The following is a 66,032-nucleotide window of genomic DNA, read 5'->3' as shown; positions in this document are numbered from 1 at the left end:
CAGGGGGATGATGTTGAGGGTTGACCTCTGGGACTCCCTGCCACTGGATATTGCTGGGGGTTGACCTGGCAGGCTCATTCCATGCAGCAGATGCTGAGCTCTGGCAGAGGACTGCCATGATCACAGGCAGGGGTCCTATGGCCCTGCCCCTCTCTCAACCTCCCCCCCCCACCCCATATCCCAGATGACTTCCGGATCTTCTGCGGGGACCTGGGCAACGAGGTGAACGACGACATCCTGGCCCGGGCCTTCAGCCGCTACCCGTCCTTCCTCAAGGCCAAGGTGATCCGGGACAAGCGCACCGGCAAGACCAAGGGCTACGGGTTTGTCAGCTTCAAGGACCCCAACGACTACGTCCGCGCCATGCGCGAGATGAACGGTGAGGGGAGGTGGGACAGGTGCCGGGGGGGGGGTGGATTAGGCTGTCGCACCACTAATGGGTGGTGGGCAGGTTACCCTGTCTTGCTCCAGTTGGCTTGGCTGCCCTTTGACCCTGGTGCCACCCCCAGCGTGTATCTTGGGCTGGGGGGGCTGAGGTTGCCCAAAGGTGATTTACGGGGGGAGGGCCTGGCGGGCAATGCAAGCTATGGGGCAGCTCAGCCCCACATAGAGCCCTGGCGATTGGCCTGGGAGAAGCACCCAGCCTGGCGAAGGGAACAACCTGAGGGTGTTTGAAAAGCACCTCTGCGGAGGAAGGTGCAGCCAGATCTGTGTAATGTCCCCTCCCGTTCCCCCCCTCCCATTCTGGGAGCACCTGCTGCCCCCCATCTACTGACCCCCTGCTCCCATCTGTGTCCCCCGACAGGTAAATACGTGGGCAGCCGCCCCATCAAGCTGCGCAAGAGCATGTGGAAGGATCGCAACATCGATGTGGTGCGCAAGAAGCAGAAAGAGAAGAAGAAACTTGGACTGAGATAGCCGGGGGGGAGGATCCTGCCAGCCCGGGCCCCTACCCTGGGCCCCCCAGCAGACGCCAGGCGGACTTGGCCCCCGCCTGCCCTGGGGGCTTTGGTGCTGGGTGGCCAGCTTCCTTGCCCCGTTCCATCTGTCTTGTATGACAGCTCCTGGCCCAGGGCTGATTCCTCCATGGACTCTCCAGTGCCCCCTTGGGTGCTGCCCAGGGGTACCGGTGCCCATGGGGGGTGGGCATGTGTGTAACGCTCCCCCCAGGGCCAGGGGCTCCACTCTAATAAATATTCTTTTTTTTTCTTTTGTACTTACAAGCCCAATGGCTGGGGTTCCCTTGCTGTTTCTCCCTGGAGCATGGTTTTGGGGGTGCTCCCCAGGTCCATACCGCCTCCTGCTGGAGGGTCGGAGCTCAGGGATGGGGATGGGTCTAAAGCCTCATTCGCTTCCCTCCAACCCAGGGTAGGGGGGCAGAGGGAGAGGTGATTACTGCGAGCACCAAGCTGTTCCCCCACAGAGATGAATAATTCGGGTCAGTGCCCATCAATCCCATCCTACAGCCCAGCTCTGGGCTCCCCCGCTTCCCCCCAGCTCTGCCAGTATCCCTCAATCCTGGCTCAATAGCCCCCTGCTGGGCCTGACCTGGGCTCCCCCCCGCAAGCTCTGCCAGTGCCCCTCTATCCTGACCTGCAGCGGGGGGCTGGCTGGGTGCTGGATCTCAAGCTCTGACCTGGTAGGGCAGCCCAGGTATGTGTAACCCAGGGGTGGGCAAACTACAGGCTGTGTCCAGCCTGTCAGACCTTTTAATCCGGCTCTTGAGCTCCTGCTGGGGACCAGGGTCAGGGGCTTGTCCCACTCCACAGGGCTCCCGGGAGCCAGCGGCATGTCCCTGCTCCGGCTCCTACACGTAGGGGCAGCCAGAGGATTCCGCATCCTGCTGCTGCTGTCCCTGCCCCAAGCACTGGTTCTGCAGCTCCCATTGGCTGGGAACCTCAGCCAATGGGAGCTGTAGGGGTGGTGCCTGCGGATGGGGCAGTGCACAAAGCCCCCTGGCTGGTGCCCCCTCCCATACTCCTAACCCCTCTGCTCCAACCCCAGCCCTTACCCGTGCCCACACCACAATCTCCTGCCTCAGCCCGGAGCCCCCTCCCATATGCCAAACCCCTCATTTCTGGTCCCACCTTGGAAGCCGCACCCCCCCAGCCCAGAGCCCTCACACTCCCCATCCTGCACCCTGAACTCTTTTCTGGCCCCACCCAGGAGCCCACACTCCCTCCGCACCCCAGCCCCCAATTTCATGAGCATTCATAGCCTGCCATACAATTTCCATATGCAGATGTGGCCCTCAGGCCAAAAAGTTTGCCCACCCCTGATGTAACCCCTAGGGGAGGGAGCCCTGCAGTGTCTCCACCAGGGGGCAGTAGCACTGTGGAGCTGGAAGGTAGGTGCAGATTGGAGTAGGTGTGGCAGGCTGTAGCGCCACCTGCTGGAGGATGGTGGCCAGGTGTCTCTGTATGTGGGAGCTTGTCTGCAGTCTTCCCTGGAGCCAATCTCAGCCCCCCCCCCCCCCCCCCCCTTGCTCTAACAATTGGACCCCACACCCCTCCCAGGGCTGGAGATAGAACCCAGGTGTCCTGGCTCCCTGGCCTGACCTCAGCCCCCATTCAGCCAGACACCCCTGCCTGTAGATGATCCTTGCCCAGCCCCAGCTGGTCTGGAGGACGGGGGGCAGGAAGCTGTGAGCACTGATACCCCCCATGCATGGGGGGACAGGATTGTTCTGACAGCGCAGGGGCAGCTGTATCCTTTGGGGGAAGGGGTAGGGGGAGTGGAGGTCTGCCCCCACTTAGCTCCTCCCCCCCCCCCATCCCAGTCGGAACCCCTTCCCATGGGAGCAGCCGGCACCCCCTGCTGGAGAGAGCCAGCCTGGAGCGGCCCCAAGCCTTGAGGCTGCGTCCGCTAAGGGAGATTCTCCTGGAGCTTGGGTGTGAAGTAGAGCGAGCCCCTCCTATTCTGCCCCCCTCCACTGCCACCCCCCCCTTCCCACCCATTGCTAGGCCTCCCCACAGCTAGTCCCTTTCCCTACCCCGTTAGGCCTCCCCAGCCAATCTCCCCAACATCCCAGGGCCTCACCCCCTGCCAGCGGGCCCCCCCCCCCCCCACCTTGCATGCATAAACAATGTCACACGTAACAACACAACCTTTAATACATGGGGTGAGGGAGGAGGCATATTACAGTCGCTGTCGGCCCCATGGGCCTGGGGGTGTCACGGATACAATCCTCCTGCAGAGCAGTGGTGCTAGGACGTATCCGCACACCCCTCTCCCAGGGAGGGGGCTGCTACCAGGAGACCCACGGGCCCTGCCTACGGGGGGGCGGGGTGGGGGGGATGAGGGGATGGAGGGGGAGACAGCTGGCTGGGATTCCTGATCCAGCCCTGCATGTCCAGAGGCAATAGCCGATTCCCACCCCCCCCCCCCCATATGCACTGCCACACAACAGCCGGCCTCGCCCAACAGGCGCCCCCTAGTGTCTGGAGGTAACAGCTGGCTCCTGTAACAACAGGTGTCCAGCCTCAGCTGGCTCCCAAAGGCAACAACCCGCCTCCCCCCCTGCCAGGTGTCCACTCTCAACAGCCAGCAGCCTCACCCAAAGGGTGTTCTCAGCCAGCCCCCAACAGGCATCCCGCGGTGTTCAACGAGCACCTGCTCTGGGAGCTGGGAGCCACGCTGGGAGGAGGAGGGGAGGCCTCTGCGCAAGGCGGGGGTGGGGGTGGGGGGTGTTCTGCCTTCTGGGAGGGACAGCTGCAGGTGAATTCCTCATTTAAAAAACCCTGCACCCCAATTAATCCCAGCCCCCTGGCTGTCCCCCCGGGCCCCGCCCAGTTCAGAGCACAAGGAACCCAGCCAGAGTGGGGAGCCCCTGGTCCCCCCAAAACCTGCGGTGTGGGGGGGCACCCCACTATCGGGGCAGGGGAGGGAAGGGGGAGGTCTTTCCAGGCTCTGGTTGGGTTGGAGGCAGCAACAGGGGTGGGGACAGGCAGCAGAAGGATCCCACGTGGCTATCCATGTTTGGGGAGACCCCACCCATGGCTAGTAGGCATTTAGGCAGCCCCCTATGTGCCATGGCACCCGCTTCCTCCCCATGGCTAGTAGGAGTTCAGGTGGCCAGCGGCAGGCTGGGGCATCCCCGTGGCTAGTAGAAGGAGTTCAGGTGGCCGGCGGCAGGCCAAGCATCCACTCGTGGCTAGTAGAAGGAGTTCAGGTGGCTGGCGGCGGGCCAAGCGCCCCCCCCCCTCCCCGCCGTGGCTAGTAGAAGGAGTTCAGGTGGCCGGCGGCAGGCCGGGCGCCCCCCCATGGCTAGTAGAAGGAGTTCAGGTGGCCAGCAATGGGCCGGGCACCGCCCATGGCTAGTAGAAGGAGTTCAGGTGGCCGGCGGCAGGCCGGGCGCCCCCCATGGCTAGTAGAAGGAGTTCAGGTGGCCGGCGGCGGGCCGGGGCACGGGCGGGCTCTGGTAGAGGTTCCCGGAGCCGGCGTTCCAGTAGGGCGAGGGGGGCCCGAAGAAGCCGGCGGAGGAGACGGGCAGCTGGGCGGCGTGGCTGAGGCCAAAGCCCACCTTCTGCTGGTGGTAGGTGGGCAGGTAGGACAGCTCGGCCGGGTGGTACTTGTAGAGGGGCCCCTCGCCCGGGTGGTTCTGCTGGGCCTGGCTGATGCCCTGGAAGTCGAACTTGTAGGCGTAGCGCTTGCCGTGCACCTTGGTCATGATGCTCTTGTCGTAGTAATAGCGCAGGGCCCGGCTCAGCTTGTCGTAGTTCATGTTGGGCTTGCTCTTGCGCTCGCCCCAGCGCCGCGCCACCTCGTCCGGGTCTGTCATCTTGAACTCCCCGTTGGTGCCCTCCCACGTGATGCACCCGGCGTTGCTGCTGTCCGACAGCAGCTCCAGCAGGAACTGCCACAGCTGGATCTGGCCGCTGCCTGCCAGGCGGGGAGACGGGTTTGGTACCGGCGGGGCTCTGCTTTGCCCCAGGAAGGGGGGCCCTGGTTTGTTATTGTAGGGTCTTTTCTGGCTGGTTTTGGTAGGGTCTGCTGGGTGCACTTGTTTGTTAACGGAGGGGCTCTGCTTTGCCCCAGGAAGGAGGGCCCTGGTTTGTTATTGTAGGGTCTCTAACCCCCTAGAGCCCACTCCCCTGCCAGAGCCAGGGACAGAACGCAGGAGTCCTAACTCCCAGCCCCTCTTCCTCCCTCCGGCCCCCGCTCTAACCCACTAGCTCCCACTCCCCTGCCAGAGCCAGGGATAGAACCCAGGAGTCTTGGCTCCCAGCCCCCCATGTCTCTAGCAATTACAAAGAACCTCACCCCATCCCAAGCTGTAATAGGTGCCCAGACCCACCTGGGTTTGCCAAGCGGCTGCTGGTGGGTCCCAGGACCTGGTATGGATCTGGGGGGTGAAAAGGGAGTTGGGGGGAGTTAGTTTTGGGGGGCGTCAGAGACACCCCCTTTGCCCCCCGCTGGGACCCATTCCACCCCAACCCCCATCATGGAAATCTAGAAGTCCTGACTCCCAGCCCCTCATCTAACCCTCTGACCCCCCAGGTCCCCATGACCCATCATTCCCAGATGGGCTTCACACCAAATCCCCAGTTGCCCCCAACCCAATCAGACCGCCCCCCAGGGCCCAACCCAAAACTCTCCATGAGCAGGAGATCTACGCACCCCTAAACCTTGCACTGTTTGGGGACTGACGTACCCCTCAAAATGCATTCAATACCCCCCTCCTTGGGTTCGCGGCACTCCCTGACCTTGGTGTGTGGGGCAGGGGGCCATCCATGGGGCAGAGAGGGGCCTAGCTATGGAGGCAATCTCCCCCCGCCCCACTCCCTAAGCAGAGGCACCCACCTGTTACGATCCGCGGGGATTCACTCGTCCGATTCACCCCCTGGATCTGGGGGGGGGACCCTGGCGGGTGGGGGAGAAATGTGGGGGGAGAGCGTTAGGGAAGGGGAAGGACCCACCAGCCGGCACCCTGGGGAAGTAGCCCCGGGATTCACCCCCCATGCGGGAGCCATGCCCTGAGTTGGATTCAGGGGGTTTTAGCCAGCCATGGGGCAGTGCCCCCTGGGGAGACACGGGCGGGGGGAGATGATGGTACCTTTGGGGCCCCCGCTGAGGGAGCTGCTCCAGCTGCTTCGCCTGATTTCCTCATAGGGGGATTCTGCAGGCCAATAGCGAAGTGGGGGGGAAACAGTCCATTAGTAGTGGCGAAGGGGAGGGGAACCACTGCTGGAGAGGACAAGCCCTGCTCTGTGTCTGGTCCCAGCGCCCCCTCCTTTCTAACCACTAGACTCCACTCCCCACCCAGAGCTGGAACAGAACCCAGGAGTCCGGGCTCCCAGCCCCCTCCCCTTTCTAATCGCTCAACCCCACTCCTCTCCCACAACTGGGGAGCAAACCCAGCAGTCCTGGCTCCCAGCCCTCCCCCCCGACTAGTTCCCATTCCCCCCCCCCCCAGCCCCACTGGGATAGAACCCAGGAGTCCCCCCTCCCCCAAGCTGGGATAGAACCCAGGAATCCTGCCCCAGTTCCCATTCCCCACCCAGAGCTGGGCTAGAACCCAGGAGTCCTGGCTCCCAGCCCATGGGGGAGGAGCAGGGCTGGTGTTCGCAGACTCACCTGTTTTCACCTGCACCCGTGGTGGGGGTGCGGGGGGCTGAGGGGTCACAGCTGGGGCAGCCGGGTAGGTGAAGGTTGGGCTGCCTGTGTGGGGGAGACAAGAGAGCGCTGGTCAGAGCTGGGGTCTGTCCAGAGCACCACAGGGTGGAGCAGGGGGGCCCTGCAATAGGTGGGTGGGGCTCCTGCAATAGGGGGCGTGGTTTATGGTGATGGGCAGGGCTCCCTGGTTTAGGGGTGGGGCTCCTATGTCTGGGGGCCTAGGTCCTGTGTCTGGGGATGGGGCTCCCAGACATGTATGGTTATCCTGATCCTAGGCGGCTCCCTGTCTCTGGGGAAGCAGGGCTCCCTGTCTGTGGGTGGGGCTCCCTGTGGATGGGAGGGGCTCCGTGGGGCCTGGCCGTACTTTGCCGCAGGTAGGCCAGGTGGGACAGCAGCACGTCGGCGTTGTAGGGCGAGGTGAGGCGCAGGAAATCCTCCTTGCCCATCTTGCACAGCTCCTTGCCGTCCACGTGCTGGAACAGGCCCACGTCCACCTCCTCCAGCCCATACTCCTTCACCGCCCAGTCCAGCCATTGGCGCACATGGTCCTGGGTCCACACGCCAGGGTCTGCAGGAGACAGACAGACATGGGGAGTCCAGCCGGCCCGGATGCCTGGGTTCCCAGAGTACAGCTACCCAAACAGCGGGAGTCCGGCCGGCCCGAACTCCTGGGTTCCTGAGAGCTCTACCCAACCAAAGCATGGCACACACATGCACAGGGGAGTCCAGCTGGCCCGGACACCTGAGTCCCTGAGACACAACCACCCTGCCACAGCTTTGCTGGGAAGGGGGAAAGAATCCAGCCAGCCCGAATGCCTGGGTCCCTGGGGTACAGTTGCCCTCCCAGACCACAGCACACACACACAGGAGTGGGGAAAGGGTCCAGCCAGCCTGGACACCTGGGTTCCAGAGGAACAGCAACCCACTCTGAGCCTTGCTTGGGGAGGGAAGAGGCCAACTGGCCCTGGACACCTGGGTTCTTGGGCTGCAGCTACCCGCCCAGAAACGTGGCACGGTGAGGGGCCAGCCGGCCCGGACGTTTGGGTTCCTGGGAGGCATTTACCAACCCTGCCCCAAACAAGGAAATAAGAGACCCCAGCACTGGCCCACGTGTCAGGGGAGGGGGCAGGGGCTGTGCTACAGTGAAAGGCTATCGGGGGGCACGCGGGGAAGAGAGGGTGCACTCACCCGCTGGGACGATAACCCTCTTCTCCTCGCTGGGGGGGTTGGCTGGGGGGCTGCTCCGCTGGTCACTGTAGCTGGCTGGGTAGGGGATGGGGTGTGGGTCGCTCCCGGATTTGCTCCGTCTGGATACACTGCAGTCCACGGGGGACTGTCTGCAGGGTGACAGGGGGGTGGGTGAGGACTGGATCCGACCACAAGAGGACTGAGTTTGGCCGGTCTCAGACCCACTGTGTAGGGGGGGCAGGGCTGGGCTAGCAGGGGCTGCGGGTCAGGAGTGAGAAGCACCAGCAGGGCTGTGTGTTGGCCGGTCCCACCCGCCCTGTGGCGCTGAGGCCGGCTGGGCTCCTAGCGCAGCCCCTGGCGCTGACCGAGGTTTCCTGGGGATGGGATGAGGGAAGTGAGTCATTTCCTGCGGGCGCCGGTTCAGCCCAGCTCTACTGAGCTGGGAGTTGTGGACCCGGGGCGGGCAGGGGGGCTGTGCCGGGTCCTTCTGCTGGGCCACGGGCACAAGAACCTCCCCCTCTGCAGCCTGGCTCCATGGGCCAGTTCCCACAGTCCCCAGTGGCAGGGAGTCCCACAGGCTAACCCCACTAATATCCAGTGACAGGGAGTCCCACAGGTTAACCCCACTAATCCCTGGTAGCAGGGAGTCCCGCAGGTTATCCCCAGCTGCCTGACCTGGAGCAGTTGACAGTCTCATTCTCCCTCTTCACAGAGTGCACCCTGCTGGTCTGACTGGACCAGTCCGGCTCCCCCAGCACCGGCCTCTCCTTGCAGTTGTACTCCTCGTCAGGGGGCACCTCTGTCTTCATGAGGTGGGGAGGGCCGTAGGAGGGGTCGAATATGGACTGGTCCTCGCTCACCACAGAAAGTGCCTCCTGCAGGGGGGGACATATGGCGAGGTTAGAGTGTCCCACCCCACTCCCTGCAGCACGGCACCCCCTTTTGAGCCCCCCACCCAGCTCCCTGCAGCACAGCGCCCCCTGCTTAGCCCCCCACCCAACTGCCTGCAGCACGGCGCCCCCTATTGAGCCCCCCCACCCAACTCCCTGCAGCCCAGCGCCCCCTGCTGAGCCCCCCCCCAACTCCCTGCAGCACGGCGCCCCCTGCCGAGCCCCCCACCCAACTCCCTGCAGCCCAGCGCCCCCTGCTGAGCCCCCCACCCAACTCCCTGCAGCACGGCGCCCCCTATTGAGCCCCCCCCAACTCCCTGCAGCACGGCGCCCTCTGCTGAGCCCCCCACCCTGCTCCCCACAGCATGGCTATGCTGCACTGGGGCATCGGGGCCAGCCCTGACTGCCACGGTGCCCTGGTGTTATTCTGCCCCCACCAGAGTGGTGTCTGTCCCCGGCCGTTAGTCCTGGGGGGAGGGGACGTTTCCTGTTTGCCGGCGCCCGAGCGTGGTTGCCAGCAGGTGACAGTTCAGTGGCCTGTGCGGCTTCCTGCCTGGGCTGGCCCTGCCTGGGCTGCAAACACCCACCCACCCCACCCCGGGACTGAGGCCAAAGGAACCTTGTCTGCCGTGTGACATTCCCAGGCCAGGTACAGTTACACGGACACACATGCTGCACCCAGCCACACACCGATGCCCAGCTGGACACCCACACGGCACAGCCTGACGCATGCACCCAGACAATCCCAGAGAGACAATCACACACACACAGACAATCCCAGGCGCACGCACACACACACACATAGAGAGACAATCGCACACACAAAATCCCAGAGACACACACACACACACACATGCACTTGTGCAGGCCTAGACAGCTATAAATGGTCCGTACCCATATGACTGACACGCTTGCACAGTGCATGCAAAACCATGTGCAAGATGTACAGTCGGCCACACCCAGTGCGCTTGTGAAAAGTACAGTCAGAGACACACACATACATAATGCACTGTAATTGGGGGGAGGGATAGCTCAGTGGTTTGAGCATTGGCCTGCTAAACCCAGGGTTGTGAGTTCAATCCTTGAGGGGGCTGTTTAGGGATCTGGGGCAAAAATTGGGGACTGGTCCTGCTTTGAGCAGGGGGTGGGACTAGACGACCTCCTGAGGTCCCGTCCAACCCTGAGATTCTATGATTCTATGAATGTAGGGGGGGGTATAGTTGGCTGCACCTGCTGGGTACCTCCCATTGTATCTATTTGACTGATGGAAAAACTGAGACATGGGGTGGGGGGAGGTAACTTGTCCAAAGTCACATAGTCTATGGCAGATGCAGGACCCAGGAGTCCCAGGTCCCAGCCCCCTCCACAGCCTACTCCCGTCCCAGAGATGGGGACAGATAGAACCCAGGAATCCTGGCTTGCAGCCCCCTCTCTAAGCACAAGACCCCACTCCCTTGCCGCGAGCTGGGGATAGAACCCAGGAGTCCTGGCGCCCAGCCTCCCCCCACTCCACAGGGGGCTTGAGCGGGGCTGTGACACTGGGATCCCTGGGCAGTCAGATGTGGCGCCAGCCCCGGCAGGGAGGGGCTATGCAGCCTCAGCGCCGTGGAGCCAAGGGAGCAGAGAAAGGCCGTGAAGCCTGGCCCGAGGTCAGAGAAGGAGTCTGCAGGTAACCCCCTGGGAAAGCAGAAGTACAGGCAGAAAACACAGGCAGGGAAGGTGCCAACACCCCTGGAGGTACAGCCAGGGCATCACAGGGACAGGCGGGAAACACAGACAGAGCAAACAGGGAGAGCACCTCAGGCTCGAGCATAGACTACAGGCAGGGAGTCCCGGGTACAGGCAGGGAAGCAGAGGAGTGGAGGTCCCACACAGGTTCATAGCTCAAACTCGCCCCCCCCCCCCCGCAAGGCCCCCCTCCAGCCCTTGCCTTGGGTTATATGCCCCAGCCTGTAGCTAGCAAAGCCCCAAGCTGCAAGGTTCCCCCCACCCCACTGCTTGCAGCGCCCCCTGCTGGAGGATGATAGAACTGGGCACTGCAAGCTCCCCCCGCCCCTTGCAGTGCCCCCTGTTGGCGGTGGGAGCTGCAGGAATCTCAGGATGACCCAGGCACCGGGGGAACCCTCCCAAGCCCAGCCTGACTCGATTGACACTGACCTCCCCCCATCCCCTGCTATGTGTGCCCCTGCTGCAGGGCTGGGGGGGGTGGGGGGCTCTGATCTGATCTGCCTCTAGGTTCCCCCCCACACACACACACACAGTAGCACACTGGGTGTGGGCTCTTTGCACAGAAAGCAGAAGTCTCAGGGGAGCTGGGCTGATCTCTGTTTGCAGCGGGAGCTGCTGCGCTGGAGATGTTATCGGGCGCCCAAGCATTGGGGGGGGAGGGGGGCCTGGCTGCGGTTACTCCCTTGCCGTGCCTGCCCACCCCCGAGGCTGCTGCTCTGCGCAGGGCTCTGCTGACTTTGCATGCAGCATCCCTTCTTGCAAAGGCGGGTAGGAGCCGTGAGGGGCAAGGCCGGGGCGGGGGGGGCTCCAGGGAAGGGAGGAACACCCACCCGGAGGAGGCACGACGGAGGGTGCCCCACGCAGGGCAAGGCGCGCGGCACCGACGAGGTTGCCTGAGCGGCACAATGCCCACGCGACGTGGCGTGGAAGTGCCAGTGTGGCACCAGATGTGGTGCCCGAGGGGGGTGCCAGCCCTGCAGTGCTGACCGGAGGGGCTGCAGTACATTGCAGGGTGGCAGCCCACATGGCAGTCGTCGTGGGGTGCCGTGGAGGGGCCACCGATGATGCCCGAGCTGCGCAGTAATCAAGCAGGCCACCGGGTACCATGCAGCTGGCCCATGGGGCACAGGCTGCATGACATGGCACGCGCACGCATGGCACAAAGCACATGTAGGGGGCTCCACGCAAGGCCTGCTTGCACACCAGATGGCACAGGGCACGGCAGAGGGGCCGGGGTGGCATGCGACGGGCTGGTGAGTTACGTTGCACAAGCTTTGGATGCCCATCTGGGGTGAGGTGGCCTGCGGACACAGATGCCCATGTGCGGAACCACCTGCCCGTGCCCAAGGCAGGGCCATGCCGTGCAGCACAGAGCATGACAGAGGGGCCCCGTATTGTGCACGCACAAGCAGTGGAATCGTGGCCCCCCCCATTGCACGACGGATGGCCCACGTGCCCCACAAGCGCTCGTGTCACCATCAGCGTGTGCACAAAGACAGCCCGCCCTACAACAGAGGTGCCATTCATGTCACAACCTGCGTGTGCCCAAGCAGGGCAAACGCCCCGGGCCCCATTGCAGGAGGGATGCGCCCAAGGATGCACCAGCCACACAATTGCCCACTGATTGCAAGGCCACGCCACATGCCTCACAACCAGAGCGCTGCATGGTCAGGGCCCTTCTCAGCCATTGCACGGGGGACGTGCCAGTTGCATCACAAGCAGAGCGTGCACGGGTGTACTTGCACAGTCGTTGCCCGGCAGCTGTGCCGTGTGCATCAAAATCAGAACATGCCCCATCCGTGCAATTGCACACACGCTGAATGATGGGTGAGCTGCAGGCTTTGCATTCAGTGCAATCGCAGTCCCGTGGCACCAGGTCGATGCAATGTTGGAAACCCCACGCACAAGGGCGGGTCCCACGGGACTCAAAGCACAGGGGAAGGGGCACTGCTGTGTCTGATAAGAGGTGCAAATACCTTGTGGGCTACACACTGTGCCCATGTAATCGAGGGAGACACAAGCACCACAAGGGGACCCAGGTTACCCTCTTCCACGTGTGCCCGGGAGGGCAGGAAGCCAGGTACTGTAGCCTGAGACAGCGGGCACAAGCCTTGCATCACCACCCCAACCCCATACAGCATGGAGTGACCGGACGCTATAGACCCATCCCCATATGAACCCCTCTATCCATCTCTAGGGGCTGGATGGGCCCCGGGCTCTGATATGGGGGGCAGGGAGGGGATGGGATACTGGAGTAGATGGGCCACGGGTCTGATCAGGGCGGGATACCAGGGTAGATGGGCCTTTGGGTCTGACCAAGGGCAGGATACCGGAATAGATGGTCCTGTGGGTCGGACCCAAGGTGGGATACCAAGGTAGATGGGCCTAGGGGTCTGATAGGGGCGGGATACCAGGGTAGATGGGCCTGTGGATGTGATCCGGGGCGGGATACCAGGGTAGATGGGCCTGTGGATGTGATCCAGGGCAGAATACTGGGATAGATAGGCCCACGGGTCTCATCGGGGCGGGATACCAGGGTAGATGGGCCCATGGATGTGACCCAGGGCGGGATACAGGAGTAGATGGGCCCATGGGCCTGACCCAGGCTGGGATACCAGGGTAGATGGGCCTGTGAGTCTGACTGGGGCAGGATACCAGGGTAGAGGGGCCCAGGGTTCTGATTGTGGCAGGATACCGGGGTAGAGGGGCTCATGGGTCTGATCCAGGGTGGGATACCGGGGTAGATGGGCCCGTGGGTCTGATTGGGGCAGGATACTGGGGTAGAGGGGCCCGTGGGTCTGATTGGGGCAGGATACCAGGGTAGATGGGCCCATGGGTCAGATTGGGGCAGGATACCAGGGTAGATGGGCCCATGGGTGTGATCTGGCGGGGGGGGGGGGGGGGCTGTGTGCAGTGGGCGGGGCTGTGTTGGGCAGCAGCACAGGAAGCCAAGGCAGGAAGCCTGAGGCTACGAAGCCGGAAGCCTCTTGGACTCCTGATAAGGCCACCTGATGGGGAGCGAGGCTCTGAGCAGCGCTGGCCTGGGCTGCTTTAAATAGCTCCCCATCCGGCCAGACAATGGGCTGGGGGCTGGGGCACTGGTTTGCGGGGGGGGTTTGCCCTCCTGCACACACAGCTATTCACTCCAGCTCCCACCCAAAGCCAAGACAGAACCCAGGAATCCTGGCTCCCAACTCTCCCTCCCCCTGCTCTAACCACTGGACCCCACTCCCCTCCCCCGGCTGGGGAGAGAACCCAGGATCGTGGCTCCCAGCCCCTCCTCCCCTGCTCCAAAACACTGTGTGGGAGGAAGGCAGGTCTTGTGGGGAAGGTGCTGAATTCAGGCCCCCCCCCCCCCAGGTTCTACGCCCAGGTCTCCCACAGACTCCCTAGGTGACCTTGTGCCTGCTGCTACATCACTCTGTGCCTCAGTTTCCCCCTATACACTGAGAATGACCCTCCCTTTGTGTGTGTACCGAGTGCGCAGCCCTGCACTTGAAACACCCGACCTTTTCACCCCTTGCAACTACATTAGCTGTTACCTGGAAACTAAAACACAGAGAGATGCAGGGTGTAACCCCCCCTTCCCACGCACACAGATACACAGAGGCAGACACACAGAGTCAGCGAGAGCGAGAGGGAGACAGGCAGATACACACAGACACAAAGACAGACAGACACCCCGGCAGACACACACACAGTCAGGCAGGTACACACGCACCCAGACAGGCAGATACATACCCGCACAGACACACCCAGAGGCAGCCAGACACAGATACCTCCCTCTCCCCGCATCACCCCCAGAACCACGGAACAGCCCGGGAAGCCAAGGAGAAGGGAGTCCGTGTAATAAGGGAGTGGCACAGACTGTGCGGTTTCCATTTCAGATCCACCCCACCCCACCCCCGTGTGATAAGGGGGTTTCGCCCTGATAACAGCCCAGACGCTGAATCTGGACTTTGGGAGAAACTGGCAGAGATGTCAAACGTTGCGTGGAAGCAAATCATGTCTGTTGGATCGGGAGAATTTGTGTGCTGTAAATTAGCAATCTGTACTCTGCTCTGGGAGGGGAGGGAGGTCTAGTGATGGGGGACGAGGGCTGGGACCCAAGACTCCTGGGTTCTATCCCTGACTTGGGGAGGGGGGGCTATGGGTTAGCACAGGAGGGACTGGGAGCCAGGATTCCTGGGTAGGCTTGCCAGCCATCCAGGACTGGCCTGGAGTCTCCAGGAATTAAAGATTAATCTTTAATTAGAGATTATGTCATGTGATGAAATCTCCAGGAATACATCCAACCAAAATTGGCAACCCTACCCCTGGGTTCTATCCCCCGCTCTGGGGAGGGTCTCTGGGAGTCAAAACTTCTGGGTTCTATCCCCCGCCCTGGAAGTGGGGGTCCAATGGATTAGAACGGGGGGGGGGGGGGGCTGGGAGCCAGGACTAATCCCTGACCTACCATGTAATCTTGGCCGCTTCTCTGGGCCTCAGTTTCTACTCCTGTCCTTTATCTGTTCGGACTGTGGGCTCTTTAGACAGGGCCTGTCTCTCTCTGTGTCTGGGAAGCGCCCGGCACAATAGGGCCCTGATCTCAGCCAGGCAGGGCCCGTCTCTCCCTGTGTGTCTGTGTAGTGCCCGGGTCAGAAAGAATCAATTGGGCACAGTTGCCTCGGCATATGCAGACACCAGGCTGATCCCCAGGAAACTGCCCCAGCAAAGCCCTGCACCAAACTGCAAATCAGACAATTCCCCTGGCCAAGGAGATGACGAGACCCCACCATCATTGCCAAGGCTGCTAATTCCCCTCAGCTCAGTCGCGGCCTGGCCGGTTAAAACATCCTCTCGCCAGACGGTGCTTAAAGTGGCCAGAGAACCGAGTCTGGGGGATCTAGCATCCTCTGGGTGCAGCAGCTTTCGTCCAGCAGGCCCAGACCTTCCCGGGCATTTTGGTGCCTCGCTGCCACTGATTTCCAGAATGATGGTGGATCAATCTTAATAGACCTTGTGATTTCCTTGCTGGCTCTGGGACCCCCCCCCCTTGCAGCCCCCCTTTTGCTCCCCACTGTACAAACCGGCTTTAAGCCCCGGCTCTCCCTACTGAGGAACAAATGTAGTAGCCCAGCACGATCCCAAAGCCCTAGAATCCTGGAGACGATCAAAGTGGCTCTGAGCCTGAGAAACGCCTTCCCTGCCCCTTGGATAAAGATGCAACGTCTCTAAGTATCGAAGGCCGCCCCCAAAATCCAACTGGGTCTCGGCCACGGATCTTGTTCCCTTGATGCCAATGGGTTTTTGGTTTGATGCAGTGCACGAAATTCCAGGCTTCCTGGGCCAGCCGTGGTCCTGTCAGCGGAGCTGCTGGGTAACCCATAATACGCTCCTGGGGCGTTTTTAATCCACTCGGTGATCGGGAGGGAAACCTGCCCCGAAATCTGTGCGCGAGGAGAACCCACTTGGCTCGGAAGGGAGCGAGGAAAAAGAGCGAGTGAAAAAAATAACCAGCAAGCAAGAGAGAGAGAAAAGAGTGTGAAAGGCAGAGAAAGAAATAAAGGGAGAGAAAAAATGGTAGAACACGAAGGAAAGAAAGAAAGAGCATGAAAGGTAGAGGGGGGAAAAAAGCAAAAGCAAGCAAGAACATGCAAGCTAGAGAAGGAAAGGAACAAAAAAGAATGAACACGAGCGCTAGATAAAGCTAGAATGGGACAGTGACAGAAAGAAGGACAGACTGACCTGTTAAGCAAGGTTGCACCCCAGATTCTCCATGTTGGGGGCACAGGCCCCCCCATTTCAATCCCGGCCTGAGATCCTTTCTGCCCTGCTTTGTGGGAACCATCCATAGGTGCCCCATGGCACCCCCATGCTCCATGGAGGGGGTGAGCCCCCCATTTCCTCCCCTCGGGACGCAGGCTCTCCCCGATCCTGACCCCCTTCCTGCACGCTCCTGGGAACGGGGAGGGGAGGGTGGGGGAGGCATGTGCCTTTGCGGGGCTCCGGCTGAGCAGCACCGTGGGTGTCTCTCTCTCAGGCGGTTTGGTTTGGGTTATTTAAGCTCAGCGACATCGACCGCCACGAACGGGAAGGAAGAGGAAATTTTTTGTACCAGAAGGAAAGAGCGGAGGGGGGGGGGGCGTTTGTGGAGCCGGGGCGCGCACCAGAGAGAGAGAGGAACTGAATGCAGCCCAGCATGAGCCCAGCACCAGCTGGAGCCCAGACACCGGCACCTGGAGGAACATCTCCAGAACCTACCTTGATTGTTCCATCCATCGTTGCTCCCCCACGGAGCTCCCCGCCTAGACCTCCATGGACGAGGCGAGGTGGTGCATTGGCAAAGGGGGCCGGATGAGCGGTGCTCTGTGTGTGTGTGTGTGTGTGTGTGTATGTGTGTGTGTGTATGTGTGTGTGTGCGTCTAATTTTGGGAAGTGAAGTCACTAACCGCCGGGGCTGGTTTCCTATTGGTGTGACCAATTTTTGCAAAGCTTTTTTTTTTTCTTGTCTTCTTCTTTTGGCGCTAGGGCTGGGTGGCTTTCTGCACTGCCGTTGATGAGGGCAACGGCACAAGGGGCTAAGGGCTGAGAATTGGGGAGCTGGGGGGAAAGGGTGCACGGAGGGCCACAGGGTTAAGAATCCCATTTAGCCCTTGCACGGCAATGGTGGTGCCATACCTTTTAGTATTCAGGACCAGTGATCTGTACCACAGCAGCACCTAAAAAGATCAGGGCCCTGTTGGGCCAGGCGCTGCCCAGACACAGTGAGAGACAGGCCATGCCCCAAAGAGTTTACAGTCTCCATACCCAAAAAGTGGGAGGAAAAGAGAGGCCCAGTGTCACACAGCAGCACCGAGAACAGAACCCAGGAGTCCTGGCTCCTCCTGCTCTAACCAATAGCCCCCACTCCTCTCCCAGAGCCTGGATAGAACCCAGGCGTCCTGGCTCCCAAAATGGATAGGAGTGGGGTCTAGTGGTTAGAGGAAGGGAGGCTGGGCGTCAGGACTCCTGGGTTCCATTCCCAGCTCTGGGGTTAGAGTGGGGTCTGGTACGTTAGCACAGCTGGGGCTGGGAGCCAGGACTCCTGGGTTCTTCCCATCCCCCCCTTAACCATCTCACACAGCAGGAGGGGGCTGGGCAGGAAATGGTGATGGGGTGAAAACTACCAAGAAATGCAAATCCTCGAAGGAGCCTGTGCCAGGAACCAGGTGGTGCAGAAACCACAGCCCCCTCCCCACCTCTAACCCCCCCTTGGCTGAGGCCCCCAATCCATCCCCTATAAGCCCTAGGTGGCAGGGAATAGCCACAGTGCAGGGCAGCATGGCCACACCCCCAATCCGCCCCTATGGGCCCTGGGGGGCAGAAAATAGCCACAGCACAGTGCGCCTCGACGACACCCCCAATCCTCCTCCTATGGGCCCTGGGAGGCAGAGAATAGACACGGTACTGGGCACCCCATCTAACTGAAGTGTGAAGTGTCCCAGTGACCCAAGGTGTGTCTATAGGAGGGGGATGGGGGTGTGTGTGTGTACAGATTTGTGCAAGTGTTTGTGTATGAATTGGGTTCTGCAGGGGTTGTGTGTGTGTGGGGGTGTTTGTGTAGCTGTGGGGGGGTGTGGTCGTGCAGGTGTGTGTGTTCGTGTGGCTGGATTTGTGCATGTGTTTGCATCTGTTAGGGTTGTGTTGGTGTGCAGCTGGATTTGTGCGGGTGTTTGTGTATGTTAGTAAGAATGTGTGTGTGTGGCTGGATTCATGCATGTGTTTGTGTATGTTTGCAATTATGTTTGTGTGTGTGCATCTCTGCTGCCCTCTGCTGGCTACAGCTACAACTGCTTCTCCATGTGTCACAGCCCCCATACCATCAACCTCGGTGGCGATTCCCCCATCCTACAAGGGCTGGCTGGCCTGACCCTTCGCCCATCTGCGGAGTGTGGTGGGGGCTTCGGCTCGCCCCCTGTGGCTCAGGAGGGTGCAGGTGCGGGGCGCTGGGCTCTGATGCACCTGGAGGGCAGATCGGGTGGGGCGGGGCAGGGCAGGGCCTGTGGTTTCCGTTCCGCGTTGCCTGGTGCTGGATCATTGCACAATCCCCAGACACACTGCACAGCACGCCCCGAGAGGGAGTGGGGGGCCAAGCAGATGATCCAGTACCAGGGGGAGAGGATATGTGGTTGGGGGGAGGGAAGGCCTTGGGCTGCACTGGAGGAGCGCAGAGCAGGGGTGACACCCCAAAAACCTGCAGCAAAGGGATGGAGAGATGGAGAGGGTGGGGTACGTGGATAGAAGAGGCAGCGAGCCTAACATCTAAAAGGGGAGTGGGGTTTAGTGTTTGGCGGGGGGCGGGGCTGGTGGTCAGAATTCCTGGGTTCTACCCCCAGCCTTGGGAGGAGAGTCGGGTCTAGTGGTTAGAGTGGTGGGGGTGGAAGGGGTGAGCCAGGACTCCTGGGTTCTCTTCCTGGCTCTGACTCTCTCTTGCGTAATCCCTCGGCAGTTAACCAACCCGCCAGCGTGTGGGAGCGAGGGGGTGGGGCCGGGTTGCAACACGGCCCAGAGTCCCGTGCGGCCCCCTTAGTTACTCAACCAGGGGCAGGGTGGGGGATGGCCTGGGAGATCCGCTAAGAAAGGTGCTTCCGATGGGTTTGTGTGTGGGTCACGGTGCCCCCTGCTGGATAGATCCCTCTAGATCAGAGCCATGGGCCCCTCTAGCCCAGTCTCAGCCTGGGTCAGACCCTGGGAGCCCATCCTCATCTGTCGCCACGGCTATGTCTATTGGTCTCCTGGAATGGTCCATTCCCATGGGTAGCGGTCCAGTGGCAGTGAGTTCCACAGGCCTCGCCACAGGCTGCGTGGGGCGAGAGGTCCTTGTGTTGGGAGCGCTGGGAGTGAACTCTGTGTGGTTGTGTCTGAGCATGATTGTGAATATTCCAGTGTGTGTGGGGGTGATTGTGATTGTGCTGGGGGTGTGATTGTCCCTCTCTTTCGGGGGTGGGCTAGCGTATGCCCTGGATGTGGAGTGTGTGAGTGTCTGTAGGTGTTTTTGGGATTGTGTGAGTCCCTTTGAGCGTGAGCGTGTCTGAATGGCTGGCTGTGTGGAGGTGTTTGTGTGGTAGCTGTGGTGTGTTTGTGTGTCACCTGCTACAGGATACAAAGTCCTGCAAAACCATTTCCTACCGGTTAGCCCCACAACACATTGACACTGATACAAACACAGTGTCACACACACACACACACACACAGAGCAGGGCTCAACCGGGCCAGCAGGGGACGGCAGGAACACACACGTCTCCCTAGGGCCAGCTTGGATGATTTCCCATCACAACCCCGCACGGTGCTGGTGCCCCCACACGCGAGTGGGCAGTGGTGGGCGGGGGGGGGGAGGGGGGCAGATGTGATGGATTTGGAAGGAAGCACTTTGGGAAAATCAGTCCAGGCCCTGAGCAGAGCTGGGACAGAGACAGTTACCCCTGCAGCACCCAGGGAGGGGAGTGGGGTCTAGTGGTCACAGCAGGGTGAGGGCTGAGCGCCAGGACACCTGGGTTCTCTCCCGGGCTCTGGGCGCGGAGTGGGGTCTAGAAGTTAGAGAAGGTGGACAAAACGTGCGGCTTTGTTTAATATTTCCCAAGGTTGTGGCTGGATACAGGTTTTTGGAATGACTTTCAGGAAATATTTTGTTTCCAGACAGACTCCAGATACCAAACGATGGTGCTAAGATGCTCCCCCTGCGCCCCTCGCCCATTATCCCAGGGTCCGAGCCTCTTCCCAACCCGCAGGGTAGTTCTCCTCCCAGGCTCCTGCGAGGGCAGGAAGTGCCACCAGCCCCATTTCCCGGATGGGAGAACTGAGGGCCAGAGAGACTGACTGATGTGCCCAAGGGCACCCGGGAAGTGTGGGGCAGAACAGGGGGCTGGGACCGGATTCTTTTTCTTCAGTAAGTTTCTGCCCTCCCGCATCCCCACTCTGCCCTACTCCTGGGCTGCTGGGTGGTGCAGGGGCGGGGCCTCGGGAGAAGGGGCGGTCCGGAGGCGGGGCCTTGGAGGAAGAGGCGGGGCAGGGCGGGCCCAGGAGGGGTGGGACTGTGTGGGAGCGGGGACGGAGGAAGGGGCGGGAAAGGACCAGGGTTTCAAGAAGGGGAAGCACAAAGGTGAAGGGGCAATGCGGGGTTGGAGAATTGGGGAAAAGGGGCGGCACGCGGCGCAGCTTTGAGGGAAGGGGCGGTTCGGGGGCGGGGCCTCGAGTGAAGGGGCGGGCCCTTGCAGGAAGAGGCGGGGCAGGGGCGGGCCCTGGAAAGGTAGGACAATGCGGGAGCAGGGATGGGGGGAAAGGGCGGTGTGAGGGCGGGATTTGGGGAAAAGGGGCGGTGTGGGGCGGAGTCTTGGGGAAGGGGCGGGGCAGGACCAGGGTTTCAAGAAGAAGGGGAAGCACAAGGGGGGAGGGGCAATACGGGGCTGGAGAATTAGGGAAAAGGGGCGGTACCGGGCAGAGCCTTGGGGGAAGGGGCGGTGCGGGGGCGGGGATTGGGGGGAAGAGGCGGCATGAGGGCAGGAGATCGCGGAGAAAGTGAAGCGCCGCGGGGGAACTCGGGGGAAGGGGCGGGGCCTCGGGGGATGGGGAGGGGCAAGGGTGGGGGCTCGGAGGAAGGGGAGCCGCGGGAGGGGGGGTGGCCACATTCCGGCGCGGGTGGCCCCCCCATTTTTAGGGACCGGAAATTCCGTCGCCCCTGCACGCCCCGCACCCCCAGAAAGTCCCCTCCCTGCACAGCCCGGCTCTCACTGCCGGGCTCCCGGAGCCGAGTGCAGAAGCTGCGGGAGCTCAGGGCAGGGACGGGGCGGTGGCTGGACCAGTGGCGGCCGGAGGCGCCGGCCGGGGCCGGGTCCGAGAGGGGCAGCGGGGCTCCGGCGGAGCGCGGCACCCAGCGCCTGGGGCGGGGAGACGAGGGGGCAGCGCGGGGAGGGTCCCCTGTCGGGGGGGGGGGGGGTTATGCAGATCAGCCGCGTCCGGCGGCAGCCAGGGGGCCCGGCGAGATGAGCCGAGGACGCGGGCGGAGAGAATTCTCTGTGTCTGAGCAGAAACCGGTGCGGGGAGTTCGCGCGCTGAGTGACCGCATCGGAGTCACTCCGGGGCAGTGATTGCCACTTAGCTACGAAGTTATCAAAGTAGCTCCTGGGGACATGAACAGCTGTGGGAGCGAGAGGGCAGCGCGGTGTCCCAGGCTCCCGGTATCGCTTCTCGGCCCCTATGGCTCAGATCAAGTGTAGTGTCTGGTCTTCTCCGTTTAATCTCCGGTGTGTTCTCCAGGCGAGAGCTTCCTATTCCACGGATTTTAGGACAGGGAGCGGGATGAGGAGCTCGTTCCGTCCGCTCCACGCATCAGCCCGGTGTTGCGGTGCTGCCGGGCGCGGTGTCCTTCCCCGTGGAGGGTGGAGAACCTGCTGGTAGAAAAACCCAGCTGCCTCGTGCGGCTGCGGGTCTGTTCCCGGGAGCTGGGGGGTCAGCGGGTCAATCCCCGCCCCCGGCGCCCGCTGCTTTATCTGTCCGCACGAGCTGCCTCGGCTCCTCTCGCCGCTGCCGCCGGACGCGGCTGATCTGCATAACCCGCCCCCCGACAGGGGACCCGCCCCGCGCTGCCCCCTCGTCTCCCCGCCCCAGGCGCTGGGTGCCGCGCTCCGCCGCAGCCCCGCTGCCCCTCTCGGCCCCGCCCCGCTCTCGGCCCCGGGCGGCGCCTCCGGCCGCCACTGATCCAGCCACTGCCCCGGCCCTGCCGTGAGCTCCCCCCAGCTTCTGCACTCGGCTCGGGGAGCCCGGCAGTGAGAGCCGGGCTGTGCATGGAGGGGAGTTTCTGGGGGTGCGGGGCATGCAGGAGCGACGGAATTACCGGTCCCTAAAAGGGGGGGGGGCCACCAGCGCCGGAATGTGGCCACCCCCCTCCCGCAGCTCCCCTTCCTCCGAGCCCCAACCTTTGCCCCTCCCCAGCCCTCGGGCCCCCCCCCAGGCGCTTCACTTTCTCCCCGATCTCCTGCTCTCATGCCGCCTCTTCCCCCGAATCCCCGCCCCCACACCACCCCTTCCCCCAAGTCTCTGCCCCGTGCCGCCCCTTTCCCCAATTCTCCAGCCCCCCATTACCCCTTCCCCCTTGTGCTTCCCCTTCCTCCTGAAACCCTACCCCGCCCCTTCCCACAAGACTCCGCCCCTACACTCCCCCTTTTCCCCAAACCCCGCCCCCACACCGCCCTTCCCTCATCCCTGCTCCCACATAGTCCCACCCCTCCAGGGCCTGCCCATGCCCCGCCCGTTCTTGCAAGGCCCCGCCCTCGCACCGCCCCTTTACTCTAGGCCCCGCCCCAGAACCGCCCCTTCTCACGAGGCCCCTCCCCTGCACCACCCAGCAGCCCAGAAGCAGGGTAGAGTGGGGAGGCGGGATGGCAGAAACTTCCTGAAAAAAAAGAATCCGGTCCCTGCCCCCTGTTCTGCCCCACACTTCCTGGGTGCCCTCGGGCACATCACTCAGTCTCTCTGGGCCTCAGTTCTCCCATCCGGGAAATGGGGCTGGTGGCACTTCCCGCCCTTGCAGGAGCCTGGGAGGAGAACTACCCTGCGGGTTGGGAAGAGGCTCGGACCCTGGGGTAATGGGCGAGGGGCGCAGGGGGAGCGTCTTAGCACCATCGTTTGGTATCTGGAGTCTGTTTGGTATCTGGAGTCCCAAAATATTTCCCGAAAGTCATTCCAAAAACCTGTATCCAGCCACAGCCTTGGGAAATATTAAACAAAGCCACACGTTTTTCCCTCATGTAGCCTGCCCCCGACCCGGCACCAGCCCCCAGTTCTGCCCCCTTCCTGCCACCGCAGCCCCATCTCACCTCCTGAACCTCTCTGGGTGCCCTGGGCCCCTCTTAGCAGGGGGCTGTCCAGGAGGGTGAAGGGGGGGTCTCTCCTTGCAGCCATGGGGGGGGGGGGGTCTGGTGGATGTCCAGCCCCTCTGGACACCTCTGCCAGAGACCCCCAAAAAACCCACTGGTTTCCTCTGCATGTGGGGACAGGCTCCTACTTTCTGACTTGGGCTGGAGATATGGAGAGGGGTGTTTCCGTGATGTCAGAGCCCTGCGGCGGAGGGGCTCAAATCATGACTCTGAAGTGGCAGGGCAACCTCCCTCCCACCCCCCGACCCCGCTCACATTCGGCTAGGGGGCTGGGCTGGGATCTCTAGGGAGGGAGACACAGGAAAAAACAGCTACCACTCTGGAACCCAGGAGTCCTGGATCCCAGTCCCCCTGTTCTAACCTCTAGACACCACTCTGCTCCCAGAGCCAGAGAGAGAACCCAGGGGTCCTGGCGCCCAGCCCCCACCCCGCTGTGACCACTAGACCCTACTCCCCTCCTTGGGTGCTGCAGGCTAACAGTGTATGTGTCCCAGCTCTGCTCAGGGCCTTGACTGATTTTCCCAAAGTGCTACCTTCCAAATCCATCATATCTGCCCCCCCCCCCGCCCATCACTGCCCACCTGCGTGTGGGGGCACCAGCACCGAGCCGGTTCATGATGGGAAATCATGCAAGCTGGCCCTATGGAGATTGTGCCCCGACCCACCCGGGGCACACACTAGCCCACCCCCAAAAGAGAGGGACAATCACACCCCAGCCACAATCACCCTCCACACACCGCAATATTCACAATCGTTCTCAGAGACATAACCGCACAGTTCACTCCCACTGCTTCCAACACAAGGACCTCTCGCCCCATGCACCATGTGCCGAGGCCTGTGGAACTCACTGCCACTGGACAGCTACCCATGGGAATGGACCTTTCCAGGAGACCAACAGATATAGCCGTGGCGACAGATGAGGATGGGCTCCCAGGGTCAGACCCGGGCTGAGACTGGGCTAGAGGGGCCCATGGCTCTGATCTAGAGGGGTCTATCCAGCAGGCGGCAGCATGACCCACACAAAAACCCACTGGAAGCACCTTTCTTAGCAGATCTCCCAGGCCATCTCCCACCCTGCCCCTGGTTGAGTAACTAAGGGGGCCACATGGAACTCTGGGCCGTGTTGCAACCCGGCCCCACCCCTTGCTCCCACACACTGGCGGATTGGGTAACTGCTGAGGGATTACACAAGAGTCAGAGCCAGGGAGAGAACCCAGGAGTCCTGACTTGCCCCTCTCTGTGCCCCCACTCTAATCACTAGACCCCACTCCCCTCCCAGGGCTTGGGATAGAAACCAGGAATTCTGACCACCAGCCCCCCCCAACCACTAGACCCCACTCCCCTTTTAGATGTTAGGCTCGCTGCCTCTTCTATCCACGTACCCCACCCTCTCCATCCCTTTGCTGCAGGTTTTTGGGGTGTCACCCCTGCTCTGCATTCCTCCAGTGCAGCCCAAGGCCTTCCCTCCCCCCAACCACATATCCTCTCCCCCTGGTACTGGATCATCTGCTAGGCCCCCCACTCCCTCTCGGGGCGCGCTGTGCGGTGTGGCTGGGGATGGTGCAATGATCCAGCACCAGGCAACGCGGAACGGAAACCACAGGCCCTGCCCCGCCCGATCTGCCCTCCAGGTACACCAGAGCCCAGCGCCCCGCACCTCCACCCTGCTGAGCCACAGGGGGCAAGCTGAAGCCCCCACCACACTCTGCAGACGGGCGAAGGGTCAGGCCAGCCAGCCCTTCCAGGATGGGGGAATCGCCACTGGACGATCTGGGGGCTGTTGATGCGTGGAGAAGCGGTTGTCACTGCAGCCAGCAGAGGGCAGCAGAGCATGCACGCACACAATTGAAAACATACACAAACACATGCATGAATCCAGCCCCACACACACATTATTACTAACGTACCCAAATACCCACCCAAATCCAGCCACACCAACAAACACACCTGCACAGCTACACGAACACCCGCCCACACACAAAACCCCTACAGAACCCGATTCACACACAAACGTCCACAAATCCATACACTCACACACCGCCACCCCCCCCATTCCCCTCCTATACACACACTTTGGGTCACTGAGAAATTTCAGTTGGAGGGGGGTGTCTATTCTCTGTCTCCCAGGGCCCGTAGGGGGAGGATTGGGGGCGTGGCCAAGGCACACTGTGCTGTGGCTATTCTCTGCCCCCCCAGGGTACATGGGGGTGGATTGGGGGCTGAGGGGGCACAATCGAATGTCAGCCAAGGGGGGGGTTACAGGTGGGGAAGGGGCCGTGGTTTCTGCACCACCTGGTTCCTGGTACAGGTTCCTTGCACTTGGTAGTTTTCACCCCATCACCACTTCCTGCCCTGCCCCCTCCTGCTGTGTGAGATGGTTAAGGGGGGGATGGGAAGAACCCAGGAGTCCTGGCTCCCAGCTCCACTCTAACCCGAGAGCTGGGAATGGAACCCAGGAGTCCTGAAAACCAGCCTCCCTTCCTCTAACCACTAGACCCCACTCCCGCCCATTTTGGGAGCCAGGACGCCTGGGTTCTATCCAGGCTCTGGGAGGGGAGTGGAGGCTACTAATTAGAGCAGGAGGAGCCAGGACTCCTGGGTTCTGTTCTCGGTGCTGCTGTGTGATACTGGGCCTCTCTTTCTCCTCCCACTTTTTGGGTATGGAGACTGTAAACTCTTTGGGGCAGGACCTGTCTCTCGCCTCGCCCAACAGCGCCCTGATCTCAGCTGGGGCAGGGACTGTCCTTGTGTCTGTGCAGCCCCCAGCACAACAGGGGCCTTGCTTCTGCCCAGGTCTCTTTAGATGCTGCTGTCCACAGATCAATAGACCTGAATACTAAAAGCCATGGCACCGCCATTGCCATGCAAGGGCTAAATGGGATTCTTACCCCTGTGACCCTCCATATATCCCCCCCCACAAGTTCCCCGATTCTCTGCCCTGAGCCCCTTGTGCTGCTCAATGGCAGTGAAGAAAGCCGCCCAGCCCTAGCGACGAAAGAAGACGGGGAGGAAAAAAAAAAAAAAAGGCTTTACAAAAATTGATCACACCAATAGAAAACCGGCCGCAGCGGTTTGCGACTACACCCGCCCCCCCGCGCTTATCCGTCCCCCTTGGGGAGCAGCGATGGACAACACCATCAAAGTAGGTTCTGGAGATGTTCCTCCAGCTGCCGGCATCTGGGCTCCAGCTGGTGCTGGGCTGCATTCAGTTCCTCTCTCTGGTGCGCGCCCCGGCTCCACAAACGCCCCCACACACACAGACTCTCAGGGCTGAGCTTAAATAACCCAACCCAAATGAAACCGCCCCAGGGAGAGACACCCACGGCGGTGCTCAGCCGGAGTCCTGCAAAGGAAGATGCCTCCCCCTACCCATTCCCGAGCGTGTGGGAAGGTGGTCAGGATTGGGGAGCATGGGGCACCTATGGATGGTCAACCAAAGCAGAGGAGAAAGGATCTCAAGCCAGAAGGGAAGTGGGAGGGCCTGTGCCCCCAACATGGAGAATCTGGGATGGAACCTTGCTTAACAGGTCAGTCTGTCCTTTCTGTCACTGTCCCATTCTAGCTTTATCTAGCGCTCCTGTTTGTTCATTTGTTCTTTTTTGTTCCTTTCCTTCTGTAGTTTGCAGGTTCTTGCTTCCTTTTTCCCCCCTCTACCTTCCATGCTCTTTCTTTCCCTCACTTTCTAATGTTTTTCCTCTCCCTTTATTTCTTTCTCTGTCTTTCACACTCTTTTCTCTCTCGCTGGTTATTTTTTTTCACTTGCTCTTTTTCCTCGCTCCCTTCCGAGCCCAGTGGCCCAGGAAGCTGGGAATCTCGTGCCCTGCATCAAACCAAAAACCCGTTGGCATCAAGGGAACAAGATCCATGGCCGAGACCCAGCTGGATTTTGGGGGCAGCCTTCGATATTTAGAGAAGGGGCAGGGAAGACGTTTCTCGGGATCAGAGCCACTTTGATAGTCTCCAGGATTCTAGGGCTTTGCGATCATGCTGGGCTACTACATTTGTTCCTCAGTAGGGAAAGCCGGGGCTTAAAGCCGGTTTGTACAGCGGGGTGCAAAAGGGGGGCTGAAAGGGGGGGTCCCAGAGCCAGCAAGGAAATAACAAGGGCTATTCAGATGGATCCACCGTCATTCCTGGAAATCAGGGGCAGCGAGGCACCAAAATGCCTGGGAAGGTCTGGGCCTGCTGGACGAAAGCTGCTGCACCCAGAGATTGCTCGGTCCTCCGCACTCGGTTCTGCGGCCATGTTAAGCACAGTCCGGCAAGAGGATGTTTTAACCAGCCGGGCTGCGACTGAGCTGAGGGGAATTAGCAGCCTTGGCAATGACAGTGGGATCTCGTTGGCTCCCTGGCCAGCAGCATCTTAGCTGTGGCCAGGGGAATTGTTTGATTTGCAGGGTGCTGCGGGGCTTTGTCCTGGGGATCAGCCAAAGCCTGCATATGCTATCAGCCAGCACGGGGCAGCGGGAGCCCATGTCCCCCCAACCAGCTGAGGGTACTCCAGACCCCGTCAGCTCCCAGGAGATGGGTACAGTGCTGGCACCCTCCTTCCCCCCTGCAAATCACTCAGGTGGTGGCCAGCTCTGGGACACTCCCAGGGCCCGGTCTGAGGAAGTCAGAGGGATCAGCCTGAGAGGGGCCTCCTGCCCCCCACCGATAGGTGCGGTCTACCCCCACTTCCTAGCTGGGGGTCCCCCCCAGCAAAGCTTCTCTCCACTTGATTTCCAACAGGAAGGGGGAGAGGGTGAGTCTGGGAGCCAGGGCTCCTGGGTTCAGGCCACTCACCTCTCCCTGTTCCATCCCTCAGTTTCTCCATGGAAGAGGGATAAGGACAAAGTTGCCCCCAAACCCCCCCAAAGGCTTCAGAGGTGGTTCTGCCAAGGAGGGGATGGCCGCAGCCAGGGCGGCGAGCTCAGGGATGGGATCCCTGCCTGCCCCAAGTGGGCTGCGCTGGGTAGGACAGGCAAGGAAGATGCAGCAGGGGCTGTTGCTACCTCAGCACAGGAATAAACCCCTGGGCTCAGGTGCCCGGGACAGGGCCATCTTTACTGGCCCCCAGGGCAGGGCACAAGGGAGGGTAGGATGGTCCAGGCAGAACCACAGGCCAAGCCAGCCTGGAGCAGCCAGATAGAGCTGGTGCCCCCTAGCAGGGAACCATTCCCCACCCACCTGAGCCTGCCAGTCCCTGCCCTGGGGCAGGTCGGAGCTGGCGTCCCCCAGAGGGGAAAGGCCCCATGTCCCAGTCCCTGCCATAGACCTGAATGCGCATTTAGTCAGTTTATTCAGAACATTGGGAATTACAGAACGCCACAAAACCCACATGGGATCCCCCCCACACCTGACACCGCCACTCCACCTCCGCTCAGCCCCACCAGCCCTCCCACCACCAGCATCTGGTCACCCCCCCTTACACTGACCCCCCACCTTGCAGAAGAGGGGACAGCTGGGTTAGGCCCCCAATAACTCCACCCCCGATAGGCGCGTCCCACCCACACTCCTTCCCTAACATGGGTGTGGCTACCTACAACTTCACCCCTTTGGGGGCGGGGCTCCCCGAGCCCCTCCCAGGCAGGACAGGGCCATCAGGCCCAGCTGTGCTGCTGGAGGGTCTTGAGGGCCAGGGTCCAGCGCTCCAGCCACTGCTGCAAGGTGAGGCCCTGGCGGTGCTCCGCCGGCAGGGAGAACTGCCCCGGCTGCTCCCACCTGAACACAGGGAGCGGGAGAGAGTGGGGAGCGGGTGAGATGGCTCCTTCCGGCCCCCCGCCCCAGCACAGACACCACCACGTCCACACTTACCCCGTGCGCACAATCTCCGCCCCCAAATCATCCCTTATGGCATATGCTCCACCCCGGCCGCTCCCTAGGTACGCCCATTCTCCAGAGGCACCAGACCACCCCCTTCCTTCCCACCCCAGCCCCCAACCTCCCCCAATCAGTCCCTCCTGTGCCCCCCCTCCAATTGGGCAAGCCCCCTTCTTCCTCACAGCCCCCACCCCACCCCAGGCAGGGGAGAACCAACCCTGGACCCCCTCCCAGCACAGGATGGGCAGGGCCTCCCCCCTCTGGAGAACAAGACGTCCCATAAACCAGGTGGGCGGGGGCTCCTCACCAGGCATCGATCGTGGCCTGCACCTCGGGCCAGCGCTCGATGCGGCGCTCGCACTGCTCAGTCACTAGCTGGATCCGCGGCCCCAGGGCTCCGGCCTGCTCCCGGTCGTGGTCCCGCAGGGCCTGCAGCAGGACTGGGGGAAAGAGACATTGGTGAGGCCCGGAGGAGTTATGGCTTGGGGGGGGTGCTGAGCTGTGCTGGAGGATGCCATGGTCCTGCCACCCTTCAGGCCGGCTCGTGTGCCAGGAGGGTGCCCCTCGCAGACCCTGGGAAGGGGCCGCAGGCTGGGGGTCGTCCCCCTGTCCCCCTGGGGAGAGCTCACCTTGCACGTCGGTCCCCTGGCGCTGCTGCAGGCTGGCTAGCGCCTGGCTCTTGTAACCCAGCTGGGCACGCAGGGCCAGCAGCTCCTTCTTCAGCTCAGCCATGTGGGGCAGGAGGTGCTCCGGGGCCTGGGGCAGAGACAGATAGACACAGGGGGTGAGGGGAGACAGGGCCTGCCCCCTCTCCCCCAAGATCACCCCCCAGGGGGCTCTGGGGAGGTTTAATGCAGAATAAACTAGGGGGGTGCTCCTGCCCCACCCCCTTCCCGGTGCCCCCCATCCCATCTCTCCCCAGAAGAGGGTCTCATAGAGGAGGGGTTCACTCCCACCCTGTGGGGAGACATTCCTGCTCCCTGCCACATTGCTTCACCAAGTGTGCGTCTCACCTTGTAGAGAGGGAAGCCGGCAGCCTGGCACACAGTGAGGAAGGCCCGGTCCAGGGCGAGCCCCGTCCGGTCCAGCCGATGGATGGAGAGCTCGTGGGCCGGGACCTGCTGGGACCTGGAGGCAGGGGACGACCGGGTCAGGGCAGCCGAGGATCAGCCCCTGAACCCCTCACCCTCAGGCATCCCCCCTCCCCACCGGGCACCCCAGCCCACAGCCCTCCCGCTCCCCAGGAAGGGCTGGAGGGGCCCCGTCCTGCCGGCATAGTACAGAATTGGTACCCCCGGGAGAGCAGGTACCAGTGTTCCCACAGTGTTAATACCCCTGAGAGTATCAATGCTCCTCTCACCGCTATAGGCTACCGACGCTCCTAGAGCATTATCAGCCCAGAAAGTATTAATCCTCCCACCACAGATCTCGGATACCAATGCTCTCAGAGCATTACCCCCCCGGCGGGAGTATTCATGCTCCCACCAGAGTATTAAAGCCCCTGCCCTATTCTCAGGGTATTAGCTCTCCGCCCAGAGAATACGGGGTTTTCATGAGTATTCCCCAGCACCAACGCTCCTGCTCGTCTCCATGCCACGACTGCAGCATTAATACCACTGCCTAAGTACTGATGCTCCTCCCAGAGGACCAGCGCCCCCAGCGTGGGGCAGAGGAGCAGAGTATCAGTACTGCTCTGCGGGTACCTATCTACCTCCCTCCAACCGGCAGATCTCAGGGTGCTTTTCAGCCCCATTTCAATGGGGCACAGGTGGGAGGGAAGGGGAGGGAGGAGAAAATCCCAGGAATTCTGCATACCCCAAGTCCAGTAGTGCAGAAGGGGGGACACAGGAACACCCCCCTAAGGCCAAGGGGCGCCCCCCCATATGGGGACCCAGCCCCTGGGGCAGCCCAAGAGGGGACAGTTGGCCCCAGGACCCTGCTCGCTGTGGGGGAGAGCAATCAGACAGAGCAGGAGGGTGGGGGGAGACTCACCCCGGGAGGCTGCGGTGCAGCAGGCAGGGGAGGGCGATGGCCCCCAGCTGACGGACCTCGCGCTCCACCCCCCCGTGCAGCCGCTGCGACTCCAGGGTCACGTCCTGTTCCGGGCCCAGCAGCTTCCTCTGCACGAAGGCCTGGACCTGAGAGAGAGAGCGGGGTTTGGGGGAGACGCTGGTGCCCCTCAGTCCCAGCCCTGGGCGCCACTCCCGCAGCCCTGCCGGTGCCCCTCAGTCCCAACCCACAGCCTCCTGGTATCCCAGCCCTGGACTCCCCCATCCTCTGTCAGTGCCCCCTGATCCCGCCCCTTGGCATGGGAGGGTGTCTCACCTCGGCCTGGTCCTTGCGGAGCTGGGATTTGATGTAGGAGGTGCCTTTGATCAGCGCCCGGATGTGCTGCTGCTTTTCGCGCTGGGGGGGGGTGGGGGTGGGGGGAGATAGTGTCAGTCCTGGGGCTGCTTCAGGACAGTGTCCCTGCTCCCCCCGGGCTAGCAAGGCACCCCATATTCAACCCCGCAATCGCTCCCTTTCCCATAGAAGGAACCCCCCGCCCCAAACTTCTCCACTCCTTCCTTTCCCTGCCTGCCCCCCCCCCCCCCATCATCCCCAAACCCATATACTCCCCCCAGCATGCACCCCCCTCTACTTCCTTCCCCCCAGGCCAGCCAGGTACCCTGTGGATCCCCCTCCAGGAACCCCCCACCCACGGGCACCCTCCCAGCCAACCCCACCTCATCCTCCTGTGTGCCCTACTGCCTCCCCACCCCACAGGCAGGTCCCACGTCCAGAGGTTGCCCTGCTCTGGCCCCCAGATTCCCCCCCGCGCTTCCCGCACTCACCACCAGGTGGCGGAAGTCCAGGATGCGCTGACGCTTGCTCTGCAAGGCCTGCAGCTCGGCATGGCGGGCACTTGCCTCCTGCTCCAGTTCCTGGCAGCCTCGACGCAGCCCATCCCGCAGCCCTGCCAGCCGCACAGCCCGCAGCTCCAGCTCCAGCACCGCCCTGGGGGCCGGGGGGGACAGGCCAGTTCAGTGGGGGGGGAGGGGGAGTCTCCCCAGCAGGGGGTGCTCACCACAGGGCCCCGAGAGTACAGGCGGACCCCACAGGACAGGGAAGTCTCCCCAGCAGGGAGCGCGCTCCAGGGGGCCCTGACAGAGCTGGGGGTCCCTTGGAGTGGGAAGTCTCCCCAGCAGGGAGCACGCTCCAGGGGGCCCTGACAGAGCCGGGGGTCCCTTGGAGTGGAAAGTCCCGCCAGCAGGGAGCGCTCTCCCAGCGGTGGGTGGTCACGAACTGTGCAGGGCTGAGTCCAGGGGGCGGGGTGTCTCCCAGGGCCTGGGGCAGCTACCTGGCGAGGATGGCGTGCTCCGAGCCGTCCGCCAGCAGCCGGTGCATCTCCTGCACGAGGGAGGCAAGCTGCGCCGTGCCGCGCTGCTCCCGGGCCTGTAGGGGGAGCTGCTGCACCCACAGCTCCTCACACCTGCTCCAGCCTTCCTGCAGCCGGGGGAGGGAGCAGGTAAAGAGGGGCCAGGGGACTCTGCCCCCTCCCCCAACTCTATCCCAGCCAGAGATATGGGCCCTGTTGTCCCTGGGACCCCCCAGCACTGAGATACAGCCCCCTCCCCCTGATATATCCCACACTCCAGGAGCCCCAGATGTGGCCCCCTCCCCCCCGCTATATATCCTAGCCACTGGGACTGCCCAGCCCCCACATACGGCCCTGCCTGCCCCCCCCGCCAATGCCCCCACTCACCTGTATGAGGCCCCGGACTGAGGGCAGGGCTGCTGGCGGCCCCGCCAGGTCTTCCAGACGGGAGCTCTCGTAGCGGAACCTGCAGGCCAGAGATACAGGTCCCAGCATTGGTGCCATGGGTCACTGCAGCACCACTAGGGTGACAGGTCCCGGAGCCCCGACTCTGCCCCCATGGAGTACAAGCTGCCACCACCAGGGGGCCAAAGCCCCACACCACCCCTCTCTCTCGAGCTCTGACTCTGCCCCCACCCCCAAGTACAAGCCACCACCACTGGGGGGCGACAGCTCCCTACAGCACCACACCCCCACACTGTCAGCCCCTTAGCGGTACCCACTTGAGGGCCTCTACGTCGCGGGGAATGTCAATGCGGCTGGTGAGCTCCTGCATCTGCAGGGTGTTCTCCAGGGCCAGGTGCTCCAGGGCTGCCAGGACATGGTTGGGAGGGTGGGAACCCACGATGTCCTGCATGGGCAGAGAGGCGGGAGATGAGCCACAGTGGGCCAGGGACGCTGTACCTTCCCTCACGGCTGGCTCCAATGCCCCAGTGCGGGGCTAGAGGGCGCTGCGCTGCAGGGAGCAGGGCAGGGGGCTCTCCCCTGGCAGTCAGGGCTGCCTCAATGCCCCAGCCCGGAGCTAAGGGGCGCCCAGCTGCCCCTCCCAGAGGTGGCTGCATCCCTGCAGCAGGCGAGCCGTCCCCAGGGTACCTACCCCATTGCTCCTCCCTCCCTCCCCCCCGTTACCTCCACCGTGCTCAGCCAGTGCTGGTAGGACGCGTCCAGCAGCTCCTCGCTTGTCCCGCTGCTGAGAGAGAGACACCCATGGGGCGGGTCAGAAACAGAGCACGGGGGAAGGGGAGGGCAGGGGAGCTCACAGGGTCTTACGGGAGGGCCCCAGATGTGCTGTGCTCGAAGAGTGACTTCAGGAAGTGGAAGCGCAGCTGGCAGGCCGTCCGCACGTCCCGCTGCGGAGACAGGGACAGACATGCGGACGGGTTACCGGGGTGGGGAAGACACGACGGCCCTCAAGAAAGCTGCAGATCACCAGGATCTACTGGATCCTCCCCCCTTATTGGGATCCAGGCACCAGGCTCAGGGAGATCCCTCAGGATCCCAAGACCTGATTGCCAATGGCCCGACAGACTCTCCCCGGGGCCCGGCACCAGGCTCAGTCCGATTCCCTCCTCCTTCCCAACCAAACCCCATCGCCAGATCCCACAGGGAGATCACCAGAGCCCCATGCTGGCATTCACAGGGCTCAGATTACCGGGTACCCCTTGTCACTAGATCCTGCCTTGGCATCTCCAGATCCCCCCCCATGAGATCCAGGACTGGGATCCCCAGATCACCATCCCCAACTAGCAGAGCGGAGCAGGATTCTCAACTTCCTCTCCCACCGCCCAGGATCTACCCACTATCCTCTCCCCAACTCACCAGTACTTCAGGCTCCAAGCCAGCAAATCCGAGGTCAGGCACCTTCCCTCCCATCGTCAGCTCCACCTTGGCCTTTCTGCAGAGACCAGAGGAGGCTGTGAAAATTGGCGGGGTGGGGTGGGGTGGGGGGCGGGAGAGGAAGGGGGAGCACAGTTCAGGACGTCTCCCCCCATCCCCAGCGGGACCCTGCCATGGAGCAAAGGATCCTGAGAGATGCTACCCAGGATGGGCAATCCCTAATGCCACCTGCCATGGGACCCCCTACCAAGGAGCAAAGGATTCTGGGAGCTACTGCCCAGCAGAGATGTCCACCGGATAGTGCTTCAGAAGCAAAGGATTCCGGGGGACGCGACCAGGAGCAGTGGGGACCCCACGCTAAGGACGGAACCACCCCCCACACACCTGCTGATGTCCTTCAGCTGCTCCAGCCGCCCCCTCAGCTGTGCTACGCTGCCCTGCAGCTGCTGGCGTTCCTTGGCCAGGCGGGCCGCATAGGCCTTGAGCAGCAGGGAGCGGCGCTGGGCGTCACGGATCCGCTCCTGGGCCGCCTCCAGGGAGACCTCTGCGGGGTGGGAGCAGAAAGAGCATCAGGGAAACCCCACCCCAAGCCCCAGACGATAACTACTAGGCCCCACTCCCCTCCCAGAGCTGGGGATAGAACCCAGGAGTCCTGGCTCCCAGCCTCTCCCCCTCCCTTGCCCCGCTCCCAGAACCCAGGAGTCCTGAGGTGATGGGTGTGAACCCCACAGGTGATTGTCTGGGGAGGGACCATAGGGGGAAAATCAGCAGCCCCAGGGGCCACGGGAACCTTGCGGATGGGGAAGAGACCACGTACCCCCAAGGACGGCAGGGAGGGGGAACAATCCTGCCCCCCCCGCACGAAGAAGCGGGGGGAAATGGATTTGGGCTGCAGGGGGACGATCCCACTGGGTGTTGGGGGAGAACAGATGGGAGGACTGGGGTGGACTTTGTGCCCCCCACCCCCAGAGTGATGGCCTGGGGTAGAGCGCTGGAGGCACAGACTACGCCGCCTCCCAGATCCTTGGGGCTCCCCCCTTACCGTCAGCCATGACCTCGCGCTGGGCTGTCTCTATCTGCAGGTCCAGCTGCTGCAGCTCCCCACGCAGGCGGGCCACGCCCTGGGCAAGCTGCTGGCGCCGCTCCTGCTCTGGTTCCGACCCACTGGGCTTTCCCTGTGGGGAGGGGGAGACACCGACTGCTATAGACCCAGGCATCCTGCTCACCCCACGGCAAGGCCCCTGCTCCATCCTGCAGCACCCCAACCCCAATCCCCCACCCTCATCTCCCAGATCCACAGCTCAGCAACAAGGCACCCACTGTCCCCCACCCTATCCCATGCCATAGGACCCCTCTGCACCACGATCCCACCCAGACTCACTTCCCACCCACTGCTCCCACCCTATTCCACCCCGCAGCACCACCTGATCCTCACCTTGCCCCACGACCCCATCCCCTACCCTGACCCACTCTATCCCACCCCACAGCAGCCCGATCCCCTTCCCCGCCCCTCCAAATCCAGATTACCATCCCCTACCGACTCCCCCACCCACCACAGCAACACCCGTCCCGTCCCATCCCACCCACAGCCCTCACCCACACGCCCCATCCACACCTGCCCCATCTCCCATTCAACCAGCAGTCTCCACCGGCCCCCTCACCTCTGCCTCCTCCAGATGCTGGTACCTGAGGCAAGGCCTGAGTAAAGGAGGCTGAACGTGGAGAGTGACAGAGGCCCGGACAGACGGACAGACAAACAGACGTCAGGGAGAGGTCGGAGCCAGCAGGCTTCGAGGTCCAAGGCCAGGAGACAGACACCAGCCAAGGCTCGGCAAGGAAATTAAACCCGCCCCTATAGGGCATAGGGGACACCGGGCTGGATGGGCCCAGGGGCTTGGTCCAGGCAGGGACGGGGCAGGACACTGGGCTGGATGGGCCTCTTGGTGAGAAAGCTGCCCATAGTAACAAGCCCCCACGGCAAAGGGGAACGAGGAAAGGATACCACAGCAAGTTCCCTCGGATCTTCTTCACATTCCTGTGAGGAAAGAGAGAGGGGTGAATCTACTGCAGAAGCAGCAATGGCTCTGGGAAGGGAGGGGGGTCCAGTGGTTAGAGCAGGGGAGGACGGGAGCCAGGACTCCTGGGTTCTACCCCTGGCTCTGGGAGGAGACCTGAAAAGCAGAAGGCCCCCATGTCCGATTCCCCGCTGCTGCCCCCCTGAGCCAGCCAGTCCCCCGCCCTGGGGCCGGGTGGGAGCCAGCGGCCCTTTGAGGGGAAAGGCGCCGCACCCCATTCCTCTCACCTCTGGTGGTGCACATGCCGGGTGACGTATCTCCAGATCTCCGCACACTGGCCTGAGCACATGCTGGGGATACAGAGCAACAGCATCAGCCCCACGGGGACGCGACCGGAAACCCCTACGAGGAGCATGGGTGGCCCTCGGTTGAGGGCCGTATACCCCCCGCACATTGCTGCCCCAGGGCTGGATACCCCCTTTTTCTTCCCTCCCCCCACCGGGCCGGGCTCATCCAGGTAACCTCACAGGGCTTGGGGGTAACCTGGCAGGGGGCTAGTAGGCCCTTTTATGGGGGAGAGCGGAGGGGGGGGGGCCTCTGGCCCCACAGCTGGGATATAATCAAGGGGCAGTGAATGTGGATGTGGGGGGAGTAGGGCAGTCAGGGAACCCATGGGGGAAAAAGGTGGAGAGCTGGGGCAGGAAGGTACCAAGGAGCAGAGGAGGCAAGGGGGGGCCAAGGGGGGAGGAGGACCGGGGGGCAGGAAGTGAGGGGAGAGGGAGGCCGGCCCCCACAGCGGGGACCCCGAAGGAGCAGGGGAAAGGCGGCCGGGGGGAGCCGCAGGAGCCCGCGGACAAGGAGGGAAACGGGAACTCGCGGAACAAAAGGAGACGGGGAGCGGGGGGGGGGGCAGGGGGCGGGAGGCGGAGGGTGCCAGTGCTGGGAAAGGGAGGGGGGGTCCCCGCGCTGGGGGGAAGGGAAGGACCGGGGGGGCGGGAGCCGGGAGCGGGTCCCCGCGCTGGGGGGCCCGGGGCTCTCACCGGCGGAAGGCCCCGTCGGGGGGCACCTTCCCGGGGGGCAGCCCCATCTCCTGGGCCGCCCAGAGCTTCAGCTCCAGCGCGGGCCCACCCCGCTCCATGCCGGGACCCGAGCGCCGAGCGCGCCGGCCGCTGCCGCAAGGCCCGCCGGGAGCTGGGGGCGGGGCCTGTCGTTGCTGGGGGGCGGGGCCTGCCGGGGGAGGGGGCGGGGCCTGCCGGGGGAGGGGGCGGGGCCTGCCGGCAGCCGCAATTGGCTTTTCCCCCCTTCGTGCGGGTCCCACCACAGGCCCCAGGGTGGCCCCTCCCCAGTGTGTAACAGCGCCACCTGCAGGCTTCCGGCAGAACGAACAGAAGGCGCAGCTTATGCGCCCTGGGCACTGAATTCCCCCGGGGTCTTTGCTGAGCCATTCTGTACCCCAGGGGTTCTCAAAATGGGGGTCGTGAGGTTATTACGTGGGGGGGGGGGGGTTGCAAGCTGTCATCCTCCACCTCCAACCAGGGGTGGGGATGAGAGGGAAGGGGCAGTGAGGGGCAGGGACTCGGGGGGAATGGGCAGCGTGTCAGTGACGACTCCGGGAAAGGGCCGGAGTGGGGACGGGACGGGACTAGGAGAAGGGGCGGTTCGGGGGCGGGACCTCGGTAGAAAGGGCGGAGCGAGGGCGGGGCCTTGGAGCAAGAGGCGGGACGGGGGCGGGCCCAGGAGGGTGGGACCGTGCGGGAGCGGCGATGGTGAAAAGGGGCGGTGTGGGGGCGGGGTTTGGGGAAAGGGGCGGTGTGGGGGCGGAGTCTTGGGAGAAGGGGCGGGGCAGGCCAGGGTTTCAGGAAGAAGGGGACGCACAAGGGGTAAGGGGCAATGCGAGGTTGGAGAATTGGGGAAAAGGGGCGGTCCGGGGGCAGAGCCTTGGGGGAAGGGGCGGTGCGGGGGCGGGGCCTCGGGGGATGGGGCGGGGCAAGGGTGGGGGCCCGGAGGAAGGGGAGCCGCGGGAGGGGGGTGGCTACATTCCGGCGCTGGTGGCCCCCCCCCTTTTAGGGACCGGTAATTCCGTCGCCCCTGCGCGCCCCCCACCCCCAGAAACTCCCCTCCATGCACAGCCCGGCTCTCACTGCCGGACCTGACTCCGGTGTGACTCGAGGGGCTCAGAATTCGCTCCGTTTTCCTTCCGACGTGAAGGCGAATAAGGAAATAAACCCTGTTCCCTGACCCCAGCTCCTGGGTTGTCTGTCATCCTGGGACTGCCATAAGGAATCCAGGTAAACCGCAATCGGTCGAGGTACTTATCTGGCCCCCACCACTGCAGTCTCTGTGCACCTCCTGAGTCTATCCCCGCCATGCTTGTGAAGGAGGGAAGTGGTGGTGTTCGTTGATCGGGGCCCTGGGAAATTAAATGACTAGCCCAGGGTCACCGCGGGAACTGGGCCCAGATTCTTAAAGGTATTTAGGCACTTAACTCGCATGGAAATCAGTGGGAGTTAAGCATCTAAACGCCTTCGAGGTCAGATCTGGGCCTTTGTGGTTGAGTTAGGAATAGAACCAGTGACTTTCCAGGCTCAGTTCAGTACCCTGCCTACCAGACCCTCCTTTTCTCCCACTTAAAATGAAGCCGGCAGTTACACGGCCCCCCTCCCCCGTAACTTTTATACACGTGCGGATTTTTTTCAGTCGCACGAGGATCATGGGTATGAGGTAAATCCGCTGTCTTCAGATCCACGGCCAAGACCCGTTCTGCTTAACTACAGGCATAACGTGCCCAAGGACCCGGGTCCCAGTTCCTCCTCCTGTTGGTGGTGTCCTGGAAAGGAGCTGGTCTGTCCCCGCTACCTCTACGTTATGGCTGTCGGGGCCTCCCGAGAGATGGTGGGGAAAGGGGAGGCGCCTGGGGCACTGTTTACGTTGGGTTTCTCCCCGTGGGCGAGGTCAGTCAGTCTTTGGCAGCGGGGGAGTGGCGGCAGGAGCTCTGAAAGATGATGACCCCGGTGAGTGCCCACAGAGATGTGTGGAAAGGGGACTGTTCTGGCTGTAGCTGGTGGGGTGTGTCTCTTGGTTGTTAAGCTCATGTGTGTCTGTCTCATTTATGGCTAATGTTACCCCTTCCTTTGGGTGCTTTAGGTTTCCTTTTTGGGGGGAGGGGCGGGCAGAGAGAAGTGTGCCGAGAATAAATGGTTCGTGCCAACAGTGTGTTTCGCCTTGGCAAAAGTAAACCGGAGTCGGGCCAGGTGCACGCTACGGACTTACATCGGCATCGCTGCGTTGCTCAGGGGCGTGACAAACCAAAGGCGCGCAGTGTAGCTGCGGTTTGTCTGCGGGAGAGAGCTCTCCCGCAGACAAAACAGTGCCACCCCCCAGGAGCAGCGGCGGCTCCCTGCACACAGAGCGCTGTTCACGCGGGCGCTTTTCCTAGTTAAACTTCTGTGTTTGGGGCCTGCGGGTGGGGTTTTTGTGTTGGTGTTTTAACGCCCCAGAAAGACAATAACAGGGCTGTTACTCTGAAAAGCGTAGACAAAGCCTCAGCGTTTCACCGCTTGCTAAGCAGAAGGAGGAATAGCTTGTTTAGCGTAGTTAACACATTTCAAGGGACGCTTTTTTGAGGTGAAGTGGCCTGTTAACGCTCCTCCAGTCACAGGAAAGAAAGTAAAGGGGCCGAGGAGAAAGCAGTTGGGGGAGGTGGTTAGTGGTTTCCAGATTGTTGTAAATAAACCGTCAACCCAGTACCTTTATTCTGTCCGGGATTTTTAGTGTCTAGCAAAGTTCTGAATTTCAACTCCCAGGCCCGTCTTTTTGAAAGTGTTGTGCAGGTTTCCTTTGAGGATGAGGGCTGATGGATCACAGACAAGAGTGATTGCTCTGTGAGAAGTGCTCACCCACAGATGACGCGGTGGTCTTGTCTTAGCGTTTTCCTGTTCGTCTGTGAGCATAGTGATTCTCTGGTTTCACCCCCATAGTTGTTGTTGGGGCATTTGGTGCACTGGATGAGGTAAACCACATGTTGTGATTGGCACGTGTAGGACCCGTGGATCTCGAAAGGCGTGTTGTGGAGTGTGTTGGTCGTTGTAGCAGTGGAGATGTGTCTGCAGGTTTTGCGTCTGGTGCTGCTGTGAGTTGGTGTGTCCTGGTCTGTGGGGAGCTCGCTTCTGATGATGAGCTTGGAGAGATTAGGGGTTGTTCTGAAGGCCAGAAGTGGGGCTTCAGGAAAGATTTGTTGGGTTTTAGTTGTTTGATACCCCCTATGGGTTGCAGCGTAGGGTGTGGTAGGTGACCACTAGGGGTGTGCGGTCGGTGGGGGTTTTATTTCTGTATTGAAGCACGTTTCCTTGGTGTATCTGGGTGGCCCATTCCACGATGCGATGTACTTCTCTGGTGGGGTGTCCCCCTTTGGCGAAGGCGGTTTTGAGCGTGTTAAGGCGCCTGTCCCTCAGAGCGTATTCTGTGGGATCTGAGTGCCCGCCAGTAGACAACAGATTGCTTGGTGTGTTTGGGGTGATTTCTGGATCTGTGAAGATAGGTGTGGTGATCCGTGGGTTTCCTCTATGTCTCGAGGGGTTCCTATGTCTGTAGGGTTCCAAGCATCGGCAAACACTGTCCTCTGCGTGTACTTGCTTGTCCAAAGGGGAGCGGGTGGGGTGGCACCAGTGGGTTTTGGAGAATGTCAGAGAATGTCAGGGCTCTTGGCACCTTGCAGGATCAAGGCCTTTGAGTGTATCTGTAAAATAAGGAGAGCGTTCTTGTTGGTCAGAGGGACGTTTTTGCAGGTTATGAAATGGAACGCTTCTGTGTAGACCTGAGCAATGGGGTTGGGGGGAGGGGGAGAAACTTACCTGTGGGCAGCTGGTTCCACCGCTGCCCATTCTGGGGCTTCTCCCACCTTTCTGTCAAACAGCTGGTACTGGCCACAGTTGGAGACGGGGATAGTGGAATTGCAGGCAACCCCTTTTTATTGTTTCTGTGTAAAGTCAAAGAGGCAGCTTGGAGGAAAGGGACCTGAGAGCCCTCTGTGGCTATTCAGCTGCAGAGAAGCCAGAGGACTGACTGGTTTCGCTTCTCAGATATTATTAGCGGGTAGCAAGGAATGACTGAAAGCCGCTCAACTGCACGCAAAGCTCAGTAAAGGCTCTTCGAGTTGTTCTCTGAACCTAAGTGGGAGCGGGACCCACACGTTTGGGTTTCGGAGGGTTTGTTCTGTTTAGGGGACAACTGAACTATTTTGTTCTTAGGGAAAAGATCAGTGACTGGTGGGTGCCGGTGCCCTGCATAACTATACAATAGGATCACCACAGCATTTGCCCCCCCTACCAGTGCAGAAGGTGTTACTCACCTAATTTTTCTAATTTTCTGGAGAAGTCTGATCTCTAGTTTTATGGCCCCCTGCCCCTCTCAAAGGAGCGGGGGGAACAGACTGAGGTCTGTGGAGCAAAGGCTGCTTCTCAAGCTACGTCTGTGCTGGGCCTGACACAATGGATCTGTAACCTCAGCTGGCTTCCCAGGTGCTACTGTGCTATTAATATTAATAATAATAAAGACTCCAACCCCGTAACTTTGCTCGTCTACCTCTTTCCTGCCTTTAGTCTTTGTTGTAGATCTTGAATCCTTGGTGCCAAGGAGCTCCTTGTCCCCCACTGACTCTGGGAGGGGAAGATGCAGAAATCTAAAATTAACATCTGCGCTTAGAACAAAGCTGGTCTTTCAGACTCTGCAAGTGTGAGAATACTTCCCTTCTCAGTAGTGCTTTTCAACCAGTCGTCTGGTATCAGTCCGGCTCCGTGAGATGGAACAGGATCTAGCTCCTGTCTTCGGTCCTGAGTGGACCCCCATTACAATAGTATTTGAGCCCCTCGCAATCTGCAGGGCATGGCTGTTGTTCCCTCCGGACAGGTGGGGAACTGAGGCACGGGGAAGCTATGCGACTTACCGAAGGTAACAAAGGGAGTCTCTGGTGGAGCAGGGAATTGCACCCAGATCTCCTAAATCACAGGCCGGCGCCCCACCTCAGCTCTGCGTCTTACAAAGAGGGACACCGCACCCTAAGCCAACACACAGCTCAGCTTTTTTTTTTTTTCTCTTCTCTCCCCACTCCCCCCCTTCCCCACTGGTAGTTTCCCCGAGGGGAGGTGCAGCGTTCCCGGAGGTACCGCAATACCAGGTCGACCTGTGGCGTGGACGGAGCAAGCTCCTATTCAGTCTCCCTGGCAGAGCAGAGCTCAGTACATCCAGAAAGGTGCATATTTTTCACAACGGCAATTCTTCCAGTTGTTTGTTCCTATCTCCTGTGACTTTTTGTGGAACGTGCATGAGAAGATCTCTTTTCTGTTACGGGGAAGTCCGGTTCAGTTTCCACTGCCTTATCGGGTGATGCGCTGGAGAGCTGCTTATCCCTGTTCCTGCGCTCTGAATATAAATCGGTCTCTGAGGAGATTAGAATCCAAAGAGCTTCTGAGGGGCAGGTCCGCTCTAGCTCTGCGGAGAAGAGACCGAGACTGTTGAGACTCTGGGGGTTCCCAGTTTGATATTTAAGTATTGAAAACGTGCCATTTATTGGGGAGGGGCTGTCATCTCAAAGGTTCCTTTGCCTTTCCCTCCCTTCCTTTCGCTGCCTCTCAAGACTAGGTAAAGCTGCAACAACGGATTCCTAGATTTTAAGGGCTGCAGGGACAATGGGATCATTTGATCTGGCCTCCTGTTTAACACAGGCCGTAGAATTTTATCCATTTTCCCCTGTACGGAGCCAAATAACGTGTTGGACTATGTTGGCGTGCAGGCCTGATGGCTGGAGAGAGGGAGAATACAACACTGCCCTCAGCAGTTTCTTCCTCTAAGGGGGCACCAATGAACACGCCCAAGCTATCAACTCTGTCGCGTGGGAGCCCTGCAGATGCAGGTGCTTGTCTACATGGGAATAGTTCCTGCCATGGCCAGAGTGGAATAGCTTTGGAAGCGGAGTAGTAATTTTGGGGAATAAAGCTACTTTTAGTTGGAACAGAGCGTCCGTGTCGGGGGGTTACGCTGGAAGAGCTACAGCGCAGTGGTTACTCTGCTTCTAGGAGGCCAGTCAATTCCCCCATGTAGACAAGCCTTTAGACGGCAGCCTTTGTGGGTCACAACAGCCAGCTCTGCTCCCTCTCCAGAGCTCACTTCATTTCGGCAGTTCTCTCTCACAGCTTGGTGGAAAAACAAAAAACTGCAAGGGAGGGGGAAACAACTCTCTCACTGAGCCCTGGTCTACGCTTCCAATGTATGTGGGTATAAAATGCATTCCCTGAGTGACACATTCTATTGACCTAGCCCCATCGCCCCCCAACCCCCCCGGGTGTAGACTGGTTTCTCCTAGGGAGATAGCTTGGCAATGGATTTCTCCCAGCCAGGTGCTCACACTTACAGCGCTGCAGCTGGGCCACTGAAGCATTTGGTGGAGACGCTACCTAGGCTGACGGGAGAAGCTCTTTCAGTGGCATAGGTAGCGTCTCCACAAACCGTTGCCACAAACCAGCCTTTCACAGAAGAAACAAGGAGGAGTCCTTGTGGCACCTTAGAGACGAAAACATTTATTTGGGCATAAGCTTTTGTGGGCTATAACTCACATATAACTCAGATGCATGGAGTGAAAGGTACAGTAAGCGGGTATAAATATACAGCACATGAAAAGGTGGGAGTTGCCTTACCAAGTTGGGGGGCGGGTCAGGGCTCACGAGGCCAATTCCCAACAGTTGACAAGCAGGTGTGACTATCAACAGAGGGGAAATTACTTGTTGTAGTGAGCCAGTCGCTCCCAGTCTCTATTCAGGCCTAATTTGATGGTGTCAGGTTTGCAAATTAATTCCAGCGCTGCAGTTTCTCGTTGACTCCTCGTTGTTTTTGCTGATACAGACTCACAGGGCTACCCCTCTGAAACCTTTCACAGAAGAGTAAGGCTGAGCACTTCACAGCTGTAAAGCATGTCACAAACACTGCATAATGAGCTCTCCTGGGAGAGGAGGTAAACAGTTTAATCTTTGCTCTGCAGAGCACTTTGAAAGGGGCAGCCACCTGAAGTGTCCTGTCCCAAGCCACATCCTAGGAACCAGAAGTTAAATATGAGTGTTTTGAACTTCTGTTACAGAGGATTGGGGCCCCTGCGTGCTGGGTGCAGGCCCACACCTACTGCCTTCACTTGAGCTTACAAATCAAAACACATAGACCATCTGTTGGGGGGGGAGAAGAATACCACCTGTCTATCCAATCATAATGCGGTTATTTTTTATAATATTGAAGGTCACGTGTCTATAAAGACGTATCTCCCTGATAACCCCCTATTCACGCCTCCTCCTGTTAAAAGCACTCACCGCGCACAGCAGAGTCCCAGCTTTTTAAATAATTCTCCAGTACCACAAAAAACTCCTCCCGCCTCCCCGCTGACAGAATTGCAGCGGACCCTTAATGCAACCCACCGTTCCCCGCAAACAAACCGAAGAGTTGAATAATTGAGAATTAAAGAAGAAAGAGATTTACTGAGTCTGTTTTTGAACCACCATAGTCTCCCCGGGGGGAGGTACACCGCTCCCAGAAGTACTGCAATACCGGGTCGATGCGTGGAGTGGATGGAGCAAGCTCCTACTCCATCTCCCTGTTTCAAAAATCCATTTAATATATAGTTCTCAGATAAAGAACGTATCAGATATTAAACTGATAAGAACAGATACTACACTTGATCTTAGCCAAAAGGCCGAGAAGCGATACCCTCAACTCGGGGGGTTGTGCAGCCCACCCGTTCCCACAGCTCTCCGCCGGACGGTGACCGCCGCCGCTGAGCGGCACGAACGCCACCGCCATGCTCTGAGCGCTTCCAATCTACGCCGACTGCCTTTGCCTTACCGCTCCATTCTCACCAACCAAAGCCAACCGCCTCCGGCCTGAAAATTCAGCTTCAAAACTGCTCCGTTCCTCCAGCTTGTTCGCGGCCGCCTCGTCACTCGTTTCTCCGCCTGAAAGGTTCTCTCTATTTGCATGAAGCCGGCCCCTTCGCTGCAGCGTGCTGACGGCACCGGCGGGCTAACGCCGGCCTTGCCCGTCGAGACTCGCTGCCTGCTCGCGCCCCCTGCAGCCCACGCGACTCAAGCACTTTTTTTTTTTTTTACCTTCCCCGGGGGAATTCAGTGCCCAGGGCGCATGAGCTGCGCCTTCTGTTCGTTCTGCCGGAAGCCTGCAGGTGGCGCTGTTACACACTGGGGAGGGGCCACCCTGGGGCCTGTGGCGGGACCCGCACGAAGGGGGGAAAAGCCAATTGCGGCTGCCGGCAGGCCCCGCCCCCTTCCCCGGCAGGCCCCGCCCCCCAGCAGCGACAGGCCCCGCCCCCAGCTCCCGGCGGGCCTTGCGGCAGCTGCCGGCGCGCTCGGTGCTCGGGTCCCGGCATGGAGCGGGGCGGGCCCGCGCTGGAGCTGAAGCTCTGGGCGGCCCAGGAGATGGGGCTGCCCCCCGGGAAGGTGCCCTCCGACGGGGCCTTCCGCCGGTGAGAGCCCCGGGCCCCCCAGCGCGGGGACCCCCCCGGCTCCCGCCCCCCCGGTCCTTCCCCTCCCCCCAGCGCGGGGACCGGCTCCCGCCCCCCGCGGACCCCCCCTCCCTTTCCCAGCACTGGCACCCTCCGCCCCCTGCCCCCCCCCGCTCCCCGTCTCCTTTTGTTCCGCGGGTTCCCGTTTCCCTCCTTGTCCGCGGGCTCCTGCGGCTCCCCCCGGCCGCCTTTCCCCTGCTCCTTCGGGGTCCCCGCTGTGGGGGCCGGCCTCCCTCTCTCCTCGCGTCCTGCCCCCCTGGTGGTCCTCCCCCCTTAGCCCCCCCCCTTGCCTCCTCTGCTCCTTGGTACCTTCCTGCCCCAGCCCCCCTCACACACCCACCTGGGACTTCTCTTCCCCATGGGTTCCCTGCCTGCCCTACTCCCCCCACATCCACATTCAGGGCCCCTTGATTGTATCCCAGCTGTGGGGCCAGAGGCCCCCCCCCACACACACACTCCGCTCTCCCCCAGAAAAGGGCCTCCCAGCCCCCTGCCAGGTTACCCCCAAGCCTTGTGAGGTTACCTGGATGGGCCCGGCCCGGTGGGGGGGAGGGAAGGAAAAGGGGGTATCCAGCCCTGGGGCAGGGACGTGGGCGGGATATACGGCCCTCAACCGAGGGCCACCCATGCTCCTCGTAGGGGTTTCCGGTCGCGTCCCCGTGGGGCTGATGCTGTTGCTCTGTATCCCCAGGATGTGCTCAGGCCAGTGTGCGGAGATCTGGAGATACGTCACCCGGCATGTGCACCACCAGAGGTGAGAGGAATGGGGTGCGGCGCCTTTCCCCTCAAAGGGCCGCTGGCTCCCACCCGGCCCCAGGGCGGGGGACTGGCTGGCTCAGGGGGGCAGCAGCGGGGAATCGGACATGGGGGCCTTCTGCTTTTCAGGTCTCCTCCCAGAGCCAGGGGTAGAACCCAGGAGTCCTGGCTCCCGTCCTCCCCTGCTCTAACCACTGGACCCCCCTCCCTTCCCAGAGCCATTGCTGCTTCTGCAGTAGATTCACCCCTCTCTCTTTCCTCACAGGAATGTGAAGAAGATCCGAGGGAACTTGCTGTGGTATCCTTTCCTCGTTCCCCTTTGCCGTGGGGGCTTGTTACTATGGGCAGCTTTCTCACCAAGAGGCCCATCCAGCCCAGTGTCCTGCCCCGTCCCTGCCTGGACCAAGCCCCTGGGCCCATCCAGCCCGGTGTCCCCTATGCCCTATAGGGGCGGGTTTAATTTCCTTGCCGAGCCTTGGCTGGTGTCTGTCTCCTGGCCTTGGACCTCGAAGCCTGCTGGCTCCAACCTCTCCCTGACGTCTGTTTGTCTGTCCGTCTGTCCGGGCCTCTGTCACTCTCCACGTTCAGCCTCCTTTACTCAGGCCTTGCCTCAGGTACCAGCATCTGGAGGAGGCAGAGGTGAGGGGGCCGGTGGAGACTGCTGGTTGAATGGGAGATGGGGCAGGTGTGGATGGGGCGTGTGGGTGAGGGCTGTGGGTGGGATGGGACGGGACGGGTGTTGCTGTGGTGGGTGGGGGAGTCGGTAGGGGATGGTAATCTGGATTTGGAGGGGCGGGGAAGGGGATCGGGCTGCTGTGGGGTGGGATAGAGTGGGTCAGGGTAGGGGATGGGGTCGTGGGGCAAGGTGAGGATCAGGTGGTGCTGCGGGGTGGAATAGGGTGGGAGCAGTGGGTGGGAAGTGAGTCTGGGTGGGATCGTGGTGCAGAGGGGTCCTATGGCATGGGATAGGGTGGGGGACAGTGGGTGCCTTGTTGCTGAGCTGTGGATCTGGGAGATGAGGGTGGGGGATTGGGGTTGGGGTGCTGCAGGATGGAGCAGGGGCCTTGCCGTGGGGTGAGCAGGATGCCTGGGTCTATAGCAGTCGGTGTCTCCCCCTCCCCACAGGGAAAGCCCAGTGGGTCGGAACCAGAGCAGGAGCGGCGCCAGCAGCTTGCCCAGGGCGTGGCCCGCCTGCGTGGGGAGCTGCAGCAGCTGGACCTGCAGATAGAGACAGCCCAGCGCGAGGTCATGGCTGACGGTAAGGGGGGAGCCCCAAGGATCTGGGAGGCGGCGTAGTCTGTGCCTCCAGCGCTCTACCCCAGGCCATCACTCTGGGGGTGGGGGGCACAAAGTCCACCCCAGTCCTCCCATCTGTTCTCCCCCAACACCCAGTGGGATCGTCCCCCTGCAGCCCAAATCCATTTCCCCCCGCTTCTTCGTGCGGGGGGGGCAGGATTGTTCCCCCTCCCTGCCGTCCTTGGGGGTACGTGGTCTCTTCCCCATCCGCAAGGTTCCCGTGGCCCCTGGGGCTGCTGATTTTCCCCCTATGGTCCCTCCCCAGACAATCACCTGTGGGGTTCACACCCATCACCTCAGGACTCCTGGGTTCTGGGAGCGGGGCAAGGGAGGGGGAGAGGCTGGGAGCCAGGACTCCTGGGTTCTATCCCCAGCTCTGGGAGGGGAGTGGGGCCTAGTAGTTATCGTCTGGGGCTTGGGGTGGGGTTTCCCTGATGCTCTTTCTGCTCCCACCCCGCAGAGGTCTCCCTGGAGGCGGCCCAGGAGCGGATCCGTGACGCCCAGCGCCGCTCCCTGCTGCTCAAGGCCTATGCGGCCCGCCTGGCCAAGGAACGCCAGCAGCTGCAGGGCAGCGTAGCACAGCTGAGGGGGCGGCTGGAGCAGCTGAAGGACATCAGCAGGTGTGTGGGGGGTGGTTCCGTCCTTAGCGTGGGGTCCCCACTGCTCCTGGTCGCGTCCCCCGGAATCCTTTGCTTCTGAAGCACTATCCGGTGGACATCTCTGCTGGGCAGTAGCTCCCAGAATCCTTTGCTCCTTGGTAGGGGGTCCCATGGCAGGTGGCATTAGGGATTGCCCATCCTGGGTAGCATCTCTCAGGATCCTTTGCTCCATGGCAGGGTCCCGCTGGGGATGGGGGGAGACGTCCTGAACTGTGCTCCCCCTTCCTCTCCCGCCCCCCACCCCACCCCACCCCGCCAATTTTCACAGCCTCCTCTGGTCTCTGCAGAAAGGCCAAGGTGGAGCTGACGATGGGAGGGAAGGTGCCTGACCTCGGATTTGCTGGCTTGGAGCCTGAAGTACTGGTGAGTTGGGGAGAGGATAGTGGGTAGATCCTGGGCGGTGGGAGAGGAAGTTGAGAATCCTGCTCCGCTCTGCTAGTTGGGGATGGTGATCTGGGGATCCCAGTCCTGGATCTCATGGGGGGGGATCTGGAGATGCCAAGGCAGGATCTAGTGACAAGGGGTACCCGGTAATCTGAGCCCTGTGAATGCCAGCATGGGGCTCTGGTGATCTCCCTGTGGGATCTGGCGATGGGGTTTGGTTGGGAAGGAGGAGGGAATCGGACTGAGCCTGGTGCCGGGCCCCGGGGAGAGTCTGTCGGGCCATTGGCAATCAGGTCTTGGGATCCTGAGGGATCTCCCTGAGCCTGGTGCCTGGATCCCAATAAGGGGGGAGGATCCAGTAGATCCTGGTGATCTGCAGCTTTCTTGAGGGCCGTCGTGTCTTCCCCACCCCGGTAACCCGTCCGCATGTCTGTCCCTGTCTCCGCAGCGGGACGTGCGGACGGCCTGCCAGCTGCGCTTCCACTTCCTGAAGTCACTCTTCGAGCACAGCACATCTGGGGCCCTCCCGTAAGACCCTGTGAGCTCCCCTGCCCTCCCCTTCCCCCGTGCTCTGTTTCTGACCCGCCCCATGGGTGTCTCTCTCTCAGCAGCGGGACAAGCGAGGAGCTGCTGGACGCGTCCTACCAGCACTGGCTGAGCACGGTGGAGGTAACGGGGGGGAGGGAGGGAGGAGCAATGGGGTAGGTACCCTGGGGACGGCTCGCCTGCTGCAGGGATGCAGCCACCTCTGGGAGGGGCAGCTGGGCGCCCCTTAGCTCCGGGCTGGGGCATTGAGGCAGCCCTGACTGCCAGGGGAGAGCCCCCTGCCCTGCTCCCTGCAGCGCAGCGCCCTCTAGCCCCGCACTGGGGCATTGGAGCCAGCCGTGAGGGAAGGTACAGCGTCCCTGGCCCACTGTGGCTCATCTCCCGCCTCTCTGCCCATGCAGGACATCGTGGGTTCCCACCCTCCCAACCATGTCCTGGCAGCCCTGGAGCACCTGGCCCTGGAGAACACCCTGCAGATGCAGGAGCTCACCAGCCGCATTGACATTCCCCGCGACGTAGAGGCCCTCAAGTGGGTACCGCTAAGGGGCTGACAGTGTGGGGGTGTGGTGCTGTAGGGAGCTGTCGCCCCCCAGTGGTGGTGGCTTGTACTTGGGGGTGGGGGCAGAGTCAGAGCTCGAGAGAGAGGGGTGCTGTGGGGCTTTGGCCCCCTGGTGGTGGCAGCTTGTACTGCATGGGGGCAGAGTCGGGGCTCCGGGGCCTGTCACCCCAGTGGTGCTGCAGTGACCCATGGCACCAATGCTGGGACCTGTATCTCTGCCCTCTGGCCTGCAGGTTCCGCTACGAGAGCTCCCGCCTGGAAGACCTGGCGGGGCCGCCAGCAGCCCTGCCCTCAGTCCGGGGTCTCATACAGGTGAGTGGGGGCATGCGGGGGGGCAGGCAGGGCCGCATGGGGGGACTGGGCAGTCCCAGTGGCTAGGATATATAGCGGGGGAGGGAGGGAGCCACATCTGGGGCTCCTGGAGTGTGGGATATATCAGGGGGAGGGGGCTGTATCTCAGTGCTGGGGGGTCCCAGGGACAACAGGGCCCATATCTCTGGCTGGGATAGAGTGGGGGGAGGGGGCAGAGTCCCCTGGCCCCTCCTTACCTGCTCCCTCCCCCGGCTGCAGGAAGGCTGGAGCAGGTGTGAGGAGCTGTGGGTGCAGCAGCTCCCCCTACAGGCCCGGGAGCAGCGCGGCACGGCGCAGCTGTCCTCCCTCGTGCAGGAGATGCACCGGCTGCTGGCGGACGGCTCGGAGCACGCCATCCTCGCCAGGTAGCTGCCCCAGGCCCTGGGAGACACCCCGCCCCCTGGACTCAGCCCTGCACAGTTCGTGACCACCCACCGCTGGGAGAGCGCTCCCTGCTGGCGGGACTTCCCACCCCAGGGGTACCCCGGCTCTGTCAGGGCCCCCTGGAGCGCGCTCCCTGCTGGGGAGACTTCCCTGTCCTGTGGGGTCCCCCTGCGCTCTCGGGGCCCTGTGGTGAGCACCCCCTGCTGGGGAGACTCCCCCCCCCCGCCCCCCCACTGAACTGGCCTGTCCCGCCCGGCCCCCAGGGCGGTGCTGGAGCTGGAGCTGCGGGCTGTGCGGCTGGCAGGGCTGCGGGATGGGCTGCGTCGAGGCTGCCAGGAACTGGAGCAGGAGGCAAGTGCCCGCCATGCCGAGCTGCAGGCCTTGCAGAGCAAGCGTCAGCGCATCTTGGACTTCCGCCACCTGGTGGTGAGTGCGGGAAGCGCGGGGGGGAATCTGAGGGCCAGAGCAGGGCAACCTCTGGACGTGGGACCTGCCTGGGGGGTGGGGAGGCAGTAGGGCACACAGGAGGATGAGGTGGGGTTGGCTGGGAGGGTGCCCGTGGGTGGGGGGTTCCTGGAGGGGGATCCACAGGGTACCTGGCTGGCCTGGGGGGAAGGAAGTAGAGGGGGTGTATGCTAGGGGGAGTATATGGGTTTGGGGATGAAGGGGGGGGGGCAGGGAAAGGAAGGAGTGGACAAGTTGGGGGTCGGGGGGGTTCCTTCTGTGGGAAAGGGAGGGATTGCGGGGTTGAATCTGGGGGTGCCTTACTGGCCCGGGGGGAGCAGGGACACTGTCTTGAAGCAGCCCCAGGACTGACACTTTCTCCCCCCTCTCCCCCCCCCAGCGCGAAAAGCAGCAGCACGTCCGGGCGCTGATCAAAGGCACCTCCTACATCAAATCCCAGCTCCGCAAGGACCAGGCCGAGGTGAGACACCCTCCCATGACAAGGGGCGGGATCAAGGGGCACTGACAGACGGTGGGGGAGTCCAGGGCTGGGATACCAGGGGGCTGTGGGTTGGGACTGAGGGGCACCGGCAGGGCTGCGGGAGTGGGGCCCAGGGCTGGGCGGGGGGGGCACCAGCATGGTCTCCCCCAACCCCCCACTCTCTCTCTCAGGTCCAGGCCTTCGTGCAGAGGAAGCTGCTGGGCCCGGAACAGGACGTGACCCTGGAGTCGCAGCGGCTGCACGGGGGCGTGGAGCGCGAGATCCGGCAGCTGGGGGCCATCGCCCTCCCCTGCCTGCTGCACCGCAGCCTCCCGGGGTGAGTCTCCCCCCACCCTCCTGCTCTGTCTGATTGCTCTCCCCTACAGCGAGCAGGGTCCTGGGGCCAACTGTCCCCTCTTGGGCTGCCCCAGGGGCTGGGTCCCCATATGGGGGGGCGCCCCTTGGCCTTAGGGGGGTGTACCTGTGCCCCCCCTCCTGCACTACTGGACTTGGGGTATGCAGGATTCCTGGGATTTTCTCCCCCCTCCCCTTCCCTGGGAAAAGCACCCTGAGATCTGCTGGTTGGAGGGAGATAGGTGCCCGCAGAGCAGTACCGATACTCTGCTCCTCTGCCCCACGCTGGGGGCGCTGGTCCTCTGGGAGGAGCATCAGTACTTAGGCAGTGGTATTAATGCTGCAGTCGTGGCATGGAGACGAGCAGGAGCGTTGGTGCTGGGGAATACTCATGAAAACCCCGTATTCTCTGGGCGGAGAGCTAATACCCTGAGAATAGGGCAGGGGCTTTAATACTCTGGGAGCATGAATACTCCCTCCGGGGGGGGTAATGCTCTGAGAGCATTGGTACCCGAGATCTGTGGTGGGAGGATTAATACTTTCTGGGCTAATAATGCTCTAGGAGCGTCGGTAGCCTATAGCGGTGAGAGGAGCATTGATACTCTCAGGGGTATTAATACTGTGGGAACACTGGTACCTGCTCTCCCGGGGGTACCAATGCTGTACTATGCCGGCAGGACGGGGCCCCTCCAGCCCTTCCTGGGGAGCGGGAGGGCTGTGGGCTGGGGTGCCCGGTGGGGAGGGGGGATGCCTGAGGGTGAGGGGTTCAGGGGCTGATCCTCGGCTGCCCTGACCCGGTCGTCCCCCGCCTCCAGGTCCCAGCAGGTCCCGGCCCACGAGCTCTCCATCCATCGGCTGGACCGGACGGGGCTCGCCCTGGACCGGGCCTTCCTCGCTGTGTGCCAGGCTGCCGGCTTCCCTCTCTACAAGGTGAGACGCACACTTGGTGAAGCAATGGGGCAGGGAGCAGGAATGTCTCCCCACAGGGTGGGAGTGAACCCCTCCTCTATGAGACCCTCTTCTGGGGAGAGATGGGATGGGGGGCCCCGGGAAGGGGGTGGGGCAGGAGCACCCCCCTAGTTTATTCTGCATTAAACCTCCCCAGAGCCCCCTGGGGGGTGATCTTGGGGGAGAGGGGGCAGGCCCTGTCTCCCCTCACCCCCTGTGTCTATCTGTCTCTGCCCCAGGCCCCGGAGCACCTCCTGCCCCACATGGCTGAGCTGAAGAAGGAGCTGCTGGCCCTGCGTGCCCAGCTGGGTTACAAGAGCCAGGCGCTAGCCAGCCTGCAGCAGCGCCAGGGGACCGACGTGCAAGGTGAGCTCTCCCCAGGGGGACAGGGGGACGACCCCCAGCCTGCGGCCCCTTCCCAGGGTCTGCGAGGGGCACCCTCCTGGCACACGAGCCGGCCTGAAGGGTGTCAGGACCATGGCATCCGCCCAGCACAGCTCAACACCCGCCCCCCAAGCCATAACTCCTCCGGGCCTCACCAGTGTCTCTTTCCCCCAGTCCTGCTGCAGGCCCTGCGGGACCACGACCGGGAGCAGGCCGGAGCCCTGGGGCCGCGGATCCAGCTGGTGACCGAGCAGTGCGAGCGCCGCATCGAGCGCTGGCCCGAGGTGCAGGCCACGATCGACGCCTGGTGAGGAGCCCCCGCCCACCTGGTTTATGGGACGCCTTGTTCTCCAGAGGGGGGAGGCCCTGCCCATCCTGTGCTGGGAGGGGGTCCAAGGTTGGGGCTGTGAGGAAGAAGAGGGCTTGCCCAAGTGGGGGGGGGGGCACAGGAGGGACTGATTGGGGGGGGTTGGGGTAGGAAGGAAGGGGGTGGTCTGGTGACTGGAGAATGGGCGTACCTAGGGAGTGGCCGGGGGGGGGGCATATGCCATAAGGGATGATGGGGTGGGGGGGGGAGATTGTGCACGTGGGGTAAGTGTGGACATGGTGGTGTCTGTGCTGGGGGGGGGGGGGGGGGAACTGGGGCGGGGGGCCGGAAGGAGCCATCTCACCCACTCCCCACTCTCTCCCCGTCCCTGTGTTTAGGTGGGAGCAGCCGGGGCAGTTCTCCCTGCCGGCGGAGCACCGCCAGGGCCTCACCTTGCAGCAGTGGCTGGAGCGCTGGACCCTGGCCCTCAAGACCCTCCAGCAGCACAGCTGGGCCTGATGGCCCTGTCCTGCCTGGGAGGGGCTCGGGGAGGTGCAGTTGTAGGTAGCCACACCCGGGTTAGGGAAGGAGTGTGAGTGGGACACGCCTATCTGGGGTGGAGTTATTGAGGGGCCTAGCCCAGTCCAGCTGTCCCCTCTTCCGCAAGGTGGGTGGTCAGTGTAAGGGGGGGTGACCAGATGCTGGGGGTGGGAGGGTTGGTGGGGCTGAGCGGAGGTGGGGGAGTGGTGTCAGGTGTGGGGGGGATCCCACATGGGTTTTGTGGCGTTCTGTAATTCCCATTGTTCTGAATAAACTGACTAAATGCGCATTCAGGTCTATGGCGGGGACTGGGACATGGGGCCTTTCCCCTCTGGGGGACGCCAGCTCCGACCTGCCCCAGGTTAGGGAAGGAGTGTGGGTGGGACACGCCTATCTGGGGTGGAGTTATTGAGGGGCCTAGCAGCTGAGGGTGTCTCAGGAGCAGAAGAAGGATTTTCTTCCAAGGCAGCAGTGGTAGAATACACCTTCAAAGATGGCAGCCGGACAATCCATCTTCGGCGCACGTGTTGCAACCGTTCATAGAAAGAGATTAAACTGATAAGAACAGATCTAATAATTTTATTAAGATAATGTTGAAATAAGCAACGGTACAGAGTTCAAGCATAGAAGTTTCTGGTTGTCAGGGGATAAGGTACAGATTATCAAGGGGTGCGAAATTCGATTTAGGAGCTGGTGGAGTAAGAATTCCATAATAATCTGCCATCTCCTCGACTGGGGGTAAAAGTTTAACCGGTCAGAGTACAGACATTGAGATATGGGAGTAAGTTATCCACACAATGGCTATGTTCAGGTGCGGAGTATAGTGAGTGGATACGATGGTGGGGATGGGTCTTCCCTCATTTGGTGGGATTTAATGTTCAGGGGGTTTATGGTTCCAGTTCAAACAGTCCAATGGGGAAAGCCTCTCAGTCCCTTTCCCGTAGTGGGTGCACGATGTCGTACCGGCTCACTCCTCCTGGTACTGTCGGTGGCCGGTGATGTGCTCGATGTAGATGTCCCTGGACCATCGGATGGTGTCCGAGACCATGAGGCGCCGCATGAGCCGTGCGTAGCGTCTACCGATCCCGCAGGTCCGCAGCACGCACTCGTTGCAGGGGTCCCAAGCGCCCAGGGCTCCAACGATCAGGGCGTCCAGCTGCACCTCGTAGCCCTTTGCTCTCAGGGTGTCGGCCAGAGGGGCGTATTTTTCCAGTTTCTGAGCTCAGGCTTCTCGGAAGCCCGGGGTCCTGTTCTCAAAGGGGACCGTGATGTCGACGAGGATGATCTTTTTCTGGGTTTCGTTGGTGACGACCACGTCGGGTCGCAGTGGGCTGTCGGTACCAGGGATAGCGCAGTTCACGGCGACCTCCCCCAGACGCGGTGCGATGGCTTTCACCAGGCGGTTCTGGATGGCGTTGTGGCGCAGCTGCCAGGCTCTGGAGTGGGGCTTGCAGCTGCACAGGACGTGGGGCAGGGTCTCATTGGCGTAGCCGCACTTCCTGCAACGCTTGTCTCGGTTCCCGTGGCGGACGGCTCCGTTGAGCGGGACGCAGTTGAGCCGGGCGCGGTGGATGAACCGCCAGTCGGCGAAGCGGGTGAAGCCGCCCCTGGCGAGGAAGTGGTTGCTGGCGTCCCACTTGCTGGTCAGATCGAAGGCTTTTCCCTGGTCTGGCTTGCGCTTCAGGGCTTCTATGTACAGCAAGTGGATGGCTGCCTTCAGGGTCCTCTCCAGCAGGCCCCTCGCGCTCGGGGTGACGATGGTGTTGTCCTCAGACCTGATCTGCGGCACCCGGGCCCGCTCTTTTCCGCCCCCCGACCCCAGTCCCCTGCCAGGGCAGGGTGAAGAAGCTTGGTCCTGCTGGCGGCTGCTGCAGGGCAGGCAAGCTCCCCACTCCCCCACCTCTTCCCTCAGCGTGCTGGGTGCCTGCCCTGCCTCCTCTCCCTCCCTGCCGCCCATCAGCTGAGGGCCCTGGTGAGGGAGCGGGAGCCGCAGCGTGCTCCTTGCTCCGGGGAGGAGGCGGAGAAGAGTTGGGGATGGGGCCTTGGGGAAGGGGGGTGGAATCTGGGCAGGGGGCTGGGAGCACCCCCACGATCCTAGCCCCTGCCCCCAGCCCTCTGGTCTGACCGCTGCAGCCCCCCCACGAACTCAGCCCTGACTCCAGCACCCCGCACACAGCCCCAGCCCCTCCCATGCCTTGACTCTTGCACCCCCCACATTCCCACCCCCACTCCTCGCACCAAATGGGAGCTGCCCAGCTAAGCACTCCGCACCCAAACCTCCTGCCCCAACCCTGAGCCCTCCCTCATTCTAGGCCAGACCCTACACCCCAACCCCCGGCCTCCTCCTTCACCCCCAGCCTTGCTGTGCTCAGTGCACTCCCACCCTCAGCTTGGTGCAGAGAGAGGAAGCGAATGGGCTAGAACCAGGGAGAAGGTAGGCACCCACTCTGTGTGGGCGGGACCCAGATCCCAGACCGGAAGCGGGATCAGTGGGGCTGGCACCCGGGACCCTGGCTGGCAGGAGCCGGCAGACGGAACCCGAGACCAGCAGCGGGCTGAGAGGTGTCCCCTGGGGTGAACCTGCTGGTTAAAAGAAGAAAAAACCAGCTGCCTCGTGCGGCTGCGGGTCTGTTCCCGGGAGCTGGGGGGTGAGCGGGTCAATCCCCACCCCCGGCGCCCGCTGCTTTATCTGGCTGCACGAGCTGCCTCGGCTCCTCTCGCCGCTGCCGCCGGACGCGGCTGATCTGCATAACCCCGCCCCCCGACAGGGGACCCGCCCCGCGCTGCCCCCTCGTCTCCCCGCCCCAGGCGCTGGGTGCCGCGCTCCGCTGCTGCCCCGCTGCCCCTCTCGGCCCCGCCCCGCTCTCGGCCCCGGGGGACGGCTCCGGCCGCCACTGGTCCAGCCACCGCCCCGGCCCTGCCCTGAGCTCCCCCCAGCTTCTGCACTTGGCTCGGGGAGCCCGGCAATGAGAGCCGGGCTCTGCATGGAGGGGAGTTTCTGGGGGTGGGGGGCGTGCAGGGGCAACGGAATTTCCGATCCCTAAAAGGGAGGGGGCCACCAGCGCCGGAATGTGGCCACCCCCCTCCCGCAGCTCCCCTTCCTCCGAGCCCCCACCCTTGCCCCGCCCCATCCCTCGAGGCCCCTCCCCTTCTCCCGAGTTCCCTTATGGCCCTTCACTTTCTCCCCGATCTCCTGCCCTCATGCCGCCCCTTCCCCAAAGGCTCTGCCCGGTGCCGCCCCTTTTCCCCAATTCTCCAACCCCGCATTGCCCCTTCCCCCAAGACTCCGCCCCCACACCGCCCCTTTTCCCCAAACCCCGCCTCACTGCCCCTTCCCCCCATGCCTGCTCCTGCATTGTCCTACCCCTCCAGGGCCCGCCCCTGCCCCGCCCCTTCCTCCAAGGACCCGCCCCCGAACTGCCCCTTCTACCAAGCTCCCACTCTTGCACTGCCTCTTCTCCCAGTCCCGTCCCCACCCCGCCCCTTCTCCTAAGTCACTACTCCCACGCTGCCCATTCCCCCCAAGTCCCTGCCCCCTCACTGCCCCTTCCCTCTAATCCCCATGCCTGCACCGCCCCTTCACCCGAGACTCCGCCCTCGCACCACCCTTGCACCCTAGGCCCCGCCCACAAACCGCCCCTTCTCCTGAGGCCCCGCCCCTGCACTACCCAGCAGCCCAGGAGCAGGCCAGAGCGGGGAGGCAGGAGCCGTGACAAGGCGGGACTGTTCTTATTTCCTCTGAATAGTGTGGGGGTGCCTCAGTTTCCTCTATGCAGTTCTTAAGTATGTGTATGATCATTGCAGCGCCCTAGAGGGCAGGTGTGTGCAGGGGTCTGGACACACAGAATGGCCAACACCCTGTTTCCTGGCGACTGATGGCCTGGCCCTTCCCCCCTGCAAGGTGAGAGCTAAAGGGTTGGAGAACAAAGGAATCAGGTGCCCTCCTGGCCTGAGACAGGGACAAAGCCCAGAGGAGGAGGGGCTGGAGGGAGTTTCAGTTTGGGGCTGGCTGGAGACATGGAGTGAAGTGCAGATGGGGTTGTCTGGCTCACTGCCCCCCAAAATGGACCCAGCTGAGGGGTCCTGTTCTCTGCCTCTACAAGCTCTGTGTTAGACCATGTTCCTGTCACCTAATAAACCTTCTGTTTTACTGGGTGGCTGAGAGTCCCGTCTGAGTGTGGAGTTGGGGGGCAGGACCCTCTGGCTTCCCCAGGACCCCGCCTGGGCAGACTCACTGTGGGAAGCGCACGGAGGGGCAGAGGATGCTGAATGCTCCGAGGTCAGACCCAGGAAGGTGGAAGTTGTGTGAGCTGTGTGTCCTGGAGACAGTCTGCTCCCAGAAAGGAGACTTCCCCAGAGTCCTGACGGGCTTCGCAGGGAGCAGCTCCAGAGCATCGCCCAGGGACTCCGTGACAACTGGTGGTAGCGGTGGGATGTGCTGCACCCCATGGATGGCACTTCCTGCAGTAAGTGGTTGGGGAGCAGTAAAATGAAGGGGGATTGATGAGAATCAGGAATGCTGAAGGCTCAGAGAGGAGCGGTTTCGGGGGGCGGTTAACCCCTGGGAGTGTGTGACCACCGAGAAGGACTGTGCACTAATGGGATCTCCCTGGGGACTGCGGTGAGCAGTCTCAGGGGCGGAGGAGCCTGCGGCTTGGCCCTGGGAGAGAGAAGGACTTTTGCAGTAACAGGGTTCCCCTGGGGATTGCAGCGAGCGGTCCCAGGGGCGGAGGAGTCTGCAGCTTGACTCTGGCAAAGAGGTGGTGACCTCGAGAAGGGCTGGCACACTAGGGGTTCTCCCTGGAAACCGTGGGGAGCTGAGAGCACACAGGCCTGTGAGTCCACAACAACTTGGGAACAGCGGAGTGATGGCCTGTGGACACTGTAACCCTGTGCAAAAAGAGAGGGTTGCGCATTGGAAAGTTCACCAAAGCACAGTTAATCGTGCAGCTGGAGGAGGATGACCGCTCTAAGGAACAGATTCCTGACCCCAAATGGGGCTATAGCAGGATCTGGGAGCAGCTGGAGTGGTAGCCAGGCATCCCCAAGACTCCTGTCCCCGACCAGACGAGGGTCTTCACGACCGGGTTCCCCATCCGGGGATCGGAGACAGACGGGATTGGAGCTGAGTCTGAGAGAGCAAGAGGACTGTGAGAGACAGCGAGAGTACGAGAAAGAGCTGCAGAAGCAGCAGCAGCATGAACTGGCGGTGGTGGAGCGGAGAGGCCTAGGGGACCTCCCAGGGGTGAGTGGGGATAGACTCCGGGGGGCCAGCTCCGCATGGAACCTCCATACTAAATTGCTGCCCCTGGTTAAGGAGGGGGGGATGTGGATGCCCACCTCACTGCCTTTGAGCAGGCTGGCGATTTGAACAAGGGGGACCCTGCGGAAAAGCCCCGGTGTCTAGCTCCTTTCTGGGTCCCAAGGCCATAGACTCCGTCAGCCAGATGGGTGGGGAGGTGGACAGGCTCCCACCCCTAGTCCCAACCTATATGTTTGTGTGGAGTTTCCTGGGGTCAGGCCCCTCGGACCCCCAGTGGGAGCGGAAGGTGATGGTCGATGGGGAGACATTCCTGGGGTGGCGAGATCCTGGGACAGAGAGAACTGTTGTCAGGCCCTGGGTGGTGCAGCCTTAAATGCTGAGGGGCTGTGTGAGCTGGGTGAGGGTCCCAGGGATGAAGCCCCTCACCCTGCCTATGGCCCAGATCCCTGTGCAGACCCAGGAGGGGTGGGGCTGGCTGGTCGTTGGGGTTCTCCAGGACACCAGCTGCGAGACCCTGTTGTGGGGTGACTGTGTCTCTTTGGGACAGGATCCAGGCCCGGCTCCTGTAACGGCCAAGGGTTTGAATTTGAATCCAGGGAACCAATCGGCTGAGAGGGAAATGGTCAGTGAAAAGGCAGATGACCTGGCTGGCAGTGGGGAGGAGCTGCTAGGTTCAGGATACCTGCCTGCCTGTAACCAGACCCCTGGGGCTCCCCGCCCCCCTTGCACACCGGAGAGGGGGCTCACGCTGGCTCTGATGCTGTGAGGAAAGCAGCGAGCTCGCTGCCTACCCCCACTGGGACAGCAAGGGCAGCGCTGAGCACAGTGGGAGCTGAGACCCCAGCTGAGTGGGGGGAGACACAGGCAGGGCAGGGGATCTGTTGGGAGTGGCAAGGTGCTTGGTAAGGAAAGTTTGGATGAGCCTAGGCAGCCTTGTGTGCTGATGGCTGTGTCTAGTCAGCAGGGTGGGAAGGCGAGGAGAGTGGAAGACAAGTGTCCCTGGACCTTTCCTGTTACCTGGGTGGAGAATTGTGACAGGGAAGGAAACGTGCCTGTGTCTGTCAGGGGTATTGACTTGCCTAATGAGGGAGCTACCCTGATCTCCAAGCAGTTGTCTGTGACCAGCCTTGTGTGCTGGGACAAGGGGAATGAGATCCCAAGCTGGGTGTCTGGGAAAGGAGAAAGTGTGTCCGACTCTTCTTTGTCTGTGGAGCAGACAGAAGGGGCCTTTCAGACTGTGATGGTTGAGGGCAGTGCAGTTGTCTCAGAGCTGGTTCTGGATTCAACTGAAGCCCAGGAAGGGAAGGGGCCTAAGTTTGTGTCTGCCCGGGAGAATGGCCCTGTAACTAGGTCGCATCCAGTTACTGTCTATGCAAAATCCCAGAGACCAGACAATTCTGGAGCTTGTATTTTGCCCATTGATAGTGTGTTGTTGGGAAAGGGTGGAGCAACTCTGTCTAATCAGAGTGAGATCCTAACCAGGGCACAAGGAGAGCAGAAAGGTGATTTGATTGTGTTACCTACTAAGGGTGTGGAAACCTGTAGCAAGAAGGAAAAGATTCCTGAGCTTGTGTGTGGCAAAGGGAAGGAGAAGGCTTCTAACCTTTTATCTAGGAAATCTGTCAGTTTGCCTGAAAGGGGATTGTGTAGGAATCTGTCTGATGGGCCAGAGGTAATTCTGGATGTAAGGGAGACCCAGAAAGAGTCTGTTGTTGCTCAGGAAAGTGTTCCTCTAGAGCAAGCCCTCGGTGAAGAGGGTAAGAGCAGAATTTCTGTGAGGGGTGAATTGTTGCATAGAAAAGCCCTAGGGAAAGGAATCCTCATGGAGTCTTTGCAAGCAGTTGACTGCAACTGAAGGGTGTGAAAGTGATTTAATCAAGAAACTTTCAGTTCCTAACAGCCAGAAATTTTCTGTTGTGAATGAAGCCACTGACTTTCCTGTTGAAAGATCCAGTGTGGATAGCTTTGAGAAGGTCTCAGATGGAGTGAAAGCTGTTAAGAAAGTTACAGTCCTCTAACCAAGTGGCTGTGTTTAGCCAGCTTGTTGGGGAGACAAGGTTGTTGAGAAAGGGATGTCTCCATGCTAGTTCTGTAAGTGAACAGTATGTGGCCCAGGTCAAGATGGGGGCTCTTAACCAAGACAGCCCGAATTGCAGCCCTCCAGACTAGAGACCTGGGAGAAGACCCGATCCCAGTTTGATCCCTGGGGGTTTTGGGATGGCAAAAGGCACGGGCCGCATAAACCTTCCCACATGTGGCATGCGAGTGCTATCAACCACCCCCGACCTAAGGGAGCGCGAGAAACTGGAAGGGCCTGGTGTAACTCCCACCAAGGAACGGGAGAGATGCTGGGGCATCCATGCCAGGGCGGTCTTGCTGTGGGAAGCGCATGGAGGGGCAGAGGATGCTGAATGCTCCGAGGTCAGACCCAGGAAGGTGGAAGTTGTGTGAGCTGTGTGTCCTGGAGACAGGCTGCTCACAGAAAGGAGACTTCCCCAGAGTCCTGACTGGCTTCGTAGGGAGCAGTTCCAGAGCATCGCCCAGGGACTCTGTGACAGGAGGGCAGAAACTTCCTGAAGAAAAAGAATCCGGTCCCAGCCCCCTGTTCTGCCCCACACTTCCCGGGTGCCCTCGGGCACATCACTCAGTCTCTCTGGGCCTCAGTTCTCCCATCCAGGAAATGGGGCTGGTGCCGCTTCCCGCCCTCGCAGGAGCCTGGGAGGAGAACTACCCTGCGGGTTGGGAAGAGGCTCGGACCCTGGGGTAATGGGCGAGGGGCGCAGGGGGAGCGTCTTAGCACCATCGTTTGGTAGCTGGAGTCTGTGTGGAAACAAAATATTTCCCGAAAGTCATTCCAAAAACCTGTATCCAGCCACAGCCTTGGGAAATATTTAACAAAGCTGCACGTTTTTCCCTCGTGTAGCCTGCCCCCGACCCGGCACCACCCCCAGTTCTGCCCCCTTCCTGCCACCGCAGCCCCATCTCACCTCCTGACCCTCTCTGGGTGCCCTAGGCCCCTCTTAGCAGGGGGCTGTCCAGGAGGGTGCAGGGGGGGTCTCTCCTTGCAGCCATGGGTGGGGGGGGTCTGGTCGATGTCCAGCCCCTCTGGACACCTCTGCCAGAGACCCCCAAGAAACCCACTAGTTTCCTCCGCATGTGGGGATGGGCTCCTACTTTCTGACCTGGGCTGGGGCGTGATGGGGGGTGCTTCTGTGATGTCAGAGCCCCAGGCGGGAGGGGCTCAAATCATGACTCTGAAGTGGCAGGGCAGCCTCCCTCCCGCCCCCCGACCCTGCTCACATTCGGCTAGGGGGCTGGGCTGGGATCTCTAGGGAGGGAGACACAGGAAAAAACAGCTGCCACTAGGGAACCCAGGAGTCCTGGCTCCCAGTCCCCTGCTCTAAAACCTCTAGACCCCACTCCGCGCCCAGAGCCAGGGAGAGAACCCAGGAGTCCTGGCGCTCGGCCCCCACCCCGCTGTGACCACTAAACCCCATTCCCCTACCTGGGTGCTGCAGGGGTAACTGTGTCTGTGTCCCAGCTCTGCTCAGGGCCTGGACTGATTTTCCTAAAGTGCTTCCTTCCAAATCCATCATATCTGCCGCCCCCGGCCCATCACTGCCCACCCGCGTGTGGGGGCACCAGCACTGAGCCGGTTCGTGATGGGAAATCATCCAAGCTGGCCCTAGGGAGACGTCTGTGCTCTGACACACCCAGGGCACATGCTTGCCCACCCCCAAAAGAGAGGGACAGTCACCGCCCCCCACACTGGAATATTCACAATCTTGCTCAGAGACATAACTGCACACAGTTCACTCCCACTGCTCCCAACACAAGGACCTCCCACCCCATGCAGCATGTGCTGAGGCCTGTGGAACTCACTGCCACTGGACAGCTACCCATGGGAATGGACCATTCCAGGAGACCAATAGACATAGCCGTGGCGACAGATGAGGATGGGCTCCCAGGGTCTGACCCAGGCTGAGACTGGGCTAGAGGGGCCCATGGCTCAGATCTAGAGGGGTCTATCCAGCAGCGGGCAGTGTGACCCACACACAAACCCACCGGAAGCACTTTTCTTAGCGGATCTCCCAGGCCATCCCCCACGTTGCAACCCGGCCCCACCCCCTTGCACCCACACACTGGCGGGCTGGGTAACTGCTGAGGGATACGCAAGAGGGAGTAAGAGCCAGGGAGAGAACCCAGGAGTCCTGGCTTGCCCCTCTCCGCCCCCCCCCCCCCAACTCTAATCACTAGACCCCACTCCCCTTTTAGATGTTAGGCTCGCTGCCTCTTCTATCCCTCTCCATCTGCCCATCCCTTTGCTGCAGGTTTTTGGGGTGTCACCCCTGGTCTGCACTCCTCCAGTGCAGCCCAAGGCCTTCCCTCCCCCCAACCACATATCCTCTCCCCCCGGTACTGGATCATCTGCCTGGTCCCCCCACTCCCTCTCGGGGTGCGCTGTGTGGTGTGGCTGGGGATTGTGAAGACCCAGCACCAGGCAACGCGGAACGCAAACCACAGGCCCTGACCCGCCTGATCTGCCCTCCAGGTGCATCGGAGCCCAGCGCCCCGCACCCTGCTGAGCCACAGGGGGCAAGCTGAAGCCCCCACCACATTCCGCAGACAAAGAAAGATTCGGGGGAGGGATAGCTCAGTGGTTTGAGCGTTGGCCTGCTAAACCCAGGGTTGTGAGTTCAATCCTTGAGGGGGCCATTTGGGATCTGGGGCAAAAATTGGGGACTGGTCCTGCTTTGAGCAGGGGGTTGGACTAGATGACCTCCTGAGGTCCCTTCCAACCCTGATATTCTATGATTCTATGAAGGGTCAGGCCAGCCAGCCCGCCCTTGTAGGATGAGGGAATCTCCACTGGAGTTGACGGTATGGGGGCTGTGATGCGTGGAGAAGCGGTGGTCACTGCAGCCGACAGAGGGCTACAGAGCATGCACGCACACAATTGCAAATGTACACAAACACATGCATGAATCCAGCCACACACACACACACACACATTACTAACATACGCAAACACCCACACAAATCCAGCCACACCAATACACACACCTGCACAGCCACACACACAACCCCCCACCCCATACCTACACAAACACCAGCCCACACACAAAACCCCTGCAGAACCCGATTCATACACAAACGTGCACAAATCCATACGCACACACACACACACACCCCTTTCCCCTCCTATACACACAATTTAGGTCACTGCAACACTTCAATTGGACGGGGGTGTCTATTCTCTGCCCCCCCAGGGCAAATAGGGGGCCAAGGGGGCACAATCCAATGCCAGTCAAGGGGGGTTTCGAGGGGGGGCGGCATGGTTTCTGCACCACATGGTTCCTGACACAGGCTCCTTCGAGGATTTGCATTTCTTGGTAGTTTTTATCCCATCACCACTTCCTGCCCAGCCCTTCCTGCTGTGTGAGATGGTTAAGAGGGGGATGGGAAGAACCCAGGAGTCCTGGCTCCCAGCCCCAGCTGTGCTAAGTATCCAACCCCACAGCTGGGAATGGAACCCAGGAGTCCTGACACCCAGGCTTCCTTCCTCCCTCTAACCACTAGACCCCACTCCTGCCCATCTTGGGAGCCAGGACGCCTGGGTTCTATCCGGGCTCTGGGAGGGGAGTGGAGGCTACTGGTTAGAGCAGGAGCCAGGACTCCTGGGTTCTATTCTCAGTGCTGCTGTGGGCCTCTCTTTCTCCTCCCACGTTTTGGGTATGGAGACCGTAAACTCTTTGGGGCAGGGCCTGTCTCTCGCCTCGCCCAGCAGGGCCCTGATCTCAGCTGGGGCGGGGACTGTCCTTGTATCTGTGCAGCCCCCAGCACAACAGGGGCCCTGCTTCTGCCCCGGTCTCTTTAGATGCTGCTGTGTACAGATCAATAGACCTGAATATTAAAAGCCATGGCACCGCCATTGCCGTGCAAGGGCTAAATGGGATTCTTACCCCTGTGACCCTCCATACATCCCCCCCACACAGTTCCCCGATTCTCTGCCCTGAGCCCCTTGTGCTGCTCAATGGCAGTGAAGAAAGCCACCCAGCCCTAGCGACAAATGAAGACGGGGAGAAGGGGGAAAAAAAAAAAAAGCTTTGCAAAAATTGGTCACACCAATAGGAAACCAGCAGTGGTGGTTTGCAACTACACCTGCCCCTCCCCTGGCACTTATCCGTCCCCCTTGGGGAGCAGCGATGGACGGAACAATCAAAGTAGGTTCTGGAGATGTTCCTACAGCTGCTGGTGTCTGGGGTCCAGCTGGCGCTAGGCTGTGTTCAGTTCCTCTCTCTGGTCCACGCCCCGGCTCCACAAATTGCCCCCCCCCCTTCCTTCTGGTACAAAAAAATGTCCTCTTCCTTCCCATTTGTCGCAGTCGATGTCACTGAGCTTAAAGAACCCAAACCAAACCTCCCCAGGGAGAGACACCCATGGCGCTGCTCAGCTGGAGCCCCGCAAAGGAAGACGCCTCTCCCTACCCATTCCCAAGCC

At 61.5% G+C, this 66,032-nt stretch overlaps 4 protein-coding genes and 2 non-coding genes across 18 annotated transcripts in view; 3 read left to right on the top strand and 3 right to left on the bottom strand.

Moving 5' to 3' along the window:
- RBM42 (RNA binding motif protein 42) overlaps positions 1–1,216 on the top strand; it is a 10,010-nt gene extending 8,794 nt beyond the window's left edge. The window contains exons 10-11 of the mRNA XM_037883198.2: positions 185–379; positions 806–1,216. Of these exons, the coding sequence (XP_037739126.1) occupies positions 185–379; positions 806–918 (308 nt within the window). The 3' untranslated portion in view covers positions 919–1,216. The remainder of the gene's footprint in view (positions 1–184; positions 380–805) is intronic.
- Positions 1,217–3,095: 1,879 nt separating this feature from the next.
- LOC102940499 (retroviral integration site protein Fli-1 homolog) lies at positions 3,096–16,825 on the bottom strand. 7 transcript variants are annotated; one of them, XM_043535374.1, is made up of 10 exons: positions 16,665–16,825; positions 8,479–8,678; positions 7,804–7,952; positions 6,980–7,183; positions 6,577–6,660; positions 6,056–6,118; positions 5,803–5,862; positions 5,297–5,344; positions 4,397–4,989; positions 3,096–4,346 (listed from the first exon to the last, which is right to left on the bottom strand). In XM_043535374.1, exons 1-10 carry the CDS (start codon positions 16,680–16,682, stop codon positions 4,317–4,319), a joined length of 1,449 nt encoding a protein of 482 aa, XP_043391309.1. In that variant the 5' UTR covers positions 16,683–16,825; the 3' UTR covers positions 3,096–4,316. The 7 variants fall into 7 exon arrangements, with proteins under 7 accessions (XP_043391309.1, XP_043391308.1, XP_043391307.1 ...); XM_043535373.1 differs by having other exon boundaries at positions 3,096–4,354; positions 4,405–4,989; XM_043535372.1 differs by having other exon boundaries at positions 3,096–4,989; positions 16,665–16,824.
- Positions 16,826–21,618: 4,793 nt separating this feature from the next.
- LOC114022630 lies at positions 21,619–21,809 on the top strand. The gene has a single exon (XR_003566657.2). It is a non-coding gene; the product is annotated as a U2 spliceosomal RNA (small nuclear RNA).
- Positions 21,810–28,482: 6,673 nt separating this feature from the next.
- On the bottom strand, positions 28,483–45,405 carry LOC114018305 (HAUS augmin-like complex subunit 5). 6 transcript variants are annotated; one of them, XM_043535111.1, is made up of 21 exons: positions 44,014–45,405; positions 41,176–41,300; positions 38,475–41,060; positions 36,613–36,675; positions 36,313–36,345; positions 35,972–36,046; positions 35,353–35,485; positions 34,695–34,854; positions 34,293–34,368; positions 33,744–33,823; positions 33,603–33,663; positions 33,197–33,324; positions 32,862–32,940; positions 32,457–32,602; positions 31,951–32,113; positions 31,442–31,522; positions 31,109–31,254; positions 30,130–30,244; positions 29,746–29,872; positions 29,424–29,556; positions 28,583–29,017 (listed from the first exon to the last, which is right to left on the bottom strand). In XM_043535111.1, exons 3-21 carry the CDS (start codon positions 38,691–38,693, stop codon positions 28,897–28,899), a joined length of 2,139 nt encoding a protein of 712 aa, XP_043391046.1. In that variant the 5' UTR covers positions 38,694–41,060; positions 41,176–41,300; positions 44,014–45,405; the 3' UTR covers positions 28,583–28,896. The 6 variants fall into 6 exon arrangements, with proteins under 6 accessions (XP_037739111.1, XP_043391046.1, XP_043391047.1 ...); XM_043535112.1 differs by lacking the exon at positions 41,176–41,300 and having other exon boundaries at positions 45,203–45,405; XM_037883184.2 differs by lacking the exon at positions 44,014–45,405 and having other exon boundaries at positions 35,972–35,996; positions 40,073–41,060; positions 41,176–41,419.
- Positions 44,875–45,065, bottom strand: LOC114018745. Its single transcript, XR_003564004.2, has one exon. It is a non-coding gene; the product is annotated as a U2 spliceosomal RNA (small nuclear RNA).
- Positions 45,406–45,682: 277 nt separating the features above from the next.
- Positions 45,683–54,551, top strand: LOC114018304 (HAUS augmin-like complex subunit 5). 2 transcript variants are annotated; one of them, XM_037883175.2, is made up of 19 exons: positions 45,683–45,836; positions 46,567–46,629; positions 46,897–46,929; positions 47,246–47,270; positions 47,757–47,889; positions 48,388–48,547; positions 48,874–48,949; positions 49,419–49,498; positions 49,579–49,639; positions 49,918–50,045; positions 50,309–50,387; positions 50,646–50,791; positions 51,074–51,236; positions 51,655–51,735; positions 51,927–52,072; positions 52,905–53,019; positions 53,277–53,403; positions 53,596–53,728; positions 54,127–54,551. In XM_037883175.2, exons 1-19 carry the CDS (start codon positions 45,739–45,741, stop codon positions 54,245–54,247), a joined length of 1,968 nt encoding a protein of 655 aa, XP_037739103.1. In that variant the 5' UTR covers positions 45,683–45,738; the 3' UTR covers positions 54,248–54,551. The 2 variants fall into 2 exon arrangements, with proteins under 2 accessions (XP_037739103.1, XP_037739105.1); XM_037883177.2 differs by lacking the exons at positions 45,683–45,836; positions 46,567–46,629; positions 46,897–46,929 and having other exon boundaries at positions 46,938–47,316.
- The last annotated feature ends 11,481 nt before the right edge of the window (positions 54,552–66,032 follow it).

Source organism: Chelonia mydas, chromosome 24 (genome assembly GCF_015237465.2).
Source record: "Chelonia mydas isolate rCheMyd1 chromosome 24, rCheMyd1.pri.v2, whole genome shotgun sequence".
In the NCBI taxonomy this organism is placed as follows: Eukaryota; Metazoa; Chordata; order Testudines; family Cheloniidae; genus Chelonia; species Chelonia mydas.
This window is presented reverse-complemented; position numbering and strand designations above follow the sequence as displayed.

Bases quoted from the DNA above. Each gene is read 5' to 3' on its own strand.
- LOC102940499 (XM_043535374.1), bottom strand. The intron at 7,953-8,478 runs GTCAGGCAGCTG...GTCACCCTGCAG, and splicing joins GAGACTGTCAACTGCTCCAG to ACAGTCCCCCGTGGACTGCA. The intron at 7,184-7,803 runs GTGAGTGCACCC...TGTCTCCTGCAG, and splicing joins GAGGGTTATCGTCCCAGCGG to ACCCTGGCGTGTGGACCCAG.
- LOC114018305 (XM_043535111.1), bottom strand. From the start codon at position 38,693: ATGGCGGGGATAGACTCAGGAGGTGCACAGAGACTGCAGTGGTGGGGG. The intron at 32,941-33,196 runs GTGGGTACCGCT...TCTGGCCTGCAG, and splicing joins CGCGACGTAGAGGCCCTCAA to GTTCCGCTACGAGAGCTCCC. The intron at 29,557-29,745 runs GTGAGCTCTCCC...TCTTTCCCCCAG, and splicing joins CCAGGGGACCGACGTGCAAG to TCCTGCTGCAGGCCCTGCGG.
- LOC114018304 (XM_037883175.2), top strand. From the start codon at position 45,739: ATGGAGCGGGGCGGGCCCGCGCTGGAGCTGAAGCTCTGGGCGGCCCAG. The intron at 46,930-47,245 runs GTATCCTTTCCT...GCCTTGCCTCAG, and splicing joins ATCCGAGGGAACTTGCTGTG to GTACCAGCATCTGGAGGAGG. The intron at 50,792-51,073 runs GTAGCTGCCCCA...CCCGGCCCCCAG, and splicing joins GAGCACGCCATCCTCGCCAG to GGCGGTGCTGGAGCTGGAGC.